The sequence below is a fragment of the Hippoglossus hippoglossus genome, chromosome 9, assembly GCF_009819705.1.
Source record: "Hippoglossus hippoglossus isolate fHipHip1 chromosome 9, fHipHip1.pri, whole genome shotgun sequence".
Lineage (NCBI taxonomy): Eukaryota > Metazoa > Chordata > Actinopteri > Pleuronectiformes > Pleuronectidae > Hippoglossus > Hippoglossus hippoglossus.
In genome coordinates this window covers 25,668,714-25,736,078 of record NC_047159.1, presented here as the reverse complement: position 1 = coordinate 25,736,078, position 67,365 = coordinate 25,668,714, and the positions used below count along the sequence as shown (strand labels likewise).

The following is a 67,365-nucleotide window of genomic DNA, read 5'->3' as shown; positions in this document are numbered from 1 at the left end:
CGATCAGCTGCCACAATGATCGGGTGCCGCCGTAATCCACGATCCATTGTCATGATCCACTGATACTATTGGGATCCATCATCATGGTCCATGATCGCTGCCAACACGATATGGGATTATACAGAACATATGATCAGTTGAGGTCGGGATCCGGAAGAGGTGATGAATATTCTTCTCAAGACAAGACTGGAGGTTCCCGAGGGACTGGAGGTCTTGAGAAGACCAGCACCCGCCTGCCCCCTCCCCCCTGCCTCCATCCCCTGCTATGGCAGGATAGTAAACCACTGACCTTCTAAAGAATGCCTGTGTAAATAAAGTCTGTTTTTATTGTTTTGATGAAGATAAAGAAAAACAAAGAACATCCCAACTCAGGGTCCACGGGCCTTTTAACCACACCACATGGTTTTAGATAGTTTGCTTATTTGCCATTGAGATTCTGTGAGTTACAATCAAATGTTAAGGTGCTGAATATGAATACTCTGTACTTCTAAAACTAGTTATACTACTACTACGACCACCAATAATATTAATCCTACTGGATCATAGTGAGTTGATAATGAATCCCTCATTACTTCATGGTTGTCTCACAGTTACTTGTTGTTATTTTTTGTGCCATCTTCAATTTAAGAGATACTTCATCATCCAAAACTAACACGTAGCTTCTGTTTCAAGCCAAATTCACAATAATAATAATAACATCATTGACATCCCTCTGTTTCAGACTGTATACACTAAGCTTTATTGGCATGACATTATGTTGCTAAAGCACAAATATCAAATGTTAATGTCAAATCAAAGACATGAATGTATAAGGAGAGAAAACAACAACCACAGCAGTTGTTATTAACAACATTTGAAGTAAGCTCTCTCTCTGTCTGATTTCCGGGTCCACGCCCTCCTGTCGGGAGTGGCCGCCCCCCCCCCCCCCCCCCCCCCCCCCCCCCCCCTCCCCCCCCCCTCACTGCAGCGGTACTTCCTGGATTGCCTCCTGTGTTGTTTTCTCGTGTCGAGTCCATAGACTGTAAGTCGAGTCGCTCCACCGGGACGGGAGCAGATTCGTTTCCCGTGGAGGCAATGAGGAAATGTCAGTCGTGGAGGTTAGTGAAGTTACTCACCTTGTCAGCTGTGCTCGTCCTGTCGGCTCAGATCTTAGTTGGTGTCCTGAGTAAAGAGCAGGTAAAGACAAGCCCCCTGTCAGAGCAGGAGCACAGGCTCCTGTCCCCCCACTCATACCAGTACATACTCAACCAGCCACTGTGCAGGGACACCAGCCCCTTCCTGCTCTTCCTGGTCCCAGTTGCTCCACAGGACGCTGCAGCGAGGGAGGCCATCAGGAAAACATGGGGAGCTCCAGGTCAGGACACCCTCACTGTCTTCTACATGGGGGTCCCCGAGGGGGGGCAGGGGTCCAGCCTCCAGGACAAGCTGGAGGAGGAGAGCAGGGAACATGCAGACATCATCCAGATGAACTTCCTGGACAGCTACCAGAACCTGACAATCAAGACTGTGATGATGATGAACTGGGCTGCGACCCACTGCCCCAGAGCCTCCTACATCATGAAGGTGGACTCTGACATCTTTGTGAACGTGTTCCACCTCCTGCGGTGGCTGAGGAGCTGCCCACGTCAGGCCTTCATCACAGGGTCAGTGATAAGCGATGGCAGGCCGAGGAGGGACAGTTACAGTAAGTGGCATTTGTCAGAGGAGGAGTACCCTGAAGACAGCTTCCCCCCGTTTGTATCTGGAGCTGGGTATGTCCTCTCTGCAGACCTGGCCGCCAGGATCTCCTGGGCCTCCAGGTTCGTCCGCATGATCTCCATGGAGGACGTGTACATGGGGTTGTGTCTGCGTGTGCTGGGGGTCCGGCCTGTGTATGCCCTCAGCCTGCCCACCCTCAGGAACCTCTTTGAAATCAGAGACTTGGAGTATGACAGGTGCACCTTCGCCAAACTCATCATTGTGAACGGGTTCAAGGCGTCAAAGCTGCTGCAGGTCTGGCAGGATTTCTCCAAAGGACACAGCAGCTGCTGAGGGTCAACTTTACCAAGTGCTTCACTGTTCAGACACATGAGAACTTCAACAAAGTTAAATGTAATGAAATCAGCGTCCTGCTCTTAAGGAAAGAAGCCATTACACACACAGGCAGCAGTGTGGATGTTCATGTTCATGGGCAACAGGGTCATGGGTAAAGCTGTATTATTATATTATGCAAACATTATTCAAATATTCAAATGAAACTATCAGAGAATATATCTTCACTCCAGAGTTAAACCTCAACTCGTTCATTTACAATCACAGACGTGTGACCTCAGGCTAAAAGAAAACCTCTCATGTTGATCTGCTGCTTGTCTCTTTAACTATAATATTGTCAATTCAGTATCTTTGTATTTGGACTGCTGGTTGGATAGAACAGGCAATTTGGATACATTCCTTTGGAAACAGTGGTGGACATTTTCAAATTATGTCTGATTTTCTTATACTAACCACTACATTTGACCTAATAATGGATAATGCAAACTAGAGCAGCTGGATATTATATAGAGATAGAATGTGCCTTAATCGATTTGAGATAAATTTCCATCCCAAAAGCTATACAAATATTCAGTTAACTGTCCCATAAGGGAAGCAGCAGAAGCTGCAACTGAGAAGCAGGAACCAAAGATTTCGGGCATTAAGTGATCAAAACAAAATAGTTGCAAATAATCAACACATCAACAGTTTTCTGTATAATTTATCATTTTTTGTTAACAAGTAAATGAAATGTAATAAGCTTGAACACTAATTTCTGAATAATGCACTCATATCCCTGATGTTATATTTGTGTGCACTTGTGAAGCGCCTTACGATCCTGGTTTTAAAAGTTGCTGTGGGAAAAAACTTTATTCAAACAATGTCGCAAATTATCTGCACTGAGAAGCTGGAACCTCGTTTTTCACGATTGTAGCTTTACTGACCGAGGCCAAATAAAACAAGACAAAATAGCTGCAGATGTTTTTTCATCCGCAATGTCAGTTCCAACTTCTTCATTCAAAGTCATATTTTATAGGTATTGTGCCGTAGTTAGGTCATAGTAGAGGTGTAAATAGGACATAATGTATCCTCTGAATTTATAATATACCAAAGTTGACCCCGTTTTACTGGCCTTGTACTTAATCTTCAGTTTGTGCCTGATGGGTTTGGGTTCCACGTGGACAGTAATTTACACTGGGCCACATTACCCAGCAAAACATTTATCTCTCAATCTGTCTGTCTGTCTGTCTGTCTGTCTGTCTGTCTGTCTGTCTGTCCGTCTGTCTGTCTATATCCGTCCATCTGGGCGTAAAATAACCCACAGCATATTTGTTGTGTTACTGTGCCTATTTATTTACACTGTGTCTTATGACGGAGTGGCTATTTATATATATATATATATATATATATATATATATATATATATATATATATATATATATGCGTTGTACTTACAAAGGAGAACCAGCTGGTGGCAGTATGTGTCAACTGCTGAGGTGTACTTAGTACACATTTTAAATACAGTTACTCTCTGACCTTTTCACAGGGATCGTTATAAGTGCAAGTAAGAAAAGATGAGTCCTCAGAAAAGCCTATAAGAGAAGTTTTTTATTTTCCTCTTTCACATAACAGCAGACTGATCCTGCTCACTGTGGTTTACTATGCACCGAGCGCCTCATAGATTGATACCTTCGATTTTTTGCTGCATATGAATGAGAAAATACACAGCATCTGACTATATGAATGTTTGATTATTATATATTTCTTGCTGCTATTGTTTTTGCTATTGTCCACATGCCAGAATATATGCTGTTTCCATCCAGAATAAATTAAATACTTGGACAAATCCTGAAAACCTTTTTCATGAGATTTATTCAACATGAATTTACATTTATATTTGTATTTTCACAACACACAATACAACACGTTACAGTGTGCATTCAAATGGTTAGTAACTTCAAAGTTGTAGGCTTATGATAAAACTAAGCACATTCAGTACTTAATGTTGACAAATTTCCAAATTTATTTGAAATGATGAAACTTTTTTCATATTAATAAGTCAGTAAGATGGCTGCAGGGAAATACAATTTAAAGGCAGGTAAACTCATTAATATAGCACATGCTTATAAATGTCATTACATACAAGCAGTATGTATGTATGTACTTTTTTATTTTATGTAGTATTGCACAGACAAGTCACATGGAACCACATCTTGTGAAACCAGCCACAGGGGGTAAGGAAAAAAAGAAGCAAAAGATGGGGGATTGTTGAGAATGGGCCAATAATATTTAACTTCAAAGTAGAATAGAATAATAAAAACAAAAAATAAATAAAAATGAACAATGTTACCCTCTGAATTTAGTTTAAAGTAACATTAAATTGCTCTTAATATAGTGTTCCACTAAATTTCAATTAAAATAAAGACTTGTTGCATATGACATCATCCAATTGGATGAGAGCAGAAAGTGCAGTAATTACATTAGATGCAGTTTATTGTCTGCTCTGCAGGCTGATGACTCAGAAATGATTTTAAAGTGAAGCCGAGCGTCATGGCAGCTGCTGGTGTCTTTAATCACATACACCAGACTGACAGAGTGTGTTGTGCCAGTGTTGGCCCTTCATCAAAAAACAGATCAAACACAAAGCACCATCTTGTACCACGGATCTTCCTCAGGTGTTGATCAGTGAGGCTGGAAACAAGTTGAGTTTCTTACATCAATGTGCCTAAACATTAAAAGGTATTTTTTTAAGTGGTGTCTCATAGACACTTTTCCTTGGTAAGTCTTGAAAAGATTGAAATGCACAAACATTTGAATTCGAAAATTATCATTTAATAAAGCAGTTTTGTAAACCGTTGCCTATTTACACATTGATTTCAAGTCGAGCATCCGTCCAAAAAATCTAAACTGTAATTTCTCATTGACAAACATATTCAGACCCATAATCCAATTATTTGTAGAAGCCTCTTTGGCAAAAGATGCAGCTTCAGGTCTTCATGTGAGTCTTCACTAGCAGCTGAGCTGGATTTGTGCAGTTTCTTCCGTGCAGATCCACTCAGGCTGCACCACACCTGTAAAAACCACCTACACTGTGTTCACGCCTCCTTTTCACAGGCACTGGATTGTCCACCATCAAATGACAGCCACATATTATAATAATGAGTTGATAGGTCTAACTGTTAATTGCACAATCCCACCTGCAACGGCAGGTGAGATGCACCATACAGACACATAATTAACACACAAACTGTGACTCCATCCTACTACCACTGTTTGATATATACTGCAAGTATAGTGCACGTTTGTGGCTAAATGTTTCACATATGTTCCTGAAAATGTGACGCAAAATCCTTAAGCCAACATTTGGTCCTCAGAGCCTTAGAAATGGTTTAATACCTTGCTTTGATCTGCAGAATCCATTTCAGTTTGTCACAGGACTCCCGTCAAGATCGAGACACATCTCATGGATAATTACAACAAACAAGCAGGTACCTGACCACAATTTTAATACATTTGCAAAAACTTCAGAAAACATGTTTTCACTTCGACATGTGGATTATTGAGTGTACATGATAGGGGAAATTATATATCTATTTAAATAATATCAGTGACACACTAAAGACTGCAAAAGGTCTTACAATTCCTTAAGCCAAACTAGGCATACCATCATTGAATAACACTATGATCTTAGATTTTGGTTGATACTGTGACACAGCTTATGTTGTGTCTACACCTGTATTCCCCTGGGTTCACTGTGGTCAAAGTGAACAGCATGGGCTCTTCTGTAGTTTAGATCCAAGTAAACATATCACTCATAGGTCATACAGTGGGAAGGGTCTGGAGGAAATCTCATCAAAAAGAACAATGAATCTATTAGAAAACCGAGGACAGGAACTCTCTCATGAGTGTGGGCACTTCATGGAAACTTTACACAAGAAACAGGAAGTTTGACCAAGTGGATTTATTGGCTTGTTCTTTCAGGGAATGAAGTTCTACTTGATGAATTTAAATATTGCAAGTTAAATTTGTTTTAGATATTGTTGTGTGGGTCAGAAAAGTGTATGTGCTCTGTGAAGTGTGTTTTTTAATAAAAGCTATTTTCAATGTTATCATTTTTAATATTGTTTATTGTTGGTGACATCAAAATCCAACAGATTCATAACTGAACTGACTGATGACAAACAGACTCGTTATAGACAATGGCAGGTTATAATAATGTTTAGAAACAAATCCAACCATAGATTGTTCAGTTTTATTTCTTTAATACTACTGAACTGACCTACACCAACACTGGGACCACACTTCATGACACTGAAAAGTGCCCCACTGAATTGGTATTGGCCTGATAGGACTTTTTGTTTTTAGTCCTTAGTCTCAGAAAGATGCTAATCCTACATGTCCCACAATGCATCTGAGTGGATTCTTTTCATTAGAGGCCACTCACATCGTGTTAACTACCACAGGCTTAATGTAATAATTTCATAGTTTGCAAGATGAGATTATTTAAGTAATGTTGTGTAAGTATTTTATTTAGATGTGACAAAGCTCCTCTAGAGTCACATTCAACATGATACAACTGTTTACACTGGCTGAGCAGTGAGCACAGGTCCCCATGACAGGTTCACTAGTTTGAAGTGTGACGTCGGTGGAGTTCCCCTTTAATCATCAAGAGCTTCAGTGAACTCATGACCTGCAGTGCCCCATAATTGTCATACATTATTTAATAGAGCCTATTAAAAGAAAATTAAATTGTAACTTTGTCCAAAAACAAGCTCAAAAACACCAAACACAAGCTAGCACTGATAACTAACAGTGATTATAAAAGTCAGCTTGTTCAGCTTTTACAGACTTGATTCCAACTGAGGTTTGTTTAGACTAGAGAATCAACAACACTGATACTTTTACCTTTCTGATCAGCCTATACTATTCACTGGACCTTCTTTAAAGCAGTGGTTGCCAACCTCAGGTTCCAGGACCCATCAAGAGGTCCAAAAATATATCAGAGTGGTCACCAGACGTTTCTGTCACTGAATCTGTGAGCGAAAATCATTGCCTGGTTGACCTGCTCACAACCATAGCAGGTCATAAGGTTTTGATCTGGAGTCACAAGTACACATTATTTTAAGGTGTCATAAGCAAAATAAAGTGTTGGAACATCTGCCTGAAAATTGTTTATCTCATATGTTAGTTGAAGTTATAAAAACAGCTCCATCATGCTCATGCATATGTGCACTTACTTACAGTACATATTAAAGCTCAGCAGCTTTAATTAGCCTGTACTGTTGTGTTCAGCCATGTAAAGCTCTCCTCCATTCTCCACACTGTGTCCATTTGTCTGTTGTTTTTGTGCCTTCTGTTCGAGTCTATTCATTCCCTCCACTGACTGAGTGGGAGTTTAAGCTCGGGGCCCGAGCTCCACATTGTTCAGAAAACTCCCACCCTGTGTCGTGCCGCATCGAGATACTTCTCAGCAGCACAAACAGCTTTCAGAGCAGACTGCACTTCATTTATTATTTTCATTATGAGGCAAATATTAATGTTTAGATGATAATGAAGATGCTACTGCTGTTATTCCTTGAGTGGGAGCCTGATGGGGTCCTGAGAGGATCCACTGGGTTCAGAAATAAAAATTATATATCTATATGCCATCCAATAATAATTATTATTGCCAGTGCAGTTATATGGTATATGTCCTCCAACATGACAAATGAACATGAAATATCTGCACATCCAATAAAAAGCTGTGTTTTTTATTGACATTGATTGTGTTTTCACGTGTTGTCGGAATAATCGTGAAAATGTGTTCACAATTGGGGAAATGCTTGTCAACATCATATCAAGTCTGAGCGACAACTCAGAAAGTCGGCAACAAGCATACTTTTTAAACTATTAACTTGTATATGTAACTTCTAATCCTTTTTCTTTGCTCTTTGTCATCATGCAGATATTGAAATGAGGTGTTAATGTGTTGTTATGTTCAAACACATAAACACAACACATATAGGCCATGTTTTTATTCCACATCCTGACTTCAAAGAACATAGAACGCAGAATTCAGAAGAATGACCTCACATCTTGGGAAATGGGACCTTCAGAGGAGCATGTGAATGCACAGTGTGAACAGATCCATCACAGTCTGCAGAGTTACAGCTCAGTAACTGAAAGCACATCAGCCAACACGGCTTCTCATTGTTATTTTCCTCTTCTCTGTTTGCAAACCCATGATATACTTATCCAGGATATGATGAGTCCTAGTGTGTGTAGAAATGATTTAGTATAATAGGCCATATGTTTTAGGGAAGGTGGAAATAAGTAAGTCAAAAGCACCCATATATTTGATCACACAGACTTTGCCTGCCTGCTGCTCAGCTCCACCCCCACACACCCCCTCCTCCTCCAGTGGGTGGAGCTGCATCCACCGACGTGCTCGTGCTCGTGAGGCTGGTTCCTAAGACAACTCACCAAACAGGCACTCGTGTGGATCAGCAGCCTGGACTCACTGCACACCCACTGCACAGAGAGCTGCAGCACAGAGAGCTGTTCTATTTCCTGCACACACACAGTACACGGATATATGATGCATCATACTTCTTCAGCAGTTTAAAACTCAGTCTATTCTTTCTTCCACCCACAACAACACCTGGGACTGAATCTATGTAAGTACACTATTGTTTTCCTCTGTTTTAAACTGTCTGCTGCACATGTAAAGAACCATAAAGCCTGATGTATAGAGAATTATACACACATATCATGTGAATGTGACTCATGTGAGGGCAACATCTCAACTCTGCTTTGAGATATGATTCCTCAGTGTTCTAAATTTACTACTAAAGACTAAAGACCCAAAACTCATCATTCATTTAAATAAAATTGCTGCAACTCCAGGTACAAAAAGCGTAGACGAGTCAGTACAGTCTTTATATTGATAAGAGACTGTACATATGCAGTGGTTCCCAACCTGGATGCTGCATTTTGTTGTATCCTCTGTTGAGTTAGTGTGTTTTATCCTCATGCAATGAAAAAATTTGAATGTTGATGAAAACAAACAAGCAATAACTCAGCAACACTGTTCACAATAAACACGGCACACTGGCCTATAAGTTCTCAAGTTGACAAAGTTCTCAAACATGTAAAAAAAATGTAATATCTGTGGGATATTCTGTAACTTCAGAAGGACCAATGCTCAGCCTGCTGGTGATACACTATATTCTGTGACCTAGTGTAGTTTACCCACAGCTAACATTAAGTTCTATTAATTAAATACCAGGCATTCATTTAATGCATATGTATGTAATAATAAAGTAGAAATAATATCTTATTCAATGTGTTGTTTTTACTTAAGCTTCTCCGGCTGTTGCAAAACATGAAGTAGGGCAGAGTTAATGAATTAATGAGCACATTGTCAATGGTTTAGATATTATAGCCAATGCACCATACTTTTCTATATTACAAATATCATTCTGTTATTAATATCATTAGAGGAAGCTACAGACATCTATTTTAACACAAACAAACTGTAATTTATTTTGTTAATGTGCTGAGTAAAATAAAAAAAACAGTTTTTTTCAGTCTTCACCCAAACAAACAATTTAAAAGATCTAATAAAGGATTTGAAAGGATTGGGATTTGAACAGCACATTCACAACTGGAATCAGATTTGATAAAACTCCCTTCCCCTGAATAAAGTAATAACAAAAAGGCAGAAAAATGACATCCAGACCCCCAGATGAGACATCTCACCAGACATCTGATAAACTATTGATAATGGTTCCCCTAGGATCAGTTAGTACTACACCAGTCATTATTGCTATTGTAAGTCCTGCCTCTTTTTGATTTTGATTGGTTAGTGAGAAAGTGCGACAAGCGTGTTCATGCACCGAAGGTTTAACTGTTTTCAAGTGAATTCATTGTGTGTGTAGTGCACAAAATAGCTACTTCTGTACACTCAGGTTGTTTTTATGCCGAGGACATTGAGTTCTTTCCACCCTAAACTTTGTAGGTTGTAGTGAAACAAAAGATGCGGACAGTGCAAACAGCTGCTTGTCGACACAGGCGCTTACAGTGTGGCTCCTGCATTTTGCCTCATCTTTAACTTGAGGTTTTGTCCTGTAAAGAGCCTTTTGACAAAATCTAGTTTTAATACCTTCAATATTTCATTTGACATTGAGCTCAAACATGCTGCATGTTAATATTGTGTTGGCCACATCAGGGCAGCACATGAGTAACATCACAATTTATTTGTTTTGGTGACCTGAAGAAACTTCCCCCTCTTTCAGCTCTTATTTGGTCTCCACCAGCTCCCTAACAGATATATCTGGCTCTCAAGATGCCAAATGCTTAATTGTGTTCATCAGCTAGTTGCTAACTTTGTCTTTAAACCAGTTTTGTGCTGGGCAGGGATTGCACAGTGGCTAAAGCAGAGTTTTCCCCTGAAAACAGCTGCCTTCTCTGTTTAGAAATATTACTGATGAGAGTGAAAGTGAGAGAAATCTGGATACTTCACATCTTCAGGCCTCTAAAGGGGGAAAAAAATGGAAGAAAAAATAACTCTGTCATGAGGATTTAAGGTTGGGAACCACTGCCATGGGCCTAAAAATATATGAAGTGAAGTACCTGTAGAGTTTAGATACATATACTGTTTATATGGCATGAGAGCATACTTGTCTGCACTGTTTTTCTTAAAATATATCACCATAATCTAATTGTAGGAACCTAATATAGTTTAATACAACAGGTGGAAGCTTTCTCACAATGCATGTTGTTTCCAAAACACGTGGAAATAAACGTATTGGGGACTTGCTTTGAAACAAGCATTAAACGTTGTCTCATCATGTCATACCAGTCTTCAGCTTTCAATGTTGCTTGCTTGACATTCCACATGTGTTGTCCTGTGTCTGTGTTCTTGCTCATTTGTTGTTGCTTGTATGTGGTTCCTCCTCAGTTTCTGCACAGAGACCTCAGCGTTTGTTCCATCGTCCACAGGATGCATATGAATAGCTTATTAAATCAATGGAGTAAGTACTGAGAGATTCAAACACCTTTTCAACTCTACCTTTACATTGCATTTCTGTCAACTGAGAAACTAAAACACTGTCATTTTTCTTTACATGTGTATGTTTGATGTGTCACATCATAGTTTCATGTTGTGATGTTTTTAAACAAATTTCCTCTTGTTCAGAAAGTCTGTTTTAGGCTAGAGCTCAACTTGGAGATTCATGTAGGAAGTATTAAATGAATACATCACCTTATGATGATGATGATGATGATGATAATAATATAATACAACAATAACTTGAGCATTAAGAATATCTTAAATTATTATGATCAAAATCATTGTTTTGTTTTTATATTTTTCATTTCAATACATTTACTCACATGTCTTCCTTATGACTAGTTTATAATCGACCTCAATAAGTTAATGAAATGCCCAAGTCAAATCATGTGCATCCATGGTAACGTCAAGCATCTGTAAATCTCTTATTATCTCTGTTGTTTGCTGTTATGAGCACTGGCTCAATGTCTGATTTATCACCTTTTTATTTACCAAGCTTCCCAAGCTACCGCCTGGGAAGCTTGGTTACTCAGCTACAAGGTTCATGTTTGCAGTGGCTGCGTAGGTTGCTGCAGGCCTTTGAGCCATCTGTGTGGTCTACCTCTATTCCTCACTGAGGACTATATGCAATATTATATTATTCAAATAGGTGTATTGGAAAACAGGTTAGTATACATCATCTTAATTTTGTTAGTGTGTGTATGTTTTACAGGTTGTACAATAAGTTTAGGCCTGCAGTTTGTCTTTCACAAGCTGAGAGGGAAAGGAATGTGTGTGTGTGTGTGTGTGTCTGTGTGTGCCCACAAACTATTGACAGGTTTACAGTGTCATATGAAGAGCTTTGAAAAATAACTAGTGTGAAAGAAGGAGAGGACGGGGCATTCAACTTCTGACCAATCAGCCTCTCGAAAACTGCAAACACGACTGGCTACGTTGTTCACTCAGACGTGACCTTGGGCAGAGATGGGTGATCATTCAAACTGGCTAGATTAAGAAAAGGCTGATGTCCGATTCAGCATCATCTTACATTATGTCGCCATCTTTGGACCCAAGTACAGGCTAATTCATGTAAATGAACTTGATGATAAGATGCAAACTACTTGGAAGCCTATTCAAAGTGTGTAAGACTTCTCTTCATTCAGCATTCAGGGATCTCATGTTAAAAGCCAACTAAACACGTTGAGGCCCACAATTGTGCCGAACCTGTAACCCTTTAATAATTTAAATTTTCAATTATTTAGTTAATGTTTTCACAAGTCAGAAATGTAATTGTTTTAACCAGTTGAGTCAGATTTAAAAAGAAATTGATGTTAACAGGCTTCACTGAAAGTAATCTAACAAACCTTATGAAGGCCACATTGGTCATTTTAAGGAATGCAAACTTGCAGCTGGTACACATCAGCAACTGATCCAGCTTTTGTTAAACTGATTAAGTTTGCATGGTGGGTCCCCCTTAGAACATTAAACCATTACCACTGATAGATCAAAGATGAAAATCACATAAAATGTTTGAACCATGCAAATTTACATCTGAAAACCTCAGGGCTGGCCCAATCATGTCCTTTTTGTTTTCCTGCTCAATACAATGTTTTAATTCAGTTACAGTTAGGTGTGGGTTATTATAGCAGGTTACAAAATGGAACCACGTTTATAATACCCAGACTTATGTGTTATCACTGTTATATAATCCAATAGTTTAAGGTGTTAAAATCCATGAATATTACTTCAGGTTTTTAATTGAGATGATGTGTCAAGATGTTTACTATCCCTCCCTGCAGCTCCCTGCATGTTAACCATTCAGGAAATACTTGGTCCCATGTACCAGTGTAAGGGGCCCAGTAGATATATGGTTACAGTCAAGCAGTGACAGTGTTTCAAAACCTCAACATATACCTGAACTAATGCATTTGAATAGTTAAAGAGGGGAAGAAGTGATTCAGATTATTTTTCAGTTGAATATGGAATTAATTTAACTTCTTAATTTAATAGGTGTCTACATGCTATGGCTGTTAGAGCTTTAAATATTCTCTGATGACTTGTATTTTGTTGATGTACTTTAATTTTGTCAAACATTATAATGGCATACTTATTCTTTATAGTTTGCAAAATTTGGTCAATTCTAGCAAATAAAACAAAGCTGTTCTTCCTGTTTACTAAAGATTTCAGCCATTGTCTACTTTTATTAGCTTTAGGGAAGGCAATGCTAGTATGTCAGTCTGCCACTTTAATCCAGACATAAATATCTTAACAAGACATTTACATTAGTTGGAGTGACATGTAATTTATTACAGACATGTAATATGGGCCCATGATAACAAAGTGTGACAAAGTGTATTTAGCGTCAATATTTTATTTTGTCCAGTACTTTGGTTTATGACCTAATATCTGCAAAGCTAATGACATTCCCTGTAATTCATGTGATAAAGCGGGTCGTCCACTTACTAAAAGGTTGGTGGTTTGATCCCAGTCTCCCCTATTCCACGTGCCTAAGTGTCCTTGGGGAAGATACTGATACTAACCCAAATTGCCACCGACGCCTGTGCCCGCAGTGTGTGAATGATGTGTGATAGAGAAAGGGCACTGTTTAAATGTGTGTGTGAATGGGTGGATGGCAAACCTGTACCGTGAAGAGGTCATCATGACTAGAAAAGCACTGCATAAATAGGAATGTTCAACATCAACATCACCTGTACCTTGTACTTAAGCCTAATTAGCAAATATTAGCAAAACTAAGATGATGAATATTGCAAACATTATACCGTCTAAACATCACTTGGCATGTTAGCATTATTAATGAACGTGTTAAAACAAACATTTTAGTGCTGAAATGCTGGTGCACAGAGCCACTAACATGGCTGTAGGCTTATATAAAAGAACAGTTAATAGGCCATGACTGCTTCCAATACAAGCACCATCCCCAAGGCCATTAAGGGGCTTAAGCGCTTCAGCACATTTCCACAGAAATTCCACTTTTTCTTTGTTGCCAATTTTTAATCCCCAAATGTCTTTTTTAAAATAAATCTTAAATTTCAGGGAAAAGAAGTTGAAAAGATGCCCCCATTCGAATATTTATACTTTCCCTTCACCAAAACAGAAAAGTACCTACTGACTTTTTTTGTCCTGCCCCTTGGCACGTCACGTTCAAATGATCACTCTTCATTCGGTGTCCTGTTTTGTCTTCTTCCTTGGAGTTTGGTGCTGGGACTGCAACAGAAACCACATTACCACTTCCTCATGGTATTAAATGGTGTACCACAGGGCGGAGCACAGAACAGTCAAGACCATAATAACAGCTTTCTGTTGTATCAGAGAGTTTCCATCCTCATGATGCCTATGACTTGGGTGTTATGTAATCAAAATTCCAAATAATGCTGATGATTTGCTCACTATATAAACCTGTTTGTTTGGTTTGGTACTTGCAAAATGTTCCAGTATAAAGTGACAGAGAAAAACACAGTGGCTCATGATTTGAGCACAGAAATACTGTCCAGGTAAGAGAAAAACAAAACCTATCCTGTAACCTGAGCTTAAAGCAGTAAATGAAGATAGTGAGTGAGGTCAGTGGAGTGGAAGAAACACAAGAAGAAATGTATAATGTATTATTTCCTGAGTGATAATGGATTGTTTGACGTAAAGCCCTCAAAGTGAGCAGGTATCCACAACATCTAAATCTCTGGTTGAATAATAGTCAGTCACATGTTATTATACAGTCATTTCATTAAGTGCTAGCTTTAAAATATTTGCAAGAGATTGATACTGTATCTTCACATTAGCTCAATCCAAATGTGTTTGTGTAAAAATTAAGTGATTTGCGTAAAAAATGTGTGTAAACATATTAAGATGTTCCCTGTTAATTAGCTGTGTTAAACTGTGACTGCAGCATTTTAAATGAGACTTACAGCAGCAGACGCAGCTGCATGCTAACAGACTCAACAAATCTCTTTTGGCTCCTTGAGATACTGCAACTACACTACAACTACAGAATCTGCTTTCGTAACAACCAACAGTCAAAATCCATATCTATGGCCCTGTACACACCAGGTATTAACGTGTGTTTTTTGTGATCCAAATACGAGTGGACAGCTCTGAATGCGTGCTTTCACCTGACATTAAAATGTGGCCCCACATGCGTCTTGTTATCTGATCTTAGATCGGATCTCACATCCCTGCTCTATACAAACAAACACATACGTCAATTCTGTTCACGAAAACCAAGTTATGTTGTTTTTACCCAGTCTGAGTGTCACAAGTGTGTCAGATGTCTGTCTCTCTCTCTGTGTGTGTGTGTCTGTGTGTGTGTGTGTGTGTCGGCATGAGCAAGCGAAAGAGTGTTAGAGACGAGTCAGGAGAGTCTGAATATTTCTCGTGCAGCTGCGCTGTGAATAAGGATTTTACCAATTTAATGAAAGTATCGATCATTATGTGGTGATCAGTGCTGATATTGTGGCAGTGGTCATAAACAAATCAATGAGAAGAGAAAAAATGTGTTTGATTCATAGTGAAACTGCAGAGGGTCAGAGGACGTCAGCTCAGCAGAAGGTCCTTCCTATGTGGCCCAGGACGCACTGCGTTCACACTGCTAAAATAATGTGGACACATGTGGGCCAGACCACCTCCGAATATGATCTGGCAGGATCAGATCTACAATGCCTATAAAGAGTATTCACCCCCTTGGATGTTTCACCCTTTTGTTGCTTTTATACATGAAATCATGGTCAGTATAATTTGGCTTTTTGACAAGAATTTGCAGAAAAAAACTTTTTAATATCAAAGTGAAAACAGATTTTTACAAAATAATGTCAATTAATTAAAAATATATAAGGTAAAGTAAATGATTGCATAAATATTCACCCCCTTCAGGTCAGTATTTGGTAGATGCACCTTTGGCTGCAATCACAGCATGAGTCTGTGTGGATATGTCTCAATCAGGCTGGCACATCTGGACACTGCAATTTTTCTCCATTCTTCCTTGCAAAACAGCTCAAGCTCTGTCAGGTTGCCCGGGGATCGGGCGTGAACAGCTCTTTTCAAGTCCAGCCACAAATTCTCGATTGTATTGAGATCTGGGCTTTGACTTGGCCACTCCAGAACATTCACCTTGTTGTCTTTGAACCATTTCTGTGTAGCCTTTGCTGTATGCTTGGGGTCGTTGTCTTGCTGGAAAATAAATCTTCTCCCAAGTCGTAGTTCTCTTTCAGACTGAGTCAGATTATCCTCCAGGATTTGGCGATATTTTTCTGCATTCATGTTCCCCTCTACCTTTACAAGCCTTCCAGGGCCTGCTGCTGAGAAGCATCCCCAGAGCATGATGCTGCCACCACCATGCTTCACGGTGGAGATGGTGTGTTTGTGGTGATGTGCAGTGTTTGGTGTTCGCCAAACATAGCGTCTAGTCTGATGGCCAAAAAGCTCAATTTTTGTCTCATCAGACCAAAGAACCTTCTTCCAATTGACCTTGGAGTCTCCCACATGCCTTTTTCATATGAGCTTTTTTCAACAGTGGCTTTCTCTTTCCCACTTTCCCATACAGCTTCGACTGGTGAAGAACCCGGGCAACAGTTGAGCCACTGAAGCTTTGAACTCCTTCAGAGTGGTCGTAGGTGTCTTGGTGGCCTCCCTCACCAGTCTTCTTCTTGCCTGGTCACTCAGTTTGTGAGGACGGCCAGCTCTAGGCAGATTTAAACAAGTGCCATACTCCTTCCATTTCTTAATGATGGATTTAACTGAACTCTGTGGGACGTCCAGTGAGTTGGAAATCTTTTTGTAGCCATCTCCTGACTTATACTTTTCAATGATCTTTTCTCTGAGTTGCTTGGAGTGTTCTTTTGTCTTCATGTTGCAATTGTAGCAGGAATCCTGATGAACCAGAGACTGGACCTCCCAGACACAGGTGTTTTTATACTACAGTCACTTGACACACATCCACTGCACTCAGGTCATCTCCATTTCATTAATTGTGACACTGCTGGCATCAACTAGCTGGACCTCTGTTGAATTAGGTCAGTCACTTTAAAGGGGGTGAATATTTATGCAAACACTTATTTTACACTATATATTTTTAATTAATTGACAGTTTGTAAAAATCTGTTTTCACTTTGACATGAAAGAAGCTTTTTTTGCAAATTCTTGTCAAAAGATTATATTGACCATGATTTCATGTATAAAAGCAACAAAAGGGTGAAACATCCAAGGGGGGGTGAATACTTTTTATAGGCATTGTAGATCTTATTCCAGTGTGTTCACACCTGTTTTTAGAGTTGTCCACTTAGATTGGATCACAAGAACCACATGTTAATACCAGGTGTGTACTATGCCTATGCAATTTCTTTGATGGTTTCAGCGAAAAACCGTGCAAAAAAAGACATTTATTCCTGACTTGAACATATTCTTCACCTAAGTTTAATAACATTTAAATAATTCTGTTCCGGTCAGCTTCTATGATGTTATTTCTTCCTCAGATCTACTTTTATTTCCCATTCAGAAGCTCACTGTAAAAGTTCTTGGCAGTTGTTTTTCCCCTGGAGGCCGTATCTCCTTCTGGATCCACTTAGAATCGCGAAATCTAACTAACTAACAAGTTATATATTTTTCTAGCTATTGCAGAGTTTATTTTAAACTAAGCTAAGCTAACAGGACAACAGTTTCATATTGACCAAGACCTTACAAACATGGGTTGGTATCAGTCCTTTCATCTCAAGTCACACATATACTTAGGTTTAAATATAATCTGCACATGCATCGTTGCTGTCTCGGTAATTAACACCTTGTTTCTGTGGGATGCAATTCAGCACATGACCAGTGGGGATAGAATCAGAACGTAAGGCAGTTTTGGATCACCACAACATGGCGGAAGGTTTTATAGAGAAACTCATAGAACGTGACATAACCTCTCTGATGCTGCAGCTGTTTTTCCTGCACTAAACTCAACATCAGCAAATATGTTCTCCTGCAGCGTTGCCATGGTTTCTCTGTATGTTGTTGAGAAGTGACAGTTAAGATCGATAGGTTTTGGTGAAGGACAATTCAGCTCCCCAGTGGATTTTATTCCTCTAGATACACAAAAAGTACAGAGGAAAGTATGAGAACAATGAAGCTTGTGTCTTGTTTATTTTTTACACACATGTTATAGTCAAATGCACGTATATATCAGTGACCTAACTCCCGACAAGAATGAAAATAAGCATATCTCACAAATGTTGCAGTGTGTCCTTTAAAGTAGTGGAGTTTCTGTCAAAAATAAAGTGTCAAATTCTTTTGATGAGAAAAAATTGAATTGTTTATCCCAAACGAATCGTTTCTTCCATCTTAATTAACCCATTCCATAACTCAGCTACACATATCCTCCACATATAGCATTATTTCAGTCTTATCTATACACTGATTTCTGAGGCCACAAACACTGACTAAATCATCGAGTACAGGGAGAATTGAAACATGTTTGTGCTTGTTTTTAAGCCATTTGTTTAATCTACTTGAACACTGAAGCCTTTCCAATGTAGGACTGTTACAATGCACCCTAACAGCAGCCTTTCTGGCAGCATACACTTAAACCACATAGAGTAGGACTGATTGCATAACCTGTGGCAGTGTCATGCTTCATTCATTGTCTGAAAATCATGTTTTGCTTCCTCACCTCTAAAGATTACATAACATTATGACTGGTGCTGTGTGGAAGTACAGGAACAATGAGTTATCAACCAGCTTTTGTCATTACTGCCCATTGCATAATGTTAAGTAGACAAATTCAATATTGGGTTAGTTGGAAATGGATTGAAATCTATCGATCTCCCATGAATCCCCTCACACAATCTGCGTGCGGGACACTGCATCAGGCTCACAGTGCAGACAAGGAGGATCACTATTAATAAAGCTGTCACCAGAATTACTGATGCTGTAGGATTTTTGGATGGCATCAGCTTCAGGATGTGGTATACCAAATGGCTTCACCAACGTTTTGTTGTCATAATGTGGTAATGCGTCAATGATAACACGTCCAAACTGACGTCAGTGCACTTCAGACAAACACAATGATGATAGGTCAGTGGCTGCCAGCTTATGAAATGGTTATTGAGCACCGCTGCTGACGCCACTGAAGATGTTTAATCAATCAGTCAAATTTTATTTCTACAGTAAATATTTACAAATCACAATTTGTCTCTAAGGGCTTGATAGGTGCAACATCCTCTGCCCTTAACCCTCAACTAGAGTGAGGACAAACTACCAAAAAATCCCCTATTAACAGGGCAAAGATTCATTAGGAACCTCAGACAGAGCCACATGTGAGGGATCCCATTCCCAGGATGGACAGAAGTGCAATCGATGTTGCGTGTGGCTAATCACATCAACAAAATAACAGTATTTACAACATTGGTTTGAAGAACATCATGGAAAGGTGTGTCAATGTTTATGTATTTATACATAAGAAAATGTCTGATAGAGATGAAGGGAGCAGTAATGAAATAGTAATTGAAATTGAGGAGTTATTGTCAGCAATGTTAGAGTATGTGAGTATATTGTATATCAAGCAGTCTTGTTGTAATCATAGTCCATGATCAGCTTCCACCACAAACACAATCCACCACCACTATCCACCATCAGCTGCCACCACGGTCCACCATCATGCTCTCTGATCAATGATCAGTATACGATCCACCATCATGACGTTGAATGTTACACATTATGTGAGCTTTAAGCTTTAACAATGGTGCTGGTTCCCATGGGACCACAATAAACAGTGCTGTACTTGAAATTAAACAAATTTACTAACTGAACAGATTTGAAATATGAAAAGATAACCCAACTTAATCTTAACATTGTTATGCATTAACATGAATTTTGTAACATATTCAACAAGAAGCATGTGAACATATTTAGACAAACAGTAATATGAAGCTCATTGTTTTTGGTTTTAAGTCCCACAGCTTTGTGAACATAGTGAAGCATTTAGCAGAGTTGGAGGAGACCAAAATAGAGCTAAAAGGAGAGTAAAGATTGGATTTCCTACACTCAGAGGGGCAGAAAGATGACTTAAATGATAATTATGGAGGTGGCTCAGTGAGCACCTCCAGGTGAACCAGGGAGAGGGGATTGGCACAGCTCAGACTAGTTGGCCAATCAACTCTGCCAGAGCTGCCAGAGAGAGAGAAACACGTGGGAGAGACACAGGAACACAAGGAGAAACACATGAGAGACACTGAGCTGCAAAAAGTGAGAGGCCAGCAGAAAGTGCTGGCACTTTAAGTTGGAGTTTGATTTATGTTTTCTCACTTGTGTTGAAGGACATAATGAAATGCTGAAAAGCGAATGGTTTGTCTCTGGCTGTTGTGGTGAGACCCCGGTGGCATCGGACATTGCCACAATAATATTTGCTGGGAGTGTTTGTGCAGTTGTTTGCTACAATAGTGGATATACCTCTTGGAGGAGAATGATATGACAGTATTATGTTTACAGTTTGTTCTGCTGTCTAGAAGTGTAAATAAAACAAAAAATGCAGCTTTGAAAACTAAATTGATACCAACCTAAAGCAATATTTCACAGCTTGTTTTATCCTGATGTCACAACTTGATACACACTGAAATAGACCTCTACCTCAGCCGCTGTATTTGGCTTTTTTAAGTATATGCACAACAATTTTAATTTAAGTACTTAATAATCGCATGTATACATCCCAAGAGCTGCGTTTCTCGATCTTCCCCTCATTAGAGTGAGTGTTATAACTCTGAAGTAAATGGGACATACACTAACCACTGTACTTTTCCTTCCACAGTTTACATTCCTCAGTAGTGACATAAGCCATCATTGCACCATCCACCACAGACTGTGGTCAACAACACCAGTGGGCAGCCACAGCTATGTGTGATGTAGCTCTGACCATCCCTCATTGATCTGTCATCTAACATGAAACACTGATACCCCCCCAGCTGCCACCTCTGCCTTCAAAAAACTGCAGACGAAGGCAGAGTTCTGAGGCAAGCATCAAGTCCCTTTGGAAAATCCATGAAGCAGTTTACAGCTGCTGTGGTATGGCACAGGCCACTTTACTGGCTCAGCTCTAATTCACAGGCTACAGCCAAATATGTTGTGACCAGAGGGCTGCTGTTAAGGCAGACCAATGTTCTGCTATGCTGCAATTGTCTACATACTTTATGCCCAAAGTCACTGAGGCTTTAAAGATTATATTATCAAACTAAACTCTGACTAGAATATCAATTCAAGACATGATTTAGATTCTTTTCCACTTTCGTGATGGAGTTGGAACTGGAAAATATCTATGTCTGTGTGGACATCTTAATGGGTCTCGCGCAGTGCCTGTCCTTGTGAAAGAACCTCCTGTGATTCATCTGGTTCATTAACACGTATTATGTATAAAAGAAAACAGCAGATTGAGCCAACTCCTCTTTAACGAGTGTGACTTATATCATTCTGGCTTCAAGTGTGAACTCATGAGTGAGTCACCCCCTTGATGTCACCTAATGACGTGAATCCCCTTTGTTTGGAAGCTGACAGGGTCCTCCATGCTCAGAAGGGTTTGGTCCTGAAGCGTATAAACACACACACAAACACAACATACCCTCTGCTCTGAGCTAACATCACATCCCTGTACAATCTTTTGAAAATTCCTCAGAGAGAATCCTCGTGTTGACAGACGGAAATCTCGCTTAGGCGCAAACTGATTTTTATATTGTGTAACATTCTTTATCAGCTGAGGGGACGTCAGCAGGCAGCGGCCAGCCCTGATATTTCTATTGACTTTCTGTGTGGTCAGACGTAGGTCAAACTCACAGCGGGTTGTGATGAGTGACCTTCAACACAGACAGGCATATTTCCTGCATGTCGCTTGTGCAGCTTTCCAACTTTCACACTCTCTGAAAAAAAAAAAAAAAAGTCAGTGGTGGTAAAGAATCAGATCTTTGGAAGAAACTAACAACACAAGAGCCAAGAAAAACAGACAAGTGGGAAATGGGGAGTGAGACACACACTGCAGAGTGCGTCTATATTCAGCAGCAACAGTAACAGTGGCATTATTACCTTCCTTTGAAAATCATGAGATGCAAGATGCAGAATTATGTATTTGCACTAGAAGCTGGAAAATGATTCACACTTTGACTTGTTTTAAAAAACAGTCAGAGCTTTGTATGTATATTTATATTAATATTATTTTTTGTGTGTTTTAGCTCATTGCTTTGGTTATATGGCCTTCAGCTTTACTGTTTTGGTTCAGTCTCTCAGCTCTAAGTATTATTGTTTCCAGACACAACAAGCAACCATTTTCTATCCGGTAGGTAAATGAGAGTGAATATTAACCAGCCTACAAACATACATCACATTCCTGAGCCTTTCCAGATGAACTATATGTGTGAACGACAATGTCAGAACCAGCTCCCTCTTACAAAGTACATCTAATGTCTGATTGGGCCGATGTGTGAATAGAGCAGGTCATTGTCCGGAGAATTTACAGCAAGTGAGTGGACGTCCTGCACAGAAGTAGTCTGTAGGAAAGGAATATCCAGAGTAGGTGTGAACATGTTTCACAGGGAAAACCTCCGGGTATGTGCATTTGTGAAAGAGAAACTCTCAATGATTGTGATCTGAATCTCAGACATTGTCCAGACTTCGGACTTACTGCACAGTTAAAGTTACAGTTAACAACACATTTGTCATGCCATGGACAATATTTCATTTTAGATGTAAAAATAAGTGTCACTTGTCACCACAAAATAATTTATGAGTTAATTGCAGTTTCGATAGCGTTGACTATGGGTATTGAATAAGGAGGTGATGGCAGAAACAGCCTGAAACCATTAATCTATTATTTTCCCTTTCTACTTTCTGGGTGCTCAGTCACATGGCATAGGATGCCGTGATGTGTGTAGCCTATAAACTATAAAAATGTGGTGTTGCTGCAGGGTTTAACAGCACAAGGTTAGGTTGTGGCTGTGTACTTACATGAACAGATCAGCCCACAACAAAGAGGAAGTCGGACATTATACTCTCCTCCCGACACCATTACTCCACCAGTAAGGGTTATAGAGTCGGTGACAGCGAATTAAAGGTTAAAAATCTGGTATATGTAATAAATATTGGTTAGAAATATGCAGTGTCATTAAAAATCCATGCAATTTCCAAAAGTAGCTGGGCAATGTAGTCTTGTCTAAATATTACTCAGAAAGATCTAAACATGGCATTTATTGGTGGACTATTCTCAGCATCCCATTTAAGTAAATCGGCTGAGAGATGCAGCAACAGAGCAGTGTTTTTATGAGTGGTGACTGTTTAGTTGACACATGCTCAAGATAGACAGTATGATTTATGCAGACGGAAAAACAACATGGTATAGGCCAGTAGGAACAGGGTAGACAGGAAGAGAACAATAAGACCCTGATCAAACAAGTGCATCAATCATATATCTGAAATATCACAAGCCTGTCCAGTGGCTTCTAAGGTTTGGTTTTTAACAAAGCAATTTTCCCATACATAACAGAAACTCTGGTAAACAGTGCATTATGTCATTCAGTTAAATGCAGCTTGTCACAGTATTGTTTAATTTATAGTATTGTGTGATGTATCGCTATAAAAAAGGCAGGCAATGTAAATGTTTTGAGTCGTAACAATTATTTTTTAGATCCCAAAGGGAGGTGTAAAGAAAGTTTGTGAACCACAGTCATTCTGTCTCCAGTGCAGAGAGAAAAGAAGTAGTGAGAGATCCAGACGGGAGAATTAGACAGAGAGTGAGTGACAGCTGGATGATAGGGCTGCACTGTAAGCATTCCTCTCTGACAGTGTCAGAGCTGAAAGTGCCGTGATTGTTTAGTCCGGAGCCGAATGAACAAAAGCAGCCTGAATAGCCGGGGTTGATTCTCTCAGCTTGATTGACGAAACCGTGCCAATTGTGTTTGCGTGTCAGCGTGTGCTTTCCACCAACGTCATTGTAAAGGCGAGAGAGGCTGTTGTCATGGGAAACATAAACTTTGACCTGTGGTGTTGTTACACCAGCACTCTGTGGTGGAATCTAGGTCAGGAGTAACTGCTCTATGAGGAACAAGGTTCAAGATTGACTGTGGGAACTGAAGCTACCCTCAAACAATTAAATAATGTTAGGTGGATCAGCACCTCTGTTCACATCTGCCTATTTAAATTGATGATGCCGAGCCAGACTATTGTTACCTCTGCCAAAGAGGTTATGTTTTCATCTGTGTTTTTTGGGATTACCTCGAAACTTATTGGAAGGATGCAGTATGGGTCTGGGAAGAACCCAGAAAAATCCAGGAATTTCTTTTTTACTTTCTTGAACATTGCGAGATAGGCTGTTTTTTTTACATTTTACTTGATTTCTGAGAGAATGATGACAAAAAACTGCATATTTAGGGTACTGATATTTATGAATGTGTCCAATTTGGTGCAGATCTACGTAAAATCCGGATCTAATGAATTTAAATGTGGTTTCATAAGGGGACTGTTTGGGCCTTGGCAGAGTTATATGCTCTCTGTGCCATTGTAGTTCATCTGCCTCTGATTTGTCCTGTGTTTCAGGAAGACATGTTTATTTTATTAGCTCTCACCTTGGAACCTACAGTGTCCCATTGTCTTCAGAATACAGACCTACTCCTGGCCTGTATGCACTGGACTACAGATGGTGTTTGAAGGCATATAACAGTTAAAGAATACTTGTACTTGCTCTGTTGCCCAGTTAAATGAAAGGACTCTTACTACCATCTCTGCATTAGCTATGGAGCTATAGCCGGCTGGCTGTCAGCTTAGTTTAGCACAAACTCTAAAAGCAGAGGGAAACCAAGAATATTCCTCTGAAGTCGTGTCCCCACCGTGAAGTTGTTTAATAACTAGTTCAGATTCCAGGTAGTTTCTGGCCTGGCCATGAAATTGTTCCATCAAAAAGGTCCCTGTTGATGAATGGTAAATGGTCTATATTTATATAGCACTTTTCTAGTCTTTATGACCACTCAAAGAGCTTTAGAGTACAGATTTAACATCCACCCTTTCACACACATTCATAAAGTGCATTTATGTGCAGCACTTTCTCCATCGCACATCACTCACAGTGCTGGCACATCCGTCAAAGGCAATTTGGGGTTCAGAATAGGACTGGGCAATTAAACGAAAAATGTATCGAAATAAATATCGACATTTATAACCATTAACTGACTTGATCCTGCTCATGTCGGCTAATTTGGTTCATACTTTCCCCGATGCGTGCATTGAACGTTCTGTGCCACACGTCCTCCCTCCTCACTCCCCCGCTGACCATGTTAACAATAAACAACATCACTAATCAGAAGTTATTAGGACACGTACAGGACTTGACATTTAAACACAGTGATTTTAAGTCATCGCCCAGTCCAAGTTTAGTATCTTGCCTAAGCACACTTAGGCACCCAGAATCAGAACCTTCTATCTTCTGGTTAGTGGACGACCCGCTCTACCTCCTGAGCCCACAAATTGTCAGTTTAATAATTTGGATTATCAATTGATTAAACAATGAGGATACAGTTTGTTAATTAAAGGTTGCTGGTAGGTGTGTTTTGGGCAAGAGAGTAAGTCTGGCAAGTGTATTTCCAAAAATGACAAACTATCCCAACAGTTCCGTAACAATATCACATGCAGGGCATCTAGTTTTCTGGTCTGGTGCAACCATGACAGCAGATTGGACACATGCTTCCCAATCATGAGGAACAGCAGGATTCACTGTTACATAGACCAAAGTGTAATTGGCATGTCAGTTTTATGAAAATGTTTTCTGATTGTAATAACAATGACAGGTTATACTTAGTGTTATCATCTGCCTATCAACAACAATCATCAGAAAAGGCAGTTTCATGTCATTTTTACAGCTAAAATAAAAATAATTGAAGTCAGATTTGATTAATTTTGCATTGCTTGAATTAAATTAGACCAACATACATCTCATATAACTTTACTGCTTCATAATAATTTCCCAGCACTCTTATTCCAACTTAAAACGTATATTTTTGGAAAGAAGCACATATTTAATGCAGGCCAATATGACTCAGAGGGGAGCCAGCTCCCATTTCCTGCTTTGGCTGCAAAAGCGAACACTACAAGGGGAAGGGTGGGACACATCCAGTTCCACCACCATGAGTTTGACTCCCAGAAATTAAAAGTTTGTTGCTCCAAAGAAAAATGCACCTTTAAGTTTAAATATGAGTAAGTTCTGGACATGATAGGCTGCAGCTTTTAAACCATATACAGCTAGTAGTATTTTTACAGTTTTTTTGTCCATGTACAATAAGTAGTTTCACAAAAATGTACATCATTTAGACAGCTATAGTATTACAGCTTGCACTCATCCAGGTCTTCATTAGATGCATCATACTGATACTAGGTCTTCTCCCCTTTGCAGATTTATCAGTTGCACATTCATGCTGCCAATCTTCTGTTCACATCACAAAGGTTCGACTGGAATCACATCTGGTAATTGAGGAGGTCACTGAAAACATGTTCATGAAACCAGTTTGAGACTTTAACTGGGGACATATAGCATTATCCTGCAGGAAGTAGCCATTAGAAGAATATAAACACTGACCATGAAGAAAACAACATGGTCAGTAACAATACTCTGATTGATTGTTATATTAAAACCATGGTATAGAAAACATTCCTCACACCATCACAAAAAGCAGTTTGTCTCCATGGATTCATGCTGTTGACTCCAGATTGTGATTCTACATCTGCAGCCTCAGCAGAAATCCAGATTCATCAGACCAGGCTATGTTTTTCAACTGTCCAGTGTTGATGAGTCTGTGTCACTGCAGACTCACATTTCTGTTCTTAGCTGACAGGAGTGAACCTGACGTGGTCTCTGCTGTTGTAGACCATCCACCACCATTTATTTTCAGTTCACAGTTTTAAAGAGTGTTTGTCTGAGTGTTTGTCTGAGTGTTGCCTTCCTGTTGATGACTATATTATTAACTGGCATCATGTGCATGCAATAAAATATGCTGAATAATGAAACAATGATAATTATTATACATATAACTGATACAGAGTCCTTATTGCCTTATAGAAGTCCACCTTCAATGCACATTGACCATCAAACTCATTCAAATAACAGTATGTTTCAATAAGACCTTTTCAGAAATGAGATTAAACCTACATTATGTGTGTTGAGGAAAAACATCTCACTTGACCACTCTGGACAGTGTGTGTTCAGTGTCCAGCCGTGTTATCCATCCATCCGGTCTCTATTTATACCCTCACTTCATTCTCTGTCTTTGTTTCAGTCTGTAAAGTGGAGGCCCTTACTCTCATCTGTGCAACCATAAGTGGCAGAGTGAAATTACACCTTTTGTGAGCTTCTCTTTCATCCAGGGGTTGCTTTCATATAGTTAGATGCATAAATGGGTCTTTTGATGGTCATCCAGTCTTTTGTGTTGATCCGTGTAGCAGCATTGCGCAATGGAATTATTTTAGATATTGTTGGATTGATATTGATCAAGAAATGAATATGAATCTACTGTGTTGCAAACTGGTGCCATGCAATGACTGGGATTTTTGTTTATGAGCTGCAGTAGCTTAAACTGCGAGTGGATAAAACTCAATCAGATTGATGCGTGATATTCGAGTACAGTTAGCCCTTCATTAAATTAATTTAGAAATATATATATTTGGAGCATTGGTAGCCAGAGTCTGCGCAGTAGTGATCAGGGAATGGAGCCACTGTGGCTAGCTCCCGCCTACACATTCTCGACCAATCATATACAGTTCCAGCTCTTGGACAAACCTCAGTTTGAAGAAAACGGAAAAAGTGTTTTTTGAGAAAAGTTCTTTTGACATGTACTCATACTTTTTAGATTGACTTATTTAACCTGGTCCATGTCCCATTCATTAACATGAAGGAGGCAGGCTTTATGACCACCAGATGGCGATTGCTTTGGGTTTACTTTTATGGGGCATCCATTTTTATTTACAGTCTATGATCTCACTTCAAAAACACATTTGTGGGGTGGTTGAAGAAGCTAGTGACAGTAAAACACATAGACATGGCAGCTCTTATGATTGCAGCTGTTAGCATCAAGTACCTTGTGATAGGGTTGGACTTTGGGCCTGTATCTTCAATGTAGTATTTCCTACCTGTTTCTTCTTAATTATACGGAACATCAACTTACAGATAATGCAATTAAAGACACACACACAGACACACACACACACACACACACACACACACACACAGATAGATAGATAGATAGATAGATAGATAGATAGATAGATAGATAGATAGATTATTATGTGTCTCTTCTTTTCCAGTGGACATCTCCAGGATGTGTGATGTGGATGTGTCCCCAGAGCCCACCAGTCCCACCCTGTACGGGGAGTCTTCAGACAAGTACTACAATGTGGACCGCTGGCAGAAGCTCCGCACCGCTGTCCGCAAACTGGAGTTCTGGGAAAACTTTACTGCCGAGCTAATCGGAAGTGGCTTTTTCTCCAAAGTCTATAAGGTATTCCTACTGTCCTCACCCCATTTTCCCCTGTTGCCTGCCTACGTGGGAGCTGCTATCAAAGCTTGCTTTGTTTCAGCATCTAATTGGGACATTCTTGCCATTCCGTGATTGGCCCACCAACTTTGGAGACCATGGGGACGCAGTAGCCAACTCATCTCGAGCTGAGACCTTATATAACTTCCAATGTGATATCGCTGCTGGAGCAGAGCTACAATAAGAGCTGGTTTTCATATGTGTAGGCTTGGTCCACGATGAATTGAGCTAGATTTCTCTTGGTTTGACAGATGTTCAAATGAAATAAATACATGAGCAGCAAACTACTTTACTTTAATTTATAAATTTAGTTAGTTTAATTTAGTTTAAAGCCTGCTGTCAGACTGTCTCCACTGTATCTCTAATAGTCTCTCCATCACCACTGATACACCCTCCACTGCTGTTGCTACTTCTGCTTCCACCAATTTCCTTCAGGTGATGCACAGCACCAGTCGGAAGGTGATGGTGGTGAAGATCTACAAAAATGACGTGGACCAGGACAGCATCGTACGAGAGATCAGCCTCTTGCAGAAACTCTCCCACCCCAACATCGTCAGGTATCTGTCTGCTCGCGTCCCACATCTTACTAAAGCCTCAGAGGTTTGTCTAATGATTCTGCTACAGCAGAAGAAAGGGCCTGGGGATTTCCCTCACAACACATTCTTCTCTGTTGGTACAGACTCAACACCCTCCCACACATCACACTCTCACTCTTGTTTTCCCTACGTCTCAGCTTCACAGTCTGTAACGTGGGAACAGTATTTATACCTTCTATAGTTATAAAGCAATAGAATGGCAATACTATTGAAAAGCCTTCATACTTATGTAAACTATGTCAAATAATTGAACTATTGTTCATATTATAGATACTAAGCAATGAAGAAAATTGACATTAAAGCATGTCTGTATGCAATTTCACTTGTATGCCAATTAGTCAAAACTAAAGGCATCCTGCCATAATAGGAACTTAATGATAATATCTAAATATGCAATGATATGCAATATTATAAATTGTTCTGGCATCATCAAAAACATTTTTTTCTGCCGCACAGGGCATCACAATATTCTTATCACCTAATATAAAGTAGATGTAGGGAACATATTTTCTAGCAGATACAACTTGACTGATGGAGGTCCAATATTCACCCTCTTTTTACTCTGTTATAGTCTCCACTAACCCCTGATAAAAAATATCTGGTCTTACAGTATATCTGCTCCTCTGTGTTCAGTAGTTGTTAACTGGGCTAACTTTCCCTGATGATTGGTGCTGAGTAGGTTGGTAGTGTAGCGTGGGTTTATCAGGCAGTTTTCTTGTGAAGACAAGTGGATGAAAGCAACGTGGGTGGGAGCAGTGCGCATGAAGCAAAACCTAGTTTGTCTTAAAACTAAAATAATGAGCAGAAAAACACTCAAATAGCTTGTTAATAGAATGTTAATTTAGGTGCATGTAACATAACTGATGCTTGGCCCTGCTGCAGCTACAGTCACCGTTAATGAAATGAGACCTTGGCGCTGTTGTCGACAGCAGTTACATAAGGCAGACATAATGTTTGCCTAAGCAATCTTATTATAGCCTTGTAGCAAGGTCATGGCAGTAGGTTTATCAGAGTGTGGCATATTGTATCTGCTGAGGTCATACTGTGATTACCTGCCACACACCAAATCCAAACACACACTTTGTGTTAATGAAGTTTGTTGAAGCCAATGTTCTCAGGATGCAACATGAGTGCTATTAAAAGTCAGTGCAGCAGTAAAAATAATGGAAATACATTGGTTTAAAAATGTAAAACAGAAAAGGGACAGGTTACTCAATGTTTTAATTATTGAATCTGACATTAAAGGTAAATATGTCCATTTTTTTGTATGTTGAAAACAATATGTGTAGCAGATTCTATTTGGTTATCTTATTAATATTCAAGCATCTCTCTGCAAATATTTCACTTTCTTAAAACTACAACAAACTACAAGTCTGCTGCGAGCACCTTAAATCTGATGTGTCTTATTCCTCTGTGCCACAGAGCTCCATTGTTAAAACACTGCATTTTACATTATTTAATAGACTTGCGGTAGAGAGCCACTGACAGAGTTGGAAACTATGTACTGAGAGATGGACTAACACATTTTTTAGCACAAACACTTTTCTAAAATGACCGCTCTCACGATAATAAACAATATGAAAATATACCATATACATAGGCAATTTAAATAACAAAAACATTCAAATGAATACAAAATATGTACTATATCTACAAATTTTGTTTGGAAAATAAATGTCAGTAATAAAGTTGATGTAGAATTAATAGAATGTATTTTCTCTTATTGTAGATATCTGGGAATCTGTGTCAAAGAAGACAAACTGTATCCTATCTTAGAGGTGAGTCATTGTTACTGTGAATGTTCCCAGGCTAGCTTTGTGGAAATAAAACCACAACAGATTGCATTTTCATGAGCTGATAGGGACAAAGTAATGTTGAGTGAACTGAGTCAGGTGTGTGTTGTGTAACCCGGACCTGGGTCCAGCAGTATTGGCAGTGATATTAAACCTTACACCTTATCATAAAGGTGTGGATAGGTCATTACCTCAGAAATAAAGGCATATATGATAAGAACGTTCACATAGTCTGATATTTTTACACTGTCCTGCTGACTCAACTTTATTAATATACAAACGGGTGACAGAGTATAGGAAAAACCAACACAAAGCATGTTAGTGAGGTATTGGACATCCAGGAGCTGCCAGAGCAGCTTCAATGTGCCTTTGCATTGATTCTACATTTGGTGATTCAATGATAGTGATGGAGAGCTCTGTTGAACACGTCAGAAACCCTCCTATACAAGAGCGAGCCCAAATCAAGACGTTGAGTAACCTTTTAAACCTGGTTGAGCCTGGTTAAGACTGTAAACTGGAAAGGTGGAGCCTCGGGTGGCGGAGGGCAGGGATCATTGAGGAGGACGTCATATTTAAATGGACCGCCTTGAAGTGAGAGTGGCTGTGATAGGTGTGTGACTAATGCAAAGCTTCATTTTTGACACTGTGTAAACATGGTTGTGTGTGTTGTCTGTGTCAGTACGTCAACGGTGGCTGTCTGGAGGAGCTTCTGGCCAGGAAAGATGTTCCCCTGTGCTGGAGAGAGAAGGTGGACCTGGCCTGTGACATAAGCAGAGGAATGATCTACCTGCACTACAAGAACATTTACCACAGGGACCTCAACTCAAAGGTAAGACCCATCCCCCCCCCCCCCCCAGTCTCTGGCTCACTACAGCCTGTGTCAGTCCAGTGTGCCTCCTCCACACCCCCTACCCCTACAGGGCTCTTTAAAATGTCATCTCATCTCTCATCATGTGCTATCACAACTACAACCTACAGAGACCTCACAGGGGGACACTGATACTTGTCCAACACTGCTCAACAACTAAATTGTTGGACTCCAACATAACACCAGAGCCTGTCTTAATAGGATTTTAATAACTTGCACTGATATGTGACCTGAAACATCCAACATGGATAAAGAAAACAAAGTGCTGGAGAGTCTGAAGAAAGAAAGAAAAACAACTGCAGAGATGAGCTGTAATTGAATGAAAATAATTAATACTAAGAACGATGACAGTTTTCAGAATTGGCTTGAATCATTGTCATTTCTGTCCACACATATGTCTGTCTTCAGATTTGAATGGGGTCACAGGTAGAAATAAATAAATTAGCTGTAGCTTTGGCTAACAGAGATGTCCAACTGTTATTTTGATGATTTGACTTCAAAGCGTGTCTTGACATGAATCTAACCGAAGCAGTATTTGTTTTTAAGTTCAGTTTAACAAGTTGTTAAACATCTGTGAACCTGTCAGGTCCACAACCATTGTTGCCATCTTGTGCAACCCTTGACTTACAGAAACTAGTAGAATAGAGGCTATAGTCTGCAGATGACATCATGATATCACCTCTGTTAGAGAAAATATAAAAGTATTACTTCAATTAAAACAGCTGCATTGATCGTGGAAAGATGACCGCCAGTCCAAATGATGGATTAAATTAAATTTAAAAAAGCATAAAAAATATCATTTCACATGGAAGCCTGTTTGTCTGACATTGTCATATAATGTCATTAAGGTCTTTTCACAATGGGGAGGTTTTTTTGTGGGATGAATTTGCATGTTAATATATCTTTTTGTGTTGTTTTTATCATGAGTACATTGTGTCCGAAGCAGGATGTGAAATGTCCCACCAACATCCTTGGACTGGATCCCACATTTGTTGTTATTTGTCACACTGATGGTTAGATCTCTTTATAATGTAAACACCCACAACCATTAACTGAATCAAGATCCAAAAAGCAGGAATTTGTATTCTTCATTCTTTTAAACCCATTTCGGTTTTATCCCAGCCTAAAAAGTCTGGAAAGAAAGCACACTGGGATTAAGTCGCCCACTTTACCAGTGGCTGGACATGTGAAGATTCTGGCTGTTTCAGGACGTCCAAAAAGCAAATTACATTCCAAAGCCCCCTCGACTAATGCAGTCATTGTGAACATGCCTCAGTAACTCTGCAAGTTAGCTTGAATTAGAGCTGAAGCTATGGAAATTTGAGGCCCCTTTTAATGAGTGCTTACAAGCTGCCTTTTTTTCTCTTTGTAATCTACAAGAGCTTTCCAGTTTTGTTCCCCAAACCTTTGCTTTCCTTGGCACAGACATGAGGGGCCCTGGCTAAATTTAGAGGAGAAGTCTGGGACCAGAGTTTTTCCCAGGAGAGCCTCATAATGACAGGCTACTGTATGGAAAGGGCCTCTGGTGCAATGGGAGCCACATGCTAGGAGATTTACCTTACATACGCGTTTGTACATCTATCTTAGTGAGGACACTCATTGGCAGATTGCATTCCCTAGTCCTTTACCCCAACATTAACCCTCAAAACTAAACACCTAACCCTTACCCAGACCCTAACCTAAACCTTATTCTAATCCTAAGCCTAAAACAAGTCTTCAACCTGAAACAGCCCATTAAAAGTGGGTCAGAATGTGAGGACCGGCCAATATGTCCTCACTCTGCAGGTTGAGGAAGCTGGTCCTTACAAAGATATTTGTATGAATGTGTTTGTGTGAATAGGTGAATATAGAACTGTACTGTAAAAAGCGCTATATGAATTATAAATACAGACCATTTACACACACACACACACACACACACACACACACACACACACACACACACACACACACACACACACACACACACACACAGTCGTGTCTCCATGACTTCCGAGGACATTACATGCACTTACATTCACTTTCTGGAGACTAAATCTCATACTTCCTACTTGCCCTCAAATCAACCTAAAGTTACCCAAACCTTAACCTAAACCTAAAAACTGTCTTCATATTAAAATGTAATGATTTATGTTGTGTGGATTTTGATTTAGGTCCCAACAACATGAGTAATACCTGGACCATACACACGCACACACACACAGCCAAATATTTATAAACATGCAACACACACACAAACTGCATTTTGATGTTGTCATTGTCTATCATGTTTTGATTTGTTTTGTGTCGTCATCAACACAGCTCTTCATGTACATTCAAAATTCTTTCTATGGATTTATCTTTATGCAACAGCACCAAACATACTGTATATGCTATACACTCACACACACACACACACTTCAGGCCACCCACTGTTGTTATGCAACATCTCTCCCACTGTCGGAGCCTCATCGCACCTCCATCTCTGCCCGGAAACTCAGGGATCCATGATGAGATCAACTTAATAAAAAAATTAAATGAATTAAAAAGTCAAATATCAGCCTGTCAGCGAGCCTCGGTGATGGAGGCTCCTTTGAGCCACACAGGCAGCCAAACGGACTCTCTTCACATGTGGTGTGGCTGAATTATTTAGTGTGCTGGAAAGGTGCTGACTGATCTATTGAGCCTATTGATAAGTGGAGAGACTGAAGAGAGACTGTTTGTCTGGCAGCTGGATGCTCACTTTGTTCCAGGGAACACATGCACACTTAATGGAAGCACATTAAAAGATCAAAATTCTTTTTTGTTTTAATTAAGGACAAAATGGTAAAAGGAACTGTTGTTGCCGACTGATTTTTATTCAGGCGTCATCAGCCTTACACTGCCATCTGCTGACGAAATAATACATTGCAGTTTCATGAACCTGTGATGCATCTATCTCTTGTTTTTGTTTCTGCAGAACTGTCTGATCCGGGTGTCGTCTCGGGGACGGGAGGCCCTGGTGACGGACTTTGGCCTCGCCCGGGAGGTGGTGGATCTGCCAGTTAAAGATCCCGGCAGGAAGCTCTCATTGGTGGGCTCAGCCTTCTGGATGGCCCCTGAGATGCTCCGAGGGGAGCCATACGACCGCAAGGTAGAGGATAAACTACTATTACTGGTGTTTCAGCTGGATGCAGATTTACTATGTGGACATAATGTGCTGCAAGCATTGTAAACATTAATTCATACAACATGCATTTACTACTTTGCTCTTTAAGTCTCATGCCACCAACCTAGAATATATGTACAAAACATCTTGGGTCTGAAGTTAATAACGATGTTTACTGTTGACTTATCTACTGATTACTTTATTAATTAATTTATTATCCATTTGATAAGAAAACCCTGAAAAGGTCTCCTGTCTCAAAGCTTGTTTTTTCAAAACCCCAAATTATCAATTTACTGTCATGTGAGACAAAGACAAGCAGCACACACTTACATGTAAGAAGCTGCACCTAAGTAATGTTTGTCATTTTTGTTCAAAAGTAAAATTGCTGACTAAATTGTACAAGTCATATTTAGTATATTTTTATTTGGAGTTTGTTTGGTATCAAGCTCAAGGATTGTATCTTACCTAACTGATTCCAGGTGGATGTTTTCTCCTTCGGCATCGTGCTCTGTGAGATCCTGGCCAGGATTTCTGCTGACCCAGAGATTCTACCCAGGACACAGGTACAGCTCAATTTGAAAACCCTTCATCAGCCAGTGTGTAGCAGTTTTTATGTACCTGTAATAACTCCCATGATCACAATTAGTTGAATACTCTTATACACTAAAATTGTGTTAAGTGGTAGTTGTAGTAAGTTCTGAATATTTTATCACACACCAAAGTTGTTGTTGATTAAGTATCTGAACATTGATGAGTCAATTAATTGTTCCAGTAACAGATAATATCTCCCCTCCTTTTTCCAATTCAGTTTTATCTGATGCTTTCTGCCCCTGACAAGCAGCCATTCGTTTGGCTATAATCTGTTTGTACTGGAGAGGTGGAAGTGGAGGCCACATGTTTACTATGTAGTCATAGCAGAAACTCAATGAAGGTTATAACTGGGTGTGGGTGAAGCAGTTCAGCGAGGTGGTCGCTACGCACAGCTGAAATTTGAACCTATTTCCCCAAACTAATCATTTAAAATAAGAAACTCAATGATAAGGAAATAATAACACTTATGGATTTTAAATGTAACAAGTCCTTGGCCTTTTTTAATCTCATGTATTGATCCAAAAACACCTCTGAGTCAGACCTCTCGGAATGAGCGTGTGAGCAGCAGCATATGTTATCTTAATGTGTGTTGTTACCAGCTAGTCCCACGCTGTGGTAGGGACACAAATGTTCATTGTTCCACTTACAGCACAGATGCCCAGTAAATGTGTGTTATATTGTGTCCTCACTGCAGTGTCTGATGATGTATGTGCATTTCAGGACTATGGGCTGAATGTGAACACATTCAAGGAGATAGTGAGCGACTGTCCTCAGCGTCTCCTGGACTTGGCAGCCAGCTGCTGTATGGTAGGTGGATAGAGGATGGATTACATTCATGGAAACAGGTTAACACAGAAACAAGGTCACAGCATTGATGAGGAGAATTGAAGAAAAATATTAGACATGAAGTTATCGTTGTTTTAGTATGTAGTTATATAGTATTATTTGCATCCATAAGATGTATTCTAAGTTTTTGTTGGTGAATCATCAATAATAGTCTAAATGTTTTTAAACCTGCACTGTATATCATCATGATCATTTTCACTAGTTCAGTTGAGGCAACAGGAGATATGTGAAGGTTAAGATGGTCGATGATGTACAACACTACATTGGGTACATGTTGCTTTGCCTTATAAAAACTGACAAATGTGTAGATACTTGGATTTAAGTATTTTAAATTTGTGGCATGTTTACTGGTCTTCTTCTTACCTTTTTTTGCTGGGGCATTGCAAAATATCATGGGATATTACTGCCACCTGTTGATCAGTTTAATAATGTGAAACCATAGTGTGCATTGTGTTCATTATGTACCTAGCATGGGCATCCTCAAACACTTGTCTTTTCTCCTGTCTCAGTTGGAGCCCTTCAGACGGCCGGCCTTCACAGAGCTGCTGGATGAGCTGGGTGAAGTCGCTGAGACCCTCGAGCCACCGCCCAAATCTGACCTGAGCACGAGCTGAGCGGTCCATCAGGAAACCCCACCTATTCAGCATCAGGACCGGAGGGTCTGAGGTTAATCGCCACTGTCTTGAGAGGAAACTGGACTGAATCTGAGTAAAGACAACACCCAGTCGGGTGTTCAGGCCTCTCTGGCTTCACTCTCTTCCACTGCACAACACATGACCACAGTGGATCGTGACTTCACTGAGGTGGTGCAGATATACAGATTTAGATGTGTTTTCAGTGGAAACTATCCTAACTTCTCATGGACACTATGCTTTACATATACAGTAAATAGCAGTAAGGCTTGTAGGAGTGAATATAGAGTACGTTCTGGTTTTGTTTGTTTGTTTTTGCTGACGTCTTACTTGACTAAAGTGTTAGTCTGTTTTCCTTCCTGTGTTTCTGCTTTTCTTTGTTAAAGATTTTTTCTGTAACCAACGAGACAGACGATTGAGTCTGTTGATGTATTTTCTGCCTCCTCTGTGTGCTTCTGCAGCCCTGGACTCTGCTCTTCAACAGGAAATTGCATTTGTTGACCGAGTGAGAATGAAAATGCGCTGCTCTCTACTGGGACATTGACAAAGGAATCGCCTGACATGAGATATATTTGATGGGACTAAAAGGTTTTCCAGAAAGCACAACAGCAGTGGATCAACACACAGGACTAAGGAAATGAGCTGAAGAGATTATTAGTTATTTTTTATATGTTCTGAATAGTTGAACTTAAGGCAAAAACTTCAAACATGCCGTCAAACTTTCAGGTTCACAGTTAATATTCATGTTGGTATCATTTTAAGCTATTTATTATTTCCATAAAAGTGTATTCATTAATGAAAGCCTCCAACATATCAGCTTTACAGGAACAAAGAAGAAAAATCTTTAGGTTATTGGACCCTTTACTTAGCATGATGACTTTGTATTTGGATGATGTTTTCTCCAAAGAACCATTTCTCAACATGAAATCACAAAAAACAGCCATTTCTCATCTGCATTTACAGTTCAATGTCCTCATCTTTATTCTGCTGTAATTTTTCTGAATATATGTGTTAACTTTGAGTTCAGCAAGCGTGTAAATATTTCTGCCTTTCTCTTTTTGCTCACAACATTTTTTTTTTTTTTTAATTCTGCGAACTGATAGGGATTGGAAGTGTCCACATTCTCTCAAGTTTACCAGTTCTGACTAATTTCTGGTTTGTGTGTGGTCTCACAGTGATTTTTCAGGCAGCTACAACACAAAATTAACTCAGACATGCACCTTTCAGTTACTGCCCCTATTAAAGGGTCAGTGTGTATGATTTCAGGGGATCTATTGGCAGAAATGGAATATAATTTTAATAGTTGTGTTCTCGCGAGTGTAAACTATTGTTGTATATTTGTTACCTTAGAATGAGCCATTCATCTCTACATCCGGAGAGCAGGTCCTTTTAATGGAGTCCGTCATGTTGCACCTCAGCCAATACCAGACAAACTGCAAACTAAACACTGACCTGAAGGTCAACGTAGGTTTTACACGCTTAAAAAACAGGGTGTATTCAGCTTTACATTACATTACATTTAATTTAGCTGACGCTTTTATCCAAAGCGACTTACAATAGCTGGTTGCAATCTGCAACTTTACGTTTAAGTCCAACACACTAGCCCTTTAAGTTTATTCTGTCTTTCAATTGGCAACATGCCATCTAGTTTTCAGACTTTACTTGTAACTTCATACAGTTGATAAAATATTTAAAAAAAGATACAAGATGATCAAGAATTGTACAGCAAAATACTATATCTGCTGGCAGGCTTTTACCCACTTAAATAATGTTGAATTGGAATAATGATTTAAAGTGCCCTAAGACAATGGATCATGTGATTTGACGCTATACAAATAAAATTGAATTGAATTGATAATCAACTCACCGAGGAGAAGAATGTCTGAAAAGTAGAACAAAATGTAAAAGCCATTTAAATGGGCAGTTTTGTCCATTCAAGGTAAATAACCAACAGCAAATCACAGTGACTGCAAGATTACATGGAAAACTAATGTAACCATGTTATTCATTCAACTAAAATAAAAATGGAAGAATAAAGTTGCATCCTAATTCATTTAAATGCGTTTGTGTGTGTATTACTCCATTTACACCAATAATAAAACTTTTAACAAATGCTCATTAAATGGATTATTTACTGGGATGGATCCATGTTAGCAATTAAACGACTGATACAATCAATTGTACACGCTATTTGTTAGATTCTTTTTTTCTACATGGCCTCTCCTCTCCATGTGATCTTTGAAGATGAAGGTTCTTTTGTGCTGCAGAAACAAATAATGGCAGCAGCCAACAACATCAATGTGCAGAGATGAAATAGCTTACATGAAAAACATGTATACTGTATTTTTATCATGTTTTCTATATTGTTTCTGATTGTTTGAGATTTTGAGTTATTTTAATGTCTCTATTTGGTATAAAAATTGTGTTATTGGATGGAAACCTGGTTACAGAGTTGTCCATGTTGATGTTATTCTGTATAATCTCTACCCTACGTTAGCAGCGACAGTACAGGCACAGTGCCACATGCTGACATGCTCACTTGATAATTACTTAACGGAAAGGACATCTGAGACTGCTGGGAATGTATTTAGTTTTGCAGTATTCAGTCATAAACCAAAGTAAGAAGGGATTACAAGTCAGTTCATACTAATGGCAGTCCTTTTAATAGCTGTTGAGATATTTTAGTCCGGACCAAGGATGTGGATCCGACTGACTTCCCTACAGTCACTCTGTTAGTGTGGCTACAAAGTAAACCATGGTTCATATAAGCTTGTGTGTAACTGCCTGCTTTGCTTACTAAGTAATCCAGTGATACAAATGTCCATTAGATTCTAGAGCAAATAACGAGCAGCCATCTTAAGTTTTGTGTGCTCTTAACTATCTAACATCTGTTGCTAAGTTGGCAAACTTCTTTTATGTCTGATTGCTGGAACACTTAGTACCAGAGGCTGCGGACCATGTTAATTGTGTCTTTGAAGCAAAGCATTTTAGCATAATCATTGTGGAAACATAATGGACATATTTCCAATTAATGGACCAAAGCAAGGTTTCCCTTTGAGCCATATGACACACAGAGCCCTGTCCAACCTCTGTAGACTGGAACACACGTACACACACTGACCAGCCACCATGCCTGTGTGACATAAAAGCATCGCACTAGCCCATCAAAAGATCATGAAAGATTCAGTGGCTCCTTTCACAACATGCTCTGTCTGAACTCTCCAGCATCATGAGAATAAAGACAAGGATGATGAAGATCAATTATGTAAACAATGTTGTTTGTTGGTGTGTGTGGTCTGATGGGGGTGATGATAGACTGTACGCAATCAGGGGCAGTGAATAGGTTAGACATGGCAAGAAGAAGGGAAGGTTTCAGATTAACACTATATCACATCTCTGTTAATGTGTTTGAACTAATGAAACGTTGTCTTGAGTTTTGTGTTGTATTCTGACTACTTTGACATCATTTTGACCCCAAAACAATTTCAATTGAAGTATTTGTGATGTAATTGCTGCAATTCATCATTTATCAAGATATAAGTTAGTAAGACGAGACAAAATTACAAAATGAATGAAAATTAAGAAAAAATAAATTGTCATTATTCCATATGGTGGACAAAGTAAATAATAACGTGACTTCAAAAAGTAAGGCACAAATCCCACTGTATTGGATCTGAAGTGTCTGTTGAATATTTTGGGGCTTTGGCACTGGGTATAATTAACTTTTTTTTTTAGCCTATTCGTCTTTGAATCTGTAAACTGTGAAGAAACTTTACAGGAACAGGTGGAGTGGAGTGAGATGGGGCCTTCAGGACAGTATTATCCAGTCTGCTGAATCTCTTCGGTCAGTGGTGAGTCAGAAGAGTTTGTTGTTGTTGTTGTTGTTGTCCAAAACAATCAGGGATTTTTGAGTGTATTAAAGGATGCTGGTGCATAACCCAAAATCCTTCCAAATCCTCTAAATGATGATGTTGGGTTTAGTTTGATATTATTACTATTAAAACAAGTGTCACAAAAAAAGGTGAAATATCAATTTCCACTACAAAGCCACAAATACTCCACTCAATACTCATAATACCTCCAAATAATTTTCTTATACACATATAACTCAATCGCTAAATATTCATTGTATTCTTTAAGTCTATATCACTCTATTATTAGTAGTATTACCCAGGTAGGTATTAAACATAGATTGTAACACCCTGTCCTAAAATCCATCGTCTTCTCCCAGTATCTCTCTGGAGCATCTTCTATAAATCTGCCCCTCTCTCTTTTTGACAGAAATACAAACGGTTGGAAATCATTGAATCCGAGACCTTGGGAAACAAGCTCAGTGTTTGAGTGAAACAGAAAGTGCAAGTCTAATAAAGTGGACTCCCAGTTTTAGGACCAGGGTTCTACCTCCATGTTCTTGTCTTGTGTTCTCCTCGTGTTTTCCCTTAACCCAGTGTTTGTTGTACGTCTCTCTCCCTGTGTGTGTCTACCTGTGCAGCTGAGATTCATCTCCTCGTCAACTCCACCTCTCCTCAGTCTATAAAACCCCAGCTCATCTCGCCTGTCTTCGCCAGATTGTCCGACCACCAGTGTGGTAACACAGCTAGGCTTCGTGATTGCAACATATATCTTCTAGTGAGTTTATTTGTGCCTTGCTTTGCTGCCAACTTATCCCTTGCTCCTTTTTTTGCCACAGAATCAACTGACTTAGCGTCATCCTGTTTTTTCAACCTCATCTGCTCCGGCCTCAGCCTACAAGCTCCAACCACTTGAGCAATAAACATTTTTACAACCATCTATTACTGGGTTTGTGTTCTGCACTTTGGGTTTGCCAGAAGCAAATTATAACACCCAGCTTTTACAATAAGATATTGATCAGTTGGTTCCTTCAGAGAGCAGCTTTTACTTCATACTTATTCAAAACACAATTCAATCTTTATTAATCCTGTAGTAAAAAGAGCAGGTTGTTTGTTTTATATCTGATGGTGCCAGTGATGACACTGTAGCTGTGTTTTACCTTTTATCTTGTCTTTTTTGTTTTCAATTTGTCACTACTGTTCTCACACCCTCCTGTCTCTCTAGGATATTAAAAACCCATCTAACCAAGCAGTGGTTTAGTCATTACTCATTCGGAGCAGCCATCCTACAGACATGTGCACAAGTGCATGCTTGCACAGACACACACACGTTTGTACTTATATCTTAGTGAGGACACTCATTGGCATAATGCATTCCCTAGCCCCTTACCCTAACCATCCAAGCTAAATGCCTAACCCTAACCCTTAACCTAACCTAAACCTAATTCTAACCATTACACTAAACTAACCAAGCCTTAACCCCCAAACAGTCCCTTAAAGGTGGGTCAGAGAGTGAGGACAAAATGTCTTCACTTTCCCAAAATGTCCTCACTTCGTAGTTTGTAGGCTCAAACTGGTCCTAACAAAGACAGCTGTACAAGAGCAAACACACACACACACACACACACAGGTGCACACACACAGCCGACTGTCCACAGGGTGGTAGTGTTTGCTCAACCTAGACTCTCTGCAACTTACTGAAGCTGCTGGGGCAGAAAAGTCTGAGCAATCACAATGTTAATGGTAAACTATCATTACTTTGAAAACCAACATTAAATTAAATGATCATCAACAGTGTCAATGCCCCACTAACCTATCATCTTACATCACTGTCAATTGTTCACAGTTTCCACATTTGTGGAAGCTGTGAACAATTAAATAAAATGAAGTCGTTGTCAAGGTGTGGTTGAGTCATGCCAGTGCCACCTCTTGTTGGACTGGATCTTACATGTGGCCTTACATATGAACATCAAGCACACAAGTCTTTCTGCTCTCTAAGTGCCAGGCTTCTTACTGGTGGTACAAATGTCTTCAAATTATATCCAACAACTACAAGCTGAGAGAGTGGTTGAAAAGTATGTGGAAGAGCTTGAAAATGTGTTGGGAAAGGAGAAGGAGAGAACATATCAATTGAAAGTCAAACCCATTGAGAATCATCACCTGCTGTATTTGCGGTTCTCCTGAGCCCAATGGAATATTTTAGCATCTCTTTACTGATGATTTTGGTTTTGATCGTAAAAATTTACCCAGAAATGTTTTTCTTTCAGTCTCTCATAAAAAAACGTTTTCCAGCAGTAACAAGTAACTTTTTCCTGTTCAACCCTGAATAGCACACTTTGTTCTGTTTAGAATGTTTTAAAAGTCCTCTCCTGTTCCGTCAAGGAAACAATCCATTACAATAATCTTGGGGAGAGAATAAAAAAGCATGTTCATTTATTTGTGTCACTAAATTATGTCTGTAAAAACACAACTACCGTGTGTGTGTGTGTGTGTGTGTGTGTGTGTGTGTGTGTGTGTGTGTTTGTGTGGATATTACAACACCACTTAGGACTTAGGACTCTGATCATGTTACCGGATTTAGCAGCAGAACAGTTGCACAATTTATTTTAAAAAGTGAATAAAAGGTAAAATTCCTACTAGAAAAGTGATCTAAAACTATACCTTAACAGACAGACAGACGGACTGGCGAACCGAGGGACAGACAGACAGATGAACGAAAGGATAGGAAAAATGGACGGACAGACAGGCGGATGAACAGAAGGACAGATGGATGGACTCACAGACGGACAGACAGACAGGCAATTAGACAGACAGAATCCTTCATTTATAGTTAGATGATTCCACACCTAGTGATTTAATGAGTTTCTTGAGAGTCTGTTTGAGGATGTGTGTTTGTTTGTGTAACCTGTGAAACATGTGTAGTTTAGTGAGTGAATAGAGTATGTATTACTATTGGACTGTTTGAATGCTTGCATGTGTATGATGTGCTCTATATTCTTTTTCTACACTGTTCTACACTAGAACAGACATCATCCTCCTGTTAATATGTAGTTCATGTGCAGCCTATTTCTGTTGTAGAAAGGTGTTTCTAACCTATTGGGTCTTTTGCATATGTAAAGAAATGATTTTCGGTAAAACAATAAGTCCTTTGTATTAAATAAAGACGTGAATGTCAAGTTATGAGCTCAGAATATGGCTTCTGCTCAGATGCCACATGTACATTACTAGACTTCTAGTACATAATAATCCTAACAACAATCTTCGCATTAATCCAAAAGGATGATGCAAAATGTTTTGCTCATACTGGAATGGATAAAGTTGGACTTGACATCAGATACATAAATGCTTTCAAAGGTAAATTGAATCTTAAACTTAAATATGTGTCCTAACTTTTTATCACTTATTTGTTATTAGGTAAATATTTATTTGTTGTTTGGTTTTGTGTATTAACTAGGTCGTGGTATCTTCACCTCTGCTCTGTTTGAAAAAGGAGACTTTGTGTTGGAATATCGAGGTGAACTAATAACCAAGGAGGAATGGGAAAGGAGACAGAGACTTTACCATGACAGCCTTAAGGTGTAATTGTTGTGCATATGACAATAAACTCTAGAATCTTGAATCTTCATGTTTGAGTTCCATTTTAATGGTAAACTGTGGTGGTAAGTATATAATTCAGGGCTAACTCGTCTTAATCCAAATTCCATGACACATTGCTTTTGGTGCTGAACATATACAAATTATTGATAGAAGGCTCTTAAGTCAGGTTAATATATACTGCTCTTGTATGTGTATAAATTAAAAGATTTGTAATTCAGTGTTACTTGTGTTTTTGTAGTGTTGATGCAGCAAAAGAGGATGGGTCACTCGGAAGACTTGTAAATGATGACCATATCAACCCTAATGCCAAGATTAAGTACTTAACTGTGCCAGGGAAACCCCATCTGTGTTTGTTTGCAATACGAGACATAGGTCCAGGAGAGGCGCTCACCTATAGTTATGGTGACTCAGACTGGCTGTGGAGAAGCAAGGTAGTCAAAATTTTACTTTGTGATGTTGATCCCCAGAAAGAAATGCTGTAGAAAACTTCAGCACACAAACACTATGTTCTCCATATAGTTTTGGTTAGAACATGCTTTTTACCTCATTAAATACAATTATTCACATTGTTAGTTGATATAGTAAAAAACAAATATGCTGCCACATACAGACACACAAGACACTGACAGAATTGTTTGGGATGTCTTGTGATGTCCAACATGGTGAGGTACCATCCCCATCAGAGCTTTCTATGAGTACTCAAAAGAGGCCAACACATCAGGGCCAAAAAAAGATGCCTACAAGTGCATCAACTGGTCGTCTTGAACGCTTTAATAAGGTATGTCGCAATTGCAATTTCATGGTTTGTGTAAACAGTTTGAAGCTACTTTTGGATGGTAGGTGTCTGCATATTAGTTGTTTGTGTGCATAAACATAAGGAGGCACACCAACCGATCATCCTCTTCTTGCTCTCATCACTTTCTTCATAAGTGTAATTTTCCTGACCATCTCTTACTGCTTCAGCTACATTGAAGCCACTTTCACACATGCAGTGCACGCTGGACTTTGTCCAGACATCAGCTGGCGGAGCTGTACGTGTGAACGCAAATGTCCGATTCAGTCGCACCAGACATTAACCGGTCTGTAACCTGCCAGCTCCCTAATACAAAATCTGGGTAATGTCCGATTTAGCTGATGTGTGAATACAGCAGGTAATAGTCTGCAGGATTCACAGTGTGCGAGTGGGTGTGTTCATGATGTTGATGCAGTTACATGTACTTTAACGGCTACTTGAAGATGTTCATTTTGCCTCATTGTCACTGACGAGGACTATGAGTTAAATGGTTCTAACTGGTCTTTTTAGATGTGTAGTCAAGCGTCCAGAGCCCAAGAAATTCCTTGAGACAATGTCTTCCTGTTTGCAAATCCTTTAACCCTATATTTATTTAAAAACATATAAAGAGAACACATCAAATTTTGAAACTGAGAAATGTTGTTTGGACAAGGCAGAAAAATAATATAGAATTGCTGCGATCTTCAGGTAGCACTGCATTAAAAACAGACATGATTCTGTAGTGGAAATCACTGGGCTCAGGAACACTTCTGAAAACCATTGTCAGTGAAGAACGTTCATCACTGCATCCACAAATTTAGTTAAAGCATACATAAACAAGATTCAGAAACAGTGCCACCTTCTCTGGGCACAGGTTCATTTAAGATGGACTGAGGTAAAGTAGAAAACTGTAATGTGGTCTGACCAATCAAAAGATCAAAAATCTTTTTGGACGCTGCATCGTCCAGACAAAAGAGGAGAGGGATGTATCAGTTATAAAGACACCATCTGTAATGGTATGGGGGGCATTTGTGCACATCTGTAAAGTCAAAACTTTTATTGAAAAGTAATATTGACTTCAAATTCAAAATGAGCATATATTTTTCAAAAGAAAATCTCAGTTTCAACAGCAAATATGTTGTCTTTGTACAATTTTCAATCAAATATAGGGTTTAAATGATTTGCTAATTATTACATTTTACACAGCATCCCAAGTGTCACAGCCCGGCTCAAGGATTGTGACAAGGAGGGAGATGACATGAGTGGACTGTTGCTTTTTTAGATATTTATTAACAAATTAAATTATACTCAACAACACAACATGTGTCCAAGAACAAAAACAGAAAAGTATGCTGCAGTCAGGAGTCAGGGAGAGACAACCTCGTCCCGCCAAGAGCGCAAGACCCAGAGATGAACGTGGCAAGGCCTTTTAAAGGGCACAGCACACCTGGCCGAGGTGTGCACTGATTAACACTGACGTCACCTCCACCTACAGCTCAGGGGAAAAGAGAACAGGGACACCTAGTGTCCAGGCGAGGGTGGAAGGGGTCGTCACACCCCCCCCCATAAGAGAGGGGTTCCCACCGGGAATCCCGACATACATACACATAACATACCAATGTTTTTTTTTGGTAATCCCACATACATACACATAACATACCAATGTTTTGTTTTTTTTGGTAATACCAACCATTGTACCAACAATACCATCAGGGTATATCATTTCTCAAATAGCTCAAATTAATATTACAAACTAATTTCCTTAACAATTTGACTCTATTTTGTAGTTTACAATACTCACCTCTATAGTCCACTCACTCTGCTCCCTGCCACCCAGCAACTCCCGACGTCTGGAGAAGCACTTTTAAGTGAGGCAGAGGAGACAAATAGTTGACTGAGAAGACAACTGTAAAATACTCAAGAGCAAGGCGCTCGAGACAATGCATCCGCCACAATGTTCTCAGAGCCCTTGATGTGACGAATATCCAAACAGTAGGACTGCAGAAAAAGGAACCAACGCATCAATCTGCGAGGGCAAGGCAAGGAATGAAGAAAAGTAATGGGATTGTGGTCAGTGTATATCAAAATGGGAACACTAGAATCAACATAAACTTCAAAGTGTTGTAATGCCCAGATCAGAGCAAGACTTTCTTTTTCAATAACAGAATAATTGATTTGGTATGAATTGAACTTTCTGGAGAAAAAACTCACAGGGCGCTCCACCCCATCACTGTCACCCTGAAACAACACAGCACCTGCACCTACGTCACTCGCATCCACCTGCAAGGCAAAAGGACGGTTCATGCAGGGTGCCATGAGAACAGGGGGTGAGCACAGAACAGTTCTTACATTATCGAAGGCTTGTTGGCAGGAACCTGACCAGATATATTTGGCTCTAGCCTTCAACAGATCTGTTAAAGGAGCAACAACAGAAGAGAAGTTCCTGCAAAAACTTCGGTAGTATCCCACCAAGCCCAAAAAACACATGAGCTCCTTCTTGGTAGTCGGCACTGGATAGTTTTTAATTGCAAATACCTTTGCCTGAATAGGCCGCACTTGCCCTTGCCCTACCACTTTACCCAGATAGGTAACAGTGGCCTTGGCAAACTCACACTTTGCCAAGTTGACAGTTAGGTTGGCGTCACGCAAGCGGTCAAATAGCCTTTTAATTCGGCAGACATGATCTTCCCAGGTATCACTATAAATCACCACATCATCAAGATACACAGCACACCCCTCCAGCCCAGACACTACCATGTTCATAAGGCGCTGGAAAGTTGCCGGTGCATTCCTCAATCCAAAACTCATCACGGAATAGGAAAACAGTCCAAATGGGGTAATAAAAGCAGAGATCTCTCTCCCTCTCTGGGACAGCGGTACTTGCCAATATCCTCTGAGCAGATCAAATTTGCTAACAAAATTAGCTGAACCAACCTGATCTACACAGTCTTCCATGCGTGGCAGTGGATAAGCATCAGGTTTTGTTACACCATTTACTTTACGGTAGTCAGTACAGAACCGAGGACTTTTATCTGATTTATCCACAAGCAAGCACGGAGACGCCCAGCTGGAAGCTGGCGGTTCAGCAATGCGATTGTCTAGCATGTACTCTATTTCTTTCTCCATTACCTTACGTTTTTCCTGAGATATCCTGTAAAACCTCTGGCGGACTGGTTGTGCATCACCTACATCAATGTCATGCTCCAACAAGTGTGTACAAGTTGTAACATCATTAAACAAACACATATAGTTGTTGAGCAAAACAGACAACTCAGCAGACCGTTCACAGGACAAATGGTCAAATACCGATCCCAAATCACGTAGTGACTCTGAATTTTTCAAACGACCACGCAGCCGGCTTTCATCGGGTGGAACCACACCATCTTCCTCCTGTACAGACATCTCAGCAGCAGGTGAGCGTCTACCAACAGTGTCTGTCATTAGCACAGGTTTCACAGTGTGTTGCGGCACACTCTCACAAAATGGCGACTCACTCGACGCCCTGCACCGATGGTTTCGGCGTCGAGTCTATTTTTCCGCTTGCCGCGAGCGTATCGCGCCAGGAAACACACTGAAAAATGATTTTAAACGATATAAATGACATATTTTATATGACATAAATTATCAAATATGCATCCCCTTCTGTTGTCCTGGAGTTTTAATTTTCACAATTTTCACAATCACATAATTAAATGTCCCCCTCTGCCCATCCACTACAGTCATATAGATAGAAAGAGAGAGACAGAGAGACAGAGAGAGGGGGTGGCTATAGGGTTGCGTAGTCACTTGTGACTACCTCATTTACCCCCGACACCCGACATTGCACGGAGCAAACAGCGGATGACATAAAGTTGATAATTGAAGTGGAGAAGTACAGGGAGTTGTATGATCCTCAGAACATGTTGTATAAAGACAACGCCAAAAAAGATAAGTGTTGGGACGCCGTTGCAGTTAATGTTGGAGCCACAAGTAAGTATATGCTGTTTTATCGCAGGATGACCGGCGCGGAGAAATGCGTGTCCTGTGTGAACCGCCAGGCGGCTGCGCGCTGTGTGAACCCGGCGTAAGTCCTGAAGGAGGTACAGACCATTTACATTGAATCAATTACACGTCAAAAACCCAGAGCAAAAAGTTTACATGTGCCAGGTAACTGGATAAGCCAGAGGCCTACAAACTACGTAGGACGGCTATTCTCTTTTTCTGGATTAAAAAGCAATTAAATCTGCTTTAATTGCAGGGCTGTGAATACCACACCAACCTTCTCTCAATTTTATTGCTCTGATTTGGTTTCCTCCAACTCCCAGGGAAGATATGTGGCTCGTGAGCTGAACAAAACATATTCTATGTTCACCAGCTGTGATGATTCTGTGTTGTTTTTATTTGTTGTTGTTGTTTTTGTGTTCTCTCTCTCTCTCTCTCTCTCTCTCGCTCCCCCCCCCTTTCTGTTCTTTCTCCTGCAGGGCATGTGTGGCAGAGGGAGAGGCTGGCTTCTCCTGCAGCAGACAAGGCACACCAGCTTCCACTCAGCTCATCAACCTGCCCATAAAAGCCTGTTCTTCACTCCCCTGCTCTGCCAGATAATTCCGTCTCGGTCGGTAGTTGATCTGCATGTGTGTTCTTTGTGAATCAAATTTTTGGAAGTACCATACCAGTGTTTTTTCTCTGTTTTACTCAGGTAGTCCTGTGCGCCTTCAGTGCAGAGTTTTTATTCCATGTGCTCAGCTCTCTGCTTTACAAAATCAAGCTGTCTGAGTACATCACAGTCAGAAGACTCCAGAAGACTCCAAAAAACTTTGTTTGCTGTCTCGGTCAAAGCCTCACCTCAGCATGAAGGTTTTGGTTCGAATCCTGTTCTGTTTGTCTCTATAAGTCCTGGGATACACTGGTGACCTGTCCAGGGTGTACCCAACCTCTGGTTCAACTGGGATTGGCTCCAGCTCCCCTACACCCCTTAGGACTAACCAGTATAGAATACCTCCTGAATAGTGCACCAACACAGTTGATGGTGGTAATGCACCATTACCTTGGTGGCCACCTGCCAATAAACCGAACAAAAAATAAGACTGTAGCTGTGTATCAATTTAGGGGCCGCATCCTTCCTCGTCTGCATTCATAGACCGATTGCGTCACAGCTGCGTGACTAGACTGTCTGAATTCGAAGGCTCCTCCAAATGCAGATGACAAATGTTTTCTTCCACCACCGAGCAACGCAGGCTCATCCGGGTGGATCCCAATCGTCCCAACATATCCCATGATTCGTTGCGCTTCAGAGACAATCTGTGTTTCAAAAGGTAATGGCAGCAAAAAGCGAGGTGAAAACATCAAGAGAATTTATCTTCAAATGCAAGTACTCAACCGAACAGCTAATGGTAATCAACCAAAGAACATTTTCGTCCATAGCTTTGTTGCTGTGGTGATGACAATAACATGGGACCAGCTGGTGACACAATAGTCTCATTTTGGTCTGCTAAAGGATGCAGCTGACGTTCTCTTTTCTCTTCTTGCTCTTCATCACATTGTTTCATCAATACATGTTACTGACTTGACTTCTTCCCAGAGTCCTTTTGCTTTATCGTGGCAGATCCATGATCACAGCTACGACAGTATTTTGGATTGTGATCATGGTGGCAGCTGAGTGGGGATTATTATTAGAACTAGATTGCTTCAATATACAATCAGCCTTCTCGCATCTACTAATTTTACAGGCAATATCGCTATAATTACAATTGTCATTGCTGCTCCCTTCATCCCCTGTCCGTCCTGGAAGAGAGACCCTCATCATGTGACTCTCTGAGGTTTCTAGTTTTTCTTTATTTTAATATTTTTTGCTGTTAAAAGGTTTTTTTTAAGTTTGGTAGTTTTTTCTCCCTCTTGATGAGGGTAAAAAGGATGTCACATCTTGTTAAACCTGATGAGTCAAATGAATATGGGCTATACAAAAGGACATACGATTGATTTATATTTTATCTGATTATCCCACTAGCTAGCTGCCTGCATCAAACATCTTTTACGCATCCATGGGAAACCGGGAGAAAGAAGTAACTGCATCTTGAACTGTGACTAAGTGTTGCTGATCATTATCGGCATACAATCCATATCATAAGATAAAAAGAATTGCAATGCGAACATTAACTCAAGCTTTAACATAATTTGACTTCAGTTGTTTACAGACTTCAGAATGACAAAGTCTACTGATTGAATTCTCCCTTTAACATATTTCAGTAGCCGTTCTACCATTGCTGTTTTCTGCATGGCTCATCAACCAACACATGGAGCCTTTGATGGATGAACAGCCTAGAAAGGCCTGAGCCCAGGCATGCAAAATGCAGGCCAGAGGGTTACAGGGGATTCAGCATGGCATCACATCAGTTCCCTGCAGATTCACAACGTATGGCCTAAATGATTCAGGCAGATGAGATGTCTGTGAAATAGTGCATGAAGGTGTGTTGTGGGAATAGGCCTTCAAGATCAATAGTTAGAGATTAAAGAAGATGGGGGGTGTTATGTCAGTGATTGAATGTGCAGGGTGACCAATAACATCCTTTCATACAAACATATTGTCACTAATTATTTTCAGTGTTACATCGCCTGACAGCCAAGATAGCAGTTTGTTTTCTACCCCAAGGTGTGTGTGTGTGTGTGTGTGTGTGTGTGTGTGTGTGTGTGTGTGTGTGTGTGTGTGTGTGTGTGTGTGTGTGTGTGTGTGTGTGTGTGTGTGTGTGTGTGTGTGATGTCCAAAGTAGGCCAGGAAGAAATTCTGGTCGGCAGAGAGGGGACCAGCGATGTCGAGCTTATATCAAAGAATGAAGCACAAATTGATTTTGAAGGATGGATATTTGGAAGGACATTTGTGTCAGACTGAGGCGGTTCAGAAGCCGGCAGTGTGAGCATTTTTGTGTAACCCTGAACGGGCAGCCGGTCTGCCCGTTCAGGGTATCAATTTTCTCTGCACTCAATGCATATATGCTTTATGTTTATCCTCCATATGATAAAAAAGCTGTCTCTGCCATTGGCGGCCCGGCCAAATGGCACAATCGACAGGCTCATCACGACTCTCTCTCTCCGGGCACGCATGAATCGCATGCCCCTCACTACCACATCTGTAACACTTCATGTTCTTAGAGGTGACACGTTCCATATAATCAAAGTCATCCACTCTGAATTGAAAAGAACTTTAAGCTCCTCATTCCTTTTTAAGGACCATTAACACCTGTCTCCTGAAAGGAGATTTAGATTGAGCTTTTTCTCCAACTTGTTTTTCAGAAAAGAGGAGGACATTGGAAATAATCACTTTTTTAGTGGGAGGTGAACATCCTGGAGGCTGCTGATTTCACACTATAATAGCCCACTACCTTCCCCACCGCCAAACTGTACCCCTCCACCGAGCAGCCAACTCCCGGTCAAAATATGACAGCATGCAAGAGAGCTACAGCCTGCAGCCATATCCGTGGCACTCCACAGAAGGCCTGAGCCACTGGACAAAGGACACAAAATGCTCATCGCTACAGCGATTTAATAAGATGCAACATGCACTCAGACAAAGAGAGAGAGAGAACACATCACACACCAAATAAAAAATTAAAAAAAATCTTATGAACTCATGGCATAAACTTGTGAACTGAAGGTTTTTAATCCCTGCCTGTGAATAACTCACTGCCCCTATTATTTATGCTTGGGGTTAGAGCTGTAGCTGACCCACAGCATCCTCTCTTGACTGATGGAGAACAGATCAGTTATGAAAACATCACGTATGGCAGAACAAGGCCATTGTAGCATTTTTTCTTGTAGCTGTCTCGCCACAGATCACTGTGTACATGGCATCATCCCAAATTAACTGCTGGAAAAAAAGCTGGCCGGTTTTGTCAACTTTGCCAGTGGGTTTAAGAAGGTTAATCTGGGCAGTAACAATGCCAGATTACAGCTCATCCAATCTGTGTCTCCGCAGAGACTAAACATAGATATGTTGTGTAGGCCAGCTTTGGCAACATGAAATGCTTTGAGTGCAGTGAAGTCTGGCATAAACATTCATTGTGTCTGCATTAAGAGCAGCAGGGAGTAGCTCAGGTGAGTTAAAGCTGACGGGTAATGCTGTCTTCAGGGAGAGCAGCAGGTAGCGGAGGAGACTGTAACTAATGACCTGCAGCAGTGATGCTAACTACAAGAATAGTACGTTAAATGTGTAAAATAATGAAGGGCAGGCTGATGGAGAGAACAGCAGGTGACACTGCAGGTCCTCCAGCAGTAGGTCTACAGAGGGACATTAACACAAATGGCAGACATTTCACACAATAATCAACATGGACTAATTGTGGAAATCACAGAACATTTCCTGATGTTGATCAATTTATAAACTCTGTAATGATGGAATTAGAATGATGGTAGGACATTAGCAGCTCAGAAAACAGGAAACATGTTGGTAAAAACGATATAGACCACAAGGAGAGGAACAACTCTCTGAAGCACTTTGAGTGGTTTCTCTTTGGCTTTTTGTCCTTTTCTCTTTCCTTTATACTTTCCCTGAGAAGTTTGCAAGGACGAATTTGAAATATAAATGGAGGAAGGGACAGAATTGAGTGAGTTGGTAACAGATGTGTTGTTCCTACAATGAAAAACACATCTCAGTTGAGGAAATGAAACTAAACAAAAGTTCAGTCTGGAGGACCGCTTCTTCTGACGGCACAGTTCCTGCAATCTTTGAGTTCCACCAGCTCTCTCTGTTGATCCAATTATAACCTGATATGCTCACCATGACATCACCATCAACTGTTGAAGTTTAAAATGTTTTCACTCCTCCCTGTCACTCTTGACCCCTTTCCACCCCTGGTGCGGCCTTCATTAGAGGTCCAATCTTCGTGCTCCATTCCTCATCTCAAAGTCTCCTTCATATCCAAAGCATATTCAAAGGACTGCTTCCATGGCAGTCTTCTTTCCACTGTGGTCTAAGCACCAATGTCTTTTCCTCTGTTAACAATTGATTTTGTTTAAATCTAAATTACCAACTCATTTGTTCCTCTATGAGTACAAATGATTTTTGGCGGATGTCTATTTTCAAGTCATGGTTGTCATGATTCTGGCCTGACCCTGAACTCTGAAAGTATATTTTTGTTCTGTTTTATGGACTCCTTACTTATTGACATTTACCTGAGTTTTCCTTGTTTAGATTTGTGTTCAGAGTTCTGTGTTTCCTGTTTTTATTTTGAAGTTCTGATCTCCCTCATGTGTTTCTGTTCCATTAACTTCCTTCCTTTGTTTCCCTCCAGTTTTGATTTGTTTCACCTGTTTTCCCCCACCTGTCTCTAGTTTATCATCAGTTCAGTTTCTATTTCAGTCAAATCCTCAGTTCTGTCTTTTTCAAGTTGCCTGTTTTGTCTCTGTCAGCTTCAAGATCCTTATCCTGCCTTGTTACCTTGAAAAGTTTGAGTTTTGCCTTTTTGTTTCCTGCCGGGCCTGCCCCATATTTTATGTTCAGGTGTAACTTTTATCCATCAGAGACACTGCCTTCATATTCATAAATGTTTTTGCAAAACCTTTGGGAAGAGTAGCACAGCAGTTTCTTACATGTTAAGTACATAAATAGATTAATAAGTAGGCCTGTGGTTTTTTGGTCAGAGAAAAACTTTGGGGATTCTAACCTGATGACTAATGACCTAGTGGGACCTTGGACCTGGCCACACAATTCTACAGTGAATTGTGAAGTGTAGAGAACAGGGACACTAATGTGTGGACATGTACTGCAGGGACTTTATGGAGGAATTCTCTCTGGAGCCATGTCTCTCCTTTGAGGACATGTCTACTTCTGTTCAGCAGCTCCACTGCAGCGTGCCTCAAGAATTAATTTACTTCCCGCTGAGTTTTACAAAAGGTTCTGGACAGTGCTTGGAAAATACTTGAAGTTTTAAAAGACTATTTGGACTGCAGACACAGCACAGAGCTGCATGAGAGATTTTCAAATGCTGCTTCCAAAAACAGTGAGATCTGGGACTACTCAAAAAGAGGGGACCAGTTTTACTCATCGTAAAGACTATAAAATGATATTTGCTACCACTCATAATTGGACTCAGAGATGATGTTATCCTCACAATCTCTGCTATTTGATACTTAGTGTCTACAAAAAAATGTTGCACATTTCCAATCCATCGTTAGCGCAGTTAGCATGCATTAGCAAATAGGGATAACCTGGCTTTTTACTAACATTACTGTCGCTGCGAGCATCTCAGCAAACCCTGCTCAAAATAATGAGTTATAAATTTCTATACAAATTTAAAATGTGCATAGAAACAAGCAGATAGAAACACATTCATACATATTTACTTTTTACTGTGAGGTCAACTAAATAAATGTTATAAGGACTTACTTTACACTGGACACAGATGATGTTAAATTCATTGTTTTACATTTTTTTAACCAGTTGGAACTATTGGGGCCAGACCTCTCTCACAGCTCAGGCAAAGCTGTGGGCGCAGGGGTCTCTGTCTTACATCTAATGCAAACACTACTTGGATGTGTCGCTCACCTCTCCATATATAATATATTCTTCCTGCCAATCACTTTCTTATGATTTATCCTCTACTGTTGCCTTCTAAATCCTCCCAACTTGGTCTCTCTTGCCATTATTATTTATTCCTGAAATGTTTTCTATGACCATTTCATGATCACATATTTCTCTCTGTCTGCTAGTATACTTTGCAAAAATTCTCTGTAGGTGATTTGAAAATTCAATAAAATAAAAAAAACTAACTCCAATTTGTGAAAAAGAAACCTCAGCATACAGGCCCTTAGCAGTCAAGCCATTCAGTTGATGGCTCAGGGGCCCCTCATTTGTCTCCCTGTAAATGACTGACCTGTAAAGTGCTGAGGAAGCGGGAAAGCAGAAGGAACGTGCCTGACTGTGAACGGATAGTTGGAAGGAGACCTCTATAAAGCGTACAACAAATGTGAAGGACATAGGCACACAAGCTTCATCAGTATTCTGGGAGTGCTCTGTTAGGTGCAAATGGGGTTGAACATGGCCGTTGTTTTCTCTAATTGGAGTGTGTCCACTGATGGAGGATTTACTGGTATGCCAATAGCACATGACCGAATATAGAGCAGGACTGGCAGAGCTGAACTGGACTGTCGTGGGCCTTGGTGACAGAGTCATTTGTTAACGGCTGACCACTCACCAAAGCTGGCTCGACGCCGACATGATGGCTCCAGCAAAGAAAATGTGAGCAAACAGTGAGGAAGTGCAGCAGAGGAGGATTTCCAAGTGGATAAAGCTGGAAGAGGGGGATGAAGAGGGAATGAGTGCGATGGACATTTTGAACCAAACAGGGTTTGTAGGTGGTCTATCAGTCACAGACAAACACACACATACCCCACAATATCACGGTCTTAAGGTGGATACAAAGGGAAGACGACTCCAGGGACACAGTGACAGCCGGGATTTTGCTGAGCAATCGCAGCAGTAACATAGGAGGAGCTTTGTCTGACTAAGAACTGAATCATTTCTTGGTGAGAAAACTCTGTATGCTGACTTATATAAAATTATACAAGTAATAATATAATATAATATAATAATACAATTATTTAAAAAAAAAAAAAAGGAGGTAATACCTCCAAGTTGGTCATGGCTGCCAGCATTCTGGTAAGCTATATGTATGAGAGATGAACTTAAGGGTGAAGTGATATATTTTTTGTACAAAAACACGGAAACTACAAAGAAGTAAGAAATTCAGGTTACATGCATATATGTAAATCTCTCAAAACATATAAAATTGTTAGTCACTGTTTTCCCTACCCTCCCAAGGTCATAGCCCAGAATGTTACAAAATGTCCTGCCCAGAAAACAGGCAACATCTACAAATATCTCACTTTGATGGTTCATAGGCCAAACTGTGTGACCACCAGGTCAGAATTTTGGAAAAATAGTAAACGGGGAGTAATTTATTTGTTATCTGCTTTCCACCAAACTAGACATGTGTTTGTCCTATAATAGCAAGGATCCATGTGAATTTTAAAGCCATTTGACTTTGCTAATCTGACAAATTGGGATACCTCAAAAACAGGTTTTTCCTACTCCTCCTAAGCTAATTTACTCTAAATAAACTATTTGGCATTTTTTGACCACTATAAGGTGGGCAGGTTATAGGCTATATTGTTTGACCAGATCATAGTCAATTTTAATAGTTCATCCATTTTGATTATGTTCCCGATTTGTTTTCAGAATCACAAATTCAAAATTGCAGGTTTGCACCATATTCTTCTCTTCGGATACAAGATAAAAAAAATGTGTGTGGGCAGTCACGGACCAGGAAAATGCGTCTGTGAAAGCAGTACGCACCCTTTTGGGAAGCCTCTTATCAGGTTAGTCCACAGAATGTTTTGTTTGTGCTACTGTGGTCTTATTTAATTATCTTTGGTTACAATTCACAATCTCACGTCACCAACTGGATGCAGTATACAGTGAGCTTTGAACCCTAATTAAAACACGATAAAGTTTATGATCAGAAACCATATTAGAAGAAAACCCCAACCCCTTGGACCTGATATATAAAATTATAGACAGTTATCACTTAAATATGTTTATTTCTTGTTAATTCTTGGGTCTTAGAATTTTCCAATGTCGTACTTGGTGTATGGAAAGTATTAATAAGCGTACAATACTGAGAGCAACTCCAGCAGTGAACATGAAAACCAAATTGTAAACATTCTTTTGTATTCTGTCTCCCTTTTATCGACAATGTTGTTCATGACTTCATCCCACCTTAACCGTCTGCTTCACTTAAAAAAAAAAAACTCTCCAAGCCATCCAAAGTCCAGGGTTAAATTTACAGTAGCACACACATCATTTTAGGTTTATTTGTAATTATGCAGCACTTAAATGTGATTAGGAAACTTTAGGGTAATAAAGCTGTTACTCCCTTAACAACTGACTCAAAATATTGCTCGTCATTATACTTTTTAATAAGCACAAATTAGATCCTAAACATAAACATCTTACACTGCTGAGGGACCTCATGCACGCCGAATCTGCTTTAGCATTTATTCTCGAACTAGATCCTGTGCTGCTGACTATGTCTTTCATAGGCTTTTGTACACTTACATTGCCATTGTGTACCAGGCGATGTTTAATAATGTGAGATGAAGTACCACCTTGAAATTTACAAGTGTAGAATTAAAATGTAGGATAGTCACCATAATCAGATCTACAAGTTCAAAGTTTTATGTCACCAGACTTCCTTCTCAGTAGAGTGAAACTTTACTAAATTAAACATGTAAAATTGAGAACTACCTTAAGATCTCAGTTGGGCTCTAATACATTCATTGCTATTCTACTATAATCAGCAAGAAGAAGAAGCACAGAGGCCACAGTAGTACAAAATGTATGACCTCATATGCCTGCCCTTCATTAAACCATACATTTTGTACTACTGTGGCCTCTGTCTGTCCGTTTCATGTGCCTATCTTTGTGTTCACTCCTGTGTGGGCAAATGTTTATATCATGGAAAAAAACCTTTTTTCAGATATCACTGGCAGCTATGTAATGTCTGTCTAGGCATTTATTATGAATGCTAGAAATGTTGTGAAATGAGACAGTATCTGTAATTTCCCTTGTGTAATCTACAGGCCCATGATAAAGACTAACACTCACAAATATGTTATAGTGTGGATACTTACCTTTACTCACATGTTGTCAGTACTTGAGAAAGTCATTATTGTAATTATTATTGAATTGAGTGCACTTCCATTGCTGTTACTCACAATACAGCTATATTTCACTTTACATATTCCATGACATGTGCAGAAGATATGTATGTCAATAATTCAACATTAACTAAAAAACTATTTTTCAAACAGTAATGGTTAAAAGAGAGAAGGTCCACACATCCACTATGGTGGACCCAGAGGGAACCTGCTGAATCCCCTCTTCATCCAGAAGCCATGGAGGAGGAGGATCTTATTAACACCTTGTGGTAAGAACGGCCACGTGAAAATGTCTTTACCATAAGATGAGAAGATGTTTGTCATCGACATTTGATGTCTGTTGTTGGGACCGGGTATTTGTGAACTACAGTTTGGCCTACATGTGTAGTCAATGCCTGAGTTCTGGAGACAAACCAGAGCCTCCAGAACTCAGGCTCCCAGGGTGCTTCAACGTCACACAGAGGTGTGAAAACTGACCGGGGACACAAGTTTCAACCACTATTGGTCACTCTGGGCCCCATGACCCATGAGGTCACCAGGCCAATATAAGTCCAGTTACACTATAGCCCATTGTTTGCCAGATTTGTTTGTTGGGAAGGGTTTGGGCTGTAGTGTTTTCAATGGACATGTCTTCATCATCCCCTTTAAAATGCATTTAAGAGTCGATCCAACCAGCAAAGGTTGGTTGGTTGCAGTAATTCTGTTGTCAATTTTAGCGTATGTTTGAAATGTTAAAGAATGCACAACAATGACGTCAATGGGCTATTGCATGTTTGTCATAGAACACCTTTTGATGCTCCCAAGAGGCTATGCTCGAAATTAGTTCATGTGCCCCACATAATCAGTCTCATGACAGACTACAAAAACTGAGAAATTTGCTAAGATAATCAGTGTTTTTTCAACTGCTTGAATCTTTCCTTGGTTTACACTGTACAAAATATTTTTGCCCAGGTGACTGAACCCATTGCTTCAGTTGGAGATTTACAAAATGCCTTCTCCGCCGTCAGATCCTTCGGAGCAAGGATCTGACAGAAGAATGTGGGTCCACCCAATCAATCAGAGAAGAAAAGAACATGGTGTCTTTTATCATCTTGTTGCTGAATTGCTCCTCGACAGAGATCGCCATATGAAGTACTTCAGAATGGAAGCTGAGAAGATGGATCATCTTCTTTCTTTGATAGGACCAGATGTAACCAGGCAATCAACAAATTATCGAGAAGCCATCGAACCAAAACAACGGCTTGCTGTAACACTGAGGTAATTTTTATTACTTATTCTCAAACACAAAACCAGGACACTGTTATTAGCATAGTGTATTGAAGCAATCATGTATTAACTATGAAGTAATAAACAAAATGTTGATATTTACAATCACACACTTAAAATATGAATTCAACATAAAGCTGTAATAACAAAATAAACAATACAGAAATATAAAATAGACAGCAATACAGGTACCAGGAAGCCAACTTCCTCTCTGTAGGCGGCCTCGTCCCCATTGGAGATTAATCCAATTAGGGTTGTGTCGTCTGCAAACTTCAGGAGTTTGACAGAGGGGTGGCTGGAGATGCAGTTGTTGGTGTAGAGGGAGAAGAGTAGAGGGGAGAGCACACAACCTTGTGGGGCTCCAGTGCTGATGGTCCGGGGCTCAGAGACAAGCTTGCCCAGCCTCACGCGCTGCTTCCTGTCTGTCAGGACGTCAGTGATCCACCTGCAGGTGGGCTCAGCCACGCTCAGCTGTGTCAACTTGTCTCGGAGAAGAGCTGGGGCGATAGTGTTGAATGCGCCCGGAGCAGAAGTCCACAAACAGGATCCTGGCGTAGGTGCCGGGGGAGTCAAGGTGCTGGAGGATGAAGTGGAGTCCCATGTTGACTGCGTCGTCTATAGACCTGTTGGCTCTGTAGGCAAACTGCAGTGGGTCGAGGAGGTGGTTGGTTATGGCCTTGAGGTGGGTCAGCACGAGGCGCTCAAAGGTCTTCATTACTACAGAGGTCAGGGCGACTGGTCTGTAGTCATTAAGGTCTGTGATCCTCTGCTTTTTGGGAACGGGGATGATGGTGGATGTTTTGAGGCAGGCAGGTACCACGCATTCAGCCAGTGAGGTGTTGAAGATGTCCGTGAACACTGGAGACAGCTGGTCCGCACAGTACCTTAGTGTGGAGGGGAAGACTGCGTCTGGTCCAGCTGCCTTGCGGGGGGTTCAGTCTCTTCAGTAGTTTGTTGACATCTCTCTCCTGAATGGAGAGAGGTGTGATGGGGGGGAGGGGGCAGTCTGGGACATAACAATGAACATGCTAGACAAAGGTGTTCCTTTACAAAAATAACAACTAACCTTCTGGACTGCAAGTGTTGATGTAAAAATGACATAATAGCCATATACTTCCATTCCCGGACTGTCCCACCGGCGGAGCCACTTGGGACATTTTTATTTTTCACGTAGCTGTCCCGCAATTGCTTCCACCTCCTCTTGCAATCTTCCACTGTAACAGAGTCATTAACACAGAGTACAATTAAAAATTTGTTTCATTATTTCCACAGATTCCTTGCCACAGGAGAAACCTTTGCCAGCCTGGCATTCCAGTATCGACTAGGGAGGAGCACTGTATCCCAGTCGGTACACATGACTTGCCGGGCTATAGAGAGGCGGATGATGGCAACACAGTTCCCCACGCCAACAGAGCAAATGTGGAGAGACACAGCATCAGCTTTCTGGAGCAAGTGGAATTTCCCAAACTGCCTAGGGGCCATTGACGGGAAGCATGTTACGATAACAGCACCACACAAGTCTGGCAGTTTGTTTTTCAATTACAAAAAGACATTTTCTATTGCCTTGCTAGCTCTTGTAGATGCCGACTACAGATTCATTACCATCCAGGTGGGGGACTATGGCAGATCAAGTGATGGAGGAGTGTACTCAGATTCGGATCTAGGAAAGGGCATGGAAGCGAAAACCCTGAAGGTTCCTGCCGACTGTCCTCTGCCAGGCTCTGACCAACAACATTGTGTTCCGTTCACCATGGTGGGAGATGCTGCTTTCCCACTGAAAACCTATTTGATGAGGCCATTTCCAGGAAAGCACCTTCCAAGATGGAGGAACATTTTCAATTACCGACTGTCCAGGGCCAGAATGGTTGTTGAGTGCGCCTTCGGATTTTGGCAGCGAGATGGAGGGTGCTGTACACCAGAATAAACATGAAGCCAGAGAATGTGGACTCTGTTATTATGGCTGTATTCTACACAACTACCTCTTGAACCCATCAGAGAATCAGATATGGTTGGATGAGGCTGAAGAACAAGGGGAGCACCTGCAGGATGCTAGGAACATGGGGGGAAACAGAGAAGCACATGATGTTAGAGAGAAGCTCTGTGCTTTCTTCAACTCTCCTGAAGGAAGAGTGCCCTGGCAGGACCGCATGTTGTAGTCTGAAAATCTAGTTGAAGCTACAATAAACTGAAATACCTGAGTCCTTGTATGTGGAAGCCTTGTGTATACATCATTTTTTTATTAAACTAAAATCTTTGAAAATGGAACTTTTATTTGACACTGTTTCCTCTGTGTTTATTGTCTCCTTTCAATAACAATTGTTGAAAAACCTCTAATTGTGTTTTATTTATTTTGCAATACTAAAGTACAGGTACAGACTTGGTTGAAGTAGTTATGCTTTGATGCAAAAGTATATAACCATAACTTTCATTACGGAGAATGAAAGAACTGTACTGCCCAGGTGATTAGATTGTTTATGGTATCAAATAAATGCCAACGTTTTACTTGCACTAGCACAGTAACTACAATCAAATATGACTTCATATTTCTAAAGAAAGTAGTGTCACTTATGGCTTCATATGTTATAATATTACATACTTTTGCTGTTATGAGCCTACAGTAAAAAACGGCATTTAATCCTTTTTTTCTAGAGTTGGAGAGTGAGTTTTTAGGTGAGCACATTTTTCCTTACAAAGTGGTAATGGCACTGGGGGAGGGAGAAAAATAGGGGCCTCTATGGGCCCTGTAGCCTACTGTTAACGGTTTAAATTTGATTACACCGGGTTGATACAGAGGCCGTATGTTTAACAAATATACCACCAGCTATGTGTCATCTGTATGGTATAATTTTGAAAAAATGGAAAACGCACTGCACTTAGGAGACCCGTTGACCCAGTAGTAAAACAGCATATACTTACTTGTTGCTCCAACATTAACTGTAACAGCGTCCCAACATTGATCTTTTTTGTGCTGAGGATCATACAACTCCCTGTACTTCTCCACTTCAATTATCAACTTTATGTCATCCTTCTTCAAGAATTTCTCTACTGTTTGCTCCGTTCAATGTCGGGTGTAAATGACGTATTCACAAGTGACTGACCTACGCAAGCCTATAGCCACCCCCACCCCCCTCTCTCTGTCTCTCTTTCTATCTATATGACTGCTTGTGTGGCTGTAAGTGGATGGGCAGAGGGGGACATTTAATTATGTGATTGGGAAAATTGGGAAAATTTAAACTCCAGGACAACAGAAGGGGAATACAAAGTATGTGATGCATATTTGATCATTTATATAATAGAAAATATGTAATTTATATCGTTTAATATAATTTTAGACTTGACTCCGAAACCATCTGTGCAGGACGCGAGGCGCCTTTGGCGCTGCGCGGCGCAACGCAGCCGATGTGAACAGCACAATTGTGTAACAGGGGGGCGGAAAGGAGGCGCCTGGCTTTTCTTGGCACCGGTCTAAACCCGGCGTAAGGGGAAAGGAGATTAAAAACTAGATGTGATAAATACATTAATAGATTTGTTTTTAAAAAGAAAAGAAAATATAGTTATGTAGTACCACGTGTGATGCGATGAATTTGATTGATTGATGCGAATAGCGCCCGTCAGCCTCATCTTTCACAACAACTGTTGCATGTGGAAGCCATGAATCCTGGATGCCAGATTTTGAAGTGCTTGGGTTACTTTATTTGTACATGTAGGTAGATTTGGTTTACAGCAAAAAAGAGGAGGCATCCATCCAAACACAATTCAAAATTATAACACACTGACTGAGGACAAAAACACAAATACCATGACAAAAAGTGCTAAATGCTTCGCTATCAATAGAAGATTGGATAAGGTCAAATGTGCAAATATATCTGTAACCTGTTCAAATGAACAATCTAAGCTGGAACAAAACTATTCCAATAGTGTTTCGTTTTACTCCTTGGGACTATAACGCTGGGTTCACACCGGACGCGGAAGCGCGCAGCCGCCTGGCTGTTCACACCGGACGCGCATTTCTCCGCCCGGTCAGCCCGCGATTCTGCTTTCTCCGCTTGTTGTTGTATGTAACCCGTTCAATGTAGGGGTTCGGGGGCAAATGATGATGGTCTTCATAGCTGCCCCCCCACCCCTCTCTTTCTCTCTCTGTCTGTCTGCTTGTGTGCTTGTAGTGGATGGGCAGATGGGGAAATTTAATAATGTGAGGGGAAAAAATCAGGGAAATTGAAACTCCAGGACAACAGAAGGGGAATCCAAAGTATGGGATGCATATTTGATCATTTATATCATATAAAATATGTCATTTATATCGTTTAAAATCATTTTTCAGTGTGTTTCCTGGCGCGATACGCTCGCGGCAAGCGAAAAAAATAGACTTGACGCCGAAACCATCGGCCGCACCATCGGGCGCTGCGCGGCGCATCGCAGCCGATGTGAACAGCACAATTGAGTAACGGGGGCGGAAAGGAGGCGCCTGGCTTTTATTCTGCGTCCGGTGTGAACCCGGCGTAAGCCTTTGACCAGAGGGTAGAAGCTGAAATATCCCATGCAGAGGATGCGAGTCATCATTAGTAATGGAGCTGGCTATCCTCTGTAACTCTCTGGTGTACAGGGACTCTAGGCTCATCTGAGGCTCACCAATCAGCCGACTGGACCATTTCACAACCTGACTCAGTCTGTTTCTATCCTTCAAAAAGGATAGATAGCTGGTCAGCCCGCGATTCTGCTTTCTCCGCTTGTTGTTGTACCCGTTGAATGTCGGGGTTCGGGGGTAAATGATGGTCTTCATAGCCCCCCCCCACCCCTCTCTTTCTCTCTCTGTCTGTCTGCTTGTGTGCTTGTAGTGGATGGGCAGAGGGGGACATTTAATTATGTGATTGGGAAAATTAAAACTCCAGGACAACAGAAGGGGAATACAAAGTATGGGATGCATATTTGATAATTATATCATATAAAATATGTAATTTATATCGTTTAAAATCATAGGGGGGAGGGGGGAGCTGGCTCATTAGCATTTAAAGGAACAGGCACTCAAAACAGGTCACTCTGTGGAGGGCTGTTTTATACAGGGTAAAAAGGGTGCTGTTTTAAATGATCCTTGTGGTATTTTGACCAAAGTGTTACAGACATTTCATTAAGACCCCAAGGAACCATATCAACTTGTGGTAAAATGGGTATGCTATGTCCCCTTTAAGGCTTGAAAGCATGTGCACACAAAGGAGACGATGACAATCTGGCAGAGGGTAAGTGGAAACACAGGGTATAAATAGGGCAAGCATAATTACAAACAAGGTACAGGTGTGTGGGGAAACCTACAGGAAGTAAAACTAGAAACTATACACAAGAACCGTGACAACCAAATAAAACAGGAAGTGAATACAAATAGAAACAGACTGAACAGATTATCACAATTGTAGTGTCAATGTCAATCACCACTAATCTAAGGCTTCTTAGTCCCCAATGGACATGTGAGTCTATAAAATTTGGTCAGGTTACTATTTTAGGTGTCATAATATATGACACAAACACATAGACTGACAGCTTTCACAGTACTATGGAAATTGCTGAGATAAAATGTATAGTGTGTTATGTGCATGGTCCCTGATAAAAAAATTAATACATTGTTGCAATATTTCATACCAAGCCCCAGTTTGGGTCTTGTTTTTTTTCATAAAAAACTGAAATTGCATGCTGTTGTTTCTTAATATCATCTGCCAATTATACATATATCCATTGATGAGCAGAGGTTAATGCAGCTGCCAAATACAGTCAGTCTTCTTTTGGTGGCAACTGCGCAGTTAGAGGCTGAACACCTTGCTCAAGAGAAATTGATTGGCATTTGTTGAAGAGTGAGGTGAGAAAGTTGAGGTTGTATTGAGATGCAAACACTTCTGTTTAAGTCTGAAGATGCTCTGCTTAATTATGGCCTACCTTCCTTATTTTGCAATATTTCATAACAATCAAAAGCCATTTTCTTTCAGCAATGCCAATTTGTAATATTGAACTAACCACGTAAGTTTGATGACGGGGACTTGATAGTTTGTGCAATAATGTCTCCACCGAAAAGGTTCAGCAGGTTGAGATTTTCTCCTTTTTTCACCTAAGAAGGACAATTTAATCTAAGTAAAGAATATAAAACCATACTGTGGGCACGCAGAGCACCTCCACCTGCACAAGAGGATTAGTCAGCGCAGCCGAGGGCTGTTAGCAGAATGATTCTCTGGTACAAAAGGCAGCAGTAGAGCTGCCAGACGGAGACACGTGGGAGAGACACACACTAAGTGAGAGGAACTTGGGAGACAAAGACAGAGACTGAGCAGCCACGACGCCAGCAGAAATTGCTGGCTGCTTTGAGTTGAGTTTGATTTATTGAGTTGAGTTTGCTCCGTTATAAAGAATGCTGAAAAGCGACAGTTTCTTTTCTGGCTGTGTTTAGGAGACCCAGGTGGCATCATTGATTGCCACACATGTAGACTCACTGAGCAAATAACTTAATGAAAACAGAAAAATGGAACAGGGTATTGAAAGTGTTACAATACCAGTGTGTTGAGATAGTTTGTCAGAGTTTTTGCTTTTTTGAGCATCTCATCAAGGTGAGACTCTGCACCATCTTCTGATGACATGGTACCTAAACAATACAGATTAAACATGACAAAGCCGCAATATATGATATGGCCACAGTAGCCAGGCTTTCATAGTTCTTCAGTCATCAAATCTTAGAAGTTTACATGTTACCCTAATCACATTACCAAAATTGATGGGTTTAATGGTAAACGTTTATATATGAAAATGTTTATGTTAAGAAATTGGAAAGATATAAATGCTAGCAGTTTACAAAGTACTTCCAGTCTGAAGGCCAGGAGCGAAAAAAGCATCGATTACATTTTGCTTGAGAATATCGCTGCAGAGGTTTGTGGAGGCGCACTGATCTTTTCATGTCGCTGCACATTTTCTTAGGAACCTATACGTAAATTTGTGTATAAGTTTTCATAAGATATCATACAAACAGTTTCATGAGACTGATATGATGAGAGATGAAAAAAATCTGTTTAGGCTTGTACATTCATTGTGCTTATATATTAGATAGCCTAGATAATATCATTATATATTATATCCAGTGTTTTAATTATTATATTGTGTTGTATCTATGTATTTGTAAAGGGACTTTGGGTGTCGT

The 67,365-nt window shown here is 40.2% G+C and overlaps 3 protein-coding genes across 4 annotated transcripts; all 3 read left to right on the top strand.

Annotated features, from left to right (window-relative positions):
- Nucleotides 1-975: 975 nt before the first annotated feature.
- LOC117767873 (beta-1,3-galactosyltransferase 2-like) lies at nucleotides 976-3,272 on the top strand. Its single transcript, XM_034595839.1, has one exon. It carries the CDS (start codon nucleotides 1,075-1,077, stop codon nucleotides 2,029-2,031), a length of 957 nt encoding a protein of 318 aa, XP_034451730.1. The 5' UTR covers nucleotides 976-1,074; the 3' UTR covers nucleotides 2,032-3,272.
- Nucleotides 3,273-8,475: 5,203 nt separating this feature from the next.
- Nucleotides 8,476-39,075, top strand: zgc:162952 (PKc_LIMK_like_unk domain-containing protein). 2 transcript variants are annotated; one of them, XM_034595836.1, is made up of 10 exons: nucleotides 8,476-8,666; nucleotides 10,952-11,024; nucleotides 28,343-28,536; nucleotides 29,008-29,129; nucleotides 30,898-30,946; nucleotides 31,641-31,790; nucleotides 34,768-34,941; nucleotides 35,436-35,519; nucleotides 36,268-36,354; nucleotides 36,903-39,075. In XM_034595836.1, exons 2-10 carry the CDS (start codon nucleotides 10,994-10,996, stop codon nucleotides 37,005-37,007), a joined length of 996 nt encoding a protein of 331 aa, XP_034451727.1. In that variant the 5' UTR covers nucleotides 8,476-8,666; nucleotides 10,952-10,993; the 3' UTR covers nucleotides 37,008-39,075. The 2 variants fall into 2 exon arrangements, with proteins under 2 accessions (XP_034451727.1, XP_034451728.1); XM_034595837.1 differs by lacking the exon at nucleotides 10,952-11,024.
- Nucleotides 39,076-44,144: 5,069 nt separating this feature from the next.
- On the top strand, nucleotides 44,145-45,242 carry LOC117767901 (histone-lysine N-methyltransferase set-1-like). The gene is made up of 5 exons (XM_034595887.1): nucleotides 44,145-44,230; nucleotides 44,331-44,455; nucleotides 44,498-44,535; nucleotides 44,712-44,904; nucleotides 45,103-45,242. The coding sequence occupies exons 1-5, from the start codon at nucleotides 44,185-44,187 to the stop codon at nucleotides 45,166-45,168; spliced, it is 468 nt and encodes a 155-aa protein (XP_034451778.1). The 5' UTR covers nucleotides 44,145-44,184; the 3' UTR covers nucleotides 45,169-45,242.
- Nucleotides 45,243-67,365: the final 22,123 nt, after the last annotated feature.

What these genes read in the sequence shown, in the direction of transcription:
- LOC117767873 (XM_034595839.1), top strand. Translation starts at nt 1,075, where the DNA reads ATGAGGAAATGTCAGTCGTGGAGGTTAGTGAAGTTACTCACCTTGTCA.
- zgc:162952 (XM_034595836.1), top strand. Translation starts at nt 10,994, where the DNA reads ATGCATATGAATAGCTTATTAAATCAATGGA. An exon ending in TCCCACCCCAACATCGTCAG is followed by an intron (nt 29,130 to 30,897) that starts GTATCTGTCTGC and finishes CTCTTATTGTAG; the next exon opens with ATATCTGGGAATCTGTGTCA. An exon ending in TGGCAGCCAGCTGCTGTATG is followed by an intron (nt 36,355 to 36,902) that starts GTAGGTGGATAG and finishes CTCCTGTCTCAG; the next exon opens with TTGGAGCCCTTCAGACGGCC.
- LOC117767901 (XM_034595887.1), top strand. Translation starts at nt 44,185, where the DNA reads ATGGATAAAGTTGGACTTGACATCAGATACATAAATGCTTTCAAAG. An exon ending in ATACATAAATGCTTTCAAAG is followed by an intron (nt 44,231 to 44,330) that starts GTAAATTGAATC and finishes TGTATTAACTAG; the next exon opens with GTCGTGGTATCTTCACCTCT. An exon ending in ACCATGACAGCCTTAAGGTG is followed by an intron (nt 44,456 to 44,497) that starts TAATTGTTGTGC and finishes GAATCTTGAATC; the next exon opens with TTCATGTTTGAGTTCCATTT.